At 46.6% G+C, this 72,089-nt stretch overlaps 3 long non-coding RNA genes across 4 annotated transcripts; 1 reads left to right on the forward strand and 2 right to left on the reverse strand.

Annotated features, from left to right (window-relative positions):
* Nucleotides 1–16,083: 16,083 nt before the first annotated feature.
* On the forward strand, nucleotides 16,084–37,469 carry LOC105497547 (uncharacterized). 2 transcript variants are annotated; one of them, XR_011611352.1, is made up of 4 exons: nucleotides 16,084–16,190; nucleotides 17,689–17,750; nucleotides 17,907–18,135; nucleotides 37,341–37,469. It is a non-coding gene; the product is annotated as an uncharacterized lncRNA (long non-coding RNA). The 2 variants fall into 2 exon arrangements; XR_011611353.1 differs by lacking the exon at nucleotides 16,084–16,190 and adding an exon at nucleotides 16,303–16,599.
* Nucleotides 28,154–33,713, reverse strand: LOC105497548 (uncharacterized). The gene is made up of 3 exons (XR_011612182.1): nucleotides 33,459–33,713; nucleotides 30,211–30,284; nucleotides 28,154–29,703 (listed from the first exon to the last, which is right to left on the reverse strand). It is a non-coding gene; the product is annotated as an uncharacterized lncRNA (long non-coding RNA).
* LOC112429453 (uncharacterized) lies at nucleotides 37,433–39,029 on the reverse strand. Its single transcript, XR_011611354.1, has 3 exons — nucleotides 38,749–39,029; nucleotides 37,755–38,634; nucleotides 37,433–37,559 (listed from the first exon to the last, which is right to left on the reverse strand). It is a non-coding gene; the product is annotated as an uncharacterized lncRNA (long non-coding RNA).
* Between the last annotated feature and the right edge of the window lie 33,060 nt (nucleotides 39,030–72,089).

Raw genomic sequence — 72,089 nt, forward strand, 5'->3', positions numbered from 1 at the left:
TTTTGTCCAGTTACAAACATGCCTTTTTACTTTCATGGATCCTGTCAAATGGTCGTCTGTCCACGTTGGTGCCAACAGTGCGCATCTCAACCAACTCGAGTAACTGTCACTTAAAAAATATTTTCCAGTCCTAGGAGAGAAAAGATGGTATGATATTGTTAGTTTTATGTTTAGTTTCTTATATTTACGAGCTGAACATCATCTCATGCTTATTGAGCACTCTGCTTTTTTGAATTGTGAATTTATATATTTTCCCTTCTTTACTTAATATCACCTTCCAGGTATTATCAGGTATTGTCTCCTCTTTTCTCCTCCTGGGAGGCTGTGTAGAGGAGCGGCCACGTGCCAGCAGGCTAGAGGATGGGAAGCAGGAAGGTGGGAGGGTGGGAGAGAGAGAGGAGGGAAGGTGGGAGACAGGCAGGCTGGAGAGTGGGAGGCAGGGAGGCAGGAGGGTGGGAGGCAGAGAGGAGGGAAGGTGGGAGACAGGTAGGCTGGAGGGTGGGAGACAGGTAGGCTGGAGGGTGGGAGGCAGGGAGGCGGGAGGGTGGGAGACAGGGAGGCGGGAGGGTGGGAGACAGGGAGGCGGGAGGGTGGGAGACAGGGAGGCGGGAGGGTGGGAGACAGGGAGGCGGGAGGGTGGGAGGCAGAGAGGAGGGAAGGTGGGAGACAGGTAGGCGGGAGGGTGGGAGGCAGGGAGGCTGGAGGGTGGGAGGCAGAGAGGAGGGAAGGTGGGAGACAGGTAGGCGGGAGGGTGGGAGGCAGGGAGGCTGGAGGGTGGGAGGCAGAGAGGAGGGAAGGTGGGAGACAGGGAGGCGGGAGAGTGGGAGGCAGGGAGGCTGGAGGGTGGGAGACAGGGAGGCGGGAGGGTGGGAGACAGGCAAGCTAGAGGGTGGTAGGCAGAGAGGAGGGAAGGTGGGAGACAGGTAGGCTGGAGGGTGGGAGGCAGGGAGGCTGGAGGGTGGGAGACAGGGAGGCGGGAGGGTGGGAGACAGGCAAGCTAGAGGGTGGGAGGCAGAGAGGAGGGAAGGTGGGAGACAGGTAGGCTGGAGGGTGGGAGGCAGGGAGGCTGAAGGGTGGTAGGCAGGGAGGATAGATGCTGGAGGCAGGGAGGCTAAGGCGTGTACAGTTACATGGGCTGCATATATTTTATCTTGGTTTGTTACTTGGCCATACAAAGTCTTTTAGCTATTGTGAAAAACATTTATTTTTTTTTCCTTGCAGCTTATGGAAAATGTAAGATTATATATTTTTTCAAATATTTAGTTCTAATTACACTGCTTTTTATAGCATGCAGATTTCTATTTGAGTAGCGTATTATGTGTCTTGGGATCTGACTTTTTAAAAATAGAGTTAATATTCCCAATATTAGTTATTTAAGAATCCATGTACTGACCTCAAATAACACTTTTACTACATACTCCATGGATAGAATTTGGGGGACTACATTGGGTAGTTATTTACGGAGAAGATTAGTGGCTCATTCTTCACCTACTCCTGTTCACACTAACCTTCGTCACTGCCTTGTTGCTGTTCCCCAAGCCCCACTCTCATGGTGAATAAGGCACCCTGGCATTTCTTTGAGTTAAGCAGCAATAACTCCTTATTTTGACATTGTATTTTTGGCCAGTCACCGCGATCTGTTTAACCTCCCCTGCGCTTTGTTTTAATATGTGACCCTCAGCAAGTATTAGTGTTTCCTCTTATTTTCCCGAAGTAATAACACTGTAGTGAAAACCCACTATTTAGTTCAGCCTGTGACTCACCCGTGACTCTTTAGGCTACAATAACCTGCAAGCTTCTTTGCTGTCAAATTCTCGACGCATGCCCATCATGTTCTAATTTAAACGCCATTTCCTCCTGAGGCCCCTCCTGGCCCTGCAGCTGGAGTCCAGGGCCAGTGCCCCACTCTGCTTTCATCCTAGCACAGCCCGTTCCTGTCCGCCCTCCACAGCGGGGGCTGAAGCAGCACAGAGAATCTCCCCTGGCCCCTGTTCACACCCTCACTGTGCTTTCCAGGAGATCCTGTGACCTCAGTCAAAGCTGGGGGCAGTTTTTGAAGGAGGCTTTTCTCTCCAATTCTTCAGCTAATTTTTTTCAGGGCATAGCATCCCTGCACAAGTGAACAATTTTATTTTCTTTTTTTTTTTTTTTGAGACGGAGTCTCGCTCTGTCGCCCAGGCTGGAGTGCAGTGGCTGGATCTCAGCTCACTGCAAGCTCCGCCTCCCGGGTTTACGCCATTCTCCTGCCTCAGCCTCCCGAGTAGCTGGGACTACAGGCGTCCACTACCATGCCTGGCTAATTTTTTTTTATATTTTTAGTAGAGACAGGGTTTCACCATGTTAGCCAGGATGGTCTCTATCTCCTGACGTTGTGATCCGCCCATCTCGGCCTCCCAAAGTGCTGGGATTATAAAACATTTTCACCATGAGTCAATGTAACATTCTGATTTTTTTTAATGGAAAGAAGTAATAGGGAATGAAATATACAAAGCCAGAAGAGGTTTGCAATTTGAATGGAATCCAGGCGACTGATAAAGCAGGGGTGTTGCTTCATGTCAACTGCCCACTTACCAAACTGGCAATTCATTGAGGGATGATTTTACAGACCTACATAGAGATGGAAATTGACTGCAGAAAAGATTTTGGAAGGCTCACCTCAGCCTCCTCCTGGAGAATCCCGTTGATGAAGCGTGCAATCACAGATGCACCCATCCTTCCGTCGTGGTGAGAGGCGACTGTGGGCCGTGCAATCACAAACGCACCCGTCCTTCCGTCGTGGTGAGAGGCGACTGTGGGCCGTGTCGCACCCTGATCTGTCCTTTCTCCCGATGCCCACAGACGTTTGAGAAGCATCACGGCTGTGATGAAGCACATGGAGTCAGAGCTGCGGCTGAGGCTTCCGTATTCCCTGCAGGGTGTCTCCTGTGACGCTGCCCGCCGGAGAGAACCCAAGGTCAGTTACTCTTAGAGCTCCTCCTACGATCCAGTCCTGTGATCCTTTGAATAATGGCCTTCTGCTGTTTACCGACGGATTCTGTATCCCTAAAACAGGAGCTAACACTCCGTAACCGTCATCTGTATCACTGGGGTCAGTGAAGTTCTCTGACAGGTTCCTCATGTGCAGAACAACAAGAGTAGCACCCAGTGAGCTGCTGGAAGGACTCAGTGTCTGGTGTTCACAAGGCCCAGCACATGGTCTGGGACGTGAGCCCCACACGCTGCTCTGAGGCACCTCCCTCCTCTGTCTCCTCAGTTCAGTGTCTCTGCCGGGAAACCACCGCGAGGGCCTGCAGGAAAACAGCAGACTAGAAAGTCCAGTTGGAGGAGATTTCAAATGTGCTACAGCCTCTGCAGCAGGAGTGAAGCTGGACCTCCAGGCTCTGGTGAAGGCCGCGGGCGGGTGTGGTGCCCTGGATGCGGGGCCGGCCACGGATGCTGGTGGGCTTCTCCCAGGCCTCAGAGGTGCCTCCTGTTACCTCTTGTCCAGACATTGTGAGACATCTGAGCTGGAACGTGACGTGTCACAAGTGTGGAGCTCAGGAGAGCCTTCCGGAGTAGAGACGAACACTTGGGGTCATTTGTCTACAGAGAACACTGAGGACCGTGGGGCTGAGTGACACCAGCCGGCAGGAGAGGCCATGGCGGGAAGGAGAGGCTCCGGCCGGACTCCAGGGAGCACCAGCGACTGAGGGGCCACAGAGCAGGTGCGGCGGGGGCGGGGGCTGCCTGCCCGCACTCTCATTACAGCAGAGGCAGTGACATTTCCCTTGCTGTGCCCAGGGCAGGGACGGGCCCAGGGCAGGTGCTGTGAGCATGTGCTTGTTGGGTTCCTGAAGCAGAGTCCAGCCAGCCCAGAGGGCCACATTCTTGTCACTGCCCCGTGGAGCCGCAGCTCAAGCCAAGTCCCGCACACCCCTCTCTGGGCTCTAACTTTGTGCCGCCTCCGATGTTCAGGGTACTTTACTTCAAACCATATCAAAAGCTGGTTTGAAAAACAAGTCCTATAGAGGTGCTAACAGAGCAAGATGAGTTTTTTATTCTAATAGGTGCCTTCTAAAGACAGTTATCTTTGTTATTTATCACACGCATCTGACACTAATGTCAGCGATTTCCATGTGGATAGGGAAGGCATTGGGACTCCCTGCGGGGCTGGGCGTGAGGCTATGAAATTCCAGTCAGTTGCTCCGTCCTGCGGCACATCACGGCAATGCATTTGACACCCATACTGTTATGCAGCCAGCCAACGTTCCTGGAAGCATCCGGTAGCTGGAAAAGGCTCCGGAGAATACAACAGGGCGGTGCTCTGTGCTGGGAAGATGCCCCAAAAAGCATTTTCTGGAAACTAATATCCGCCGTGGTCCTATTTTTGAAAGCAGAAATGGCTCTTTGGAGAGAACAATTTAAAGGGTATGAGTGTGTTTGTGCCGTAAGCAGCGGCTGCTCAACAAGACTGAGCTCCACTGCTGCACTCAGCTCTGAAGACTCAGCTCTGAAGAATGCCTGACCCCAGGGCTCCTCCCCACAGCTGGGATGTGAGAAAGGCATGAAAGCAGAATGCACAGGGAGAGTGTCCTGCTACACAGGGAGGGACAGCCAGGAATGTGGGGAAACACCTTCACATGGACAGCGTCCCACTACACAGGGAGCGATGGCTGGGCCCAGGGAGACACCTTCACGAGGAGAGTGTCCCCTACACAAGGAGGGACAGCCAGGTACAGGGAGACACCTTCATGAGGACAGTGTCCCATTACACAGAGAGGGACAGCCGGGTACAGGGAGACACCTTCATGAGGACAGTGTCCCATTACACAGAGAGGGACAGCCGGGTACAGGGAGACACCTTCATGAGGACAGTGTCCCATTACACAGAGAGGGACAGCCGGGTACAGGGAGACACCTTCATGAGGACAGTGTCCCATTACACAGAGAGGGACAGCCGGGTACAGGGAGACACCTTCATGAGGACAGTGTCCCATTACACAGGGAGGGACAGCCGGGTACAGGGAGACACCTTCATGAGGACAGTGTCCCATTACACAGGGAGGGACAGCCGGGTACAGGGAGACACCTTCATGAGGACAGTGTCCCATTACACAGAGAGGGACAGCCAGGAATGTGGGGAAACACAAGGAGAGTGTCCCACTACACAGGGAGGGACAGCCGGGTACAGGGAGACACCTTCATGGGGACAGTGTCTCACTACACAGGGAGGGACAGCCAGGAATGTGGGGAAACACAAGGAGAGTGTCCCACTACACAGGGAGGGACAGCCGGGTACAGGGAGACACCTTCATGGGGACAGTGTCTCACTACACAGGGAGGGACAGTTGGGCACAGGGAGACACCTTCACGAGGAGAGTGTCCCACTAAACATAGAGTGACCCCAGGCACAGCATCCGCTTTCATCCCCAGAGGCCAGGACAGTATTTTTATCTGGTCACTGCTTGGCTCAACTCAAAACAACTGAGCCTGGTGATGTTACAGAGAAATTCTAGAGACTCGGAAGTCATGTAAATTAGATTCTCCTAATCAACATGGGCTCTGAAATAGGTCTTGTTCAAAGCAGCATTGGCGTCCGTTTCTGTGGTGATGTGTGGGCACTGTGTGGCACCTGCGTCCTCAGAGGCCAAATGTCCACCCTTGTCTTCGGAGAACCCCCTCCTGAACATAGTGTCCCTCCAAGAGATTATTCTAGGAAACTGCTGTGCTGCTAAGGGAAAAAGAATAAGCTACTCGTGCAGAAATGTATTAATTGCATCACACCTATTTCCAAAACAGTATTGGAGGAGGTTTATATTTAAAACATATATAACATATATGTAGAAAAACATAGAACATATATTAGGTTGATATAATTGTGGTTTTTGTCATTACTTTTAGTGGCAAAAACTGCTATTACTTTTGCACCGACCTAATATTTAAAATGCATATTACATTGAATAATAATATATTAAGTATATATATACACACGTAACATATATATAACTGTATATTACTTTCTATATGTATATAGTTAAAATAAAAATAAGTAAAGATGGAGAAAGAGGCCGTTGTCATTGGAAGGGCAGGCACGCTGTGCTGGGCATGGGGTTGAAGTAAATGCCATTAAGCTGTTGCTTTATTCTCTGTCCTCTGGATCCTTCCAATGCCCAGCTAAATGGACGTCTACCCTTTCCTTGGCCATCTTCCTAAATGTGCATGTGGTCAGACCATTTCTCAGGAGCATGCACTCAAAGCGCCTCCTCTTGTGCAGAATTTGGTGGTCTGTGCACAATACAGGCTCCCTGCAGGACCCCCAGTGGCTCCCTCAACTTCCTACGCTCTCCACCCTTCTTCATCGGGCCAAACGCCAAGAGTGAATGCCAGCAGAAGCTGTGGATGCCCTGTGAGGTGATAGTGTGTGCCCTTGGAGGCTCATCCGCTGTAACCACTGTTTTGTTTCAGCGGGGATGCTGGTAGCAGGCTGGTAGCTGCCAGCCTGTGTGTGCAGGGGACACGTGGGAAACCTCTGTTCCTTCCTCTCAGTCTTGCTCTGAATCTAAAACCTGCTTTAAAAAGTCAATTCTTAAAAAAACAGAATGGAGACAAACCCTTCAGGTACAATACGTGAACTTTGAAACAATCCTGGTTTGGGGTTCAAAAACAATGAAAGAAACCCTCTCCAGGGCAATCACAGAAATGTAAGCAGAGGCTGCATCCTAGATGGTATCATTCAGTCAGTGCTAATTTCTTAGCTGTGTGTGATCGTGAATAGTGCTGTAATTATACAAGTAATTAAAGGCACACCTGGAAGTGCCGTTCAGTGACAGCATTTCTACGGGGAGCCACTTTTTTTGTGTGTGTGGTGCCAATTTTTTTTTTTTTCTGATGATTTACATTGGTGTCAGATTGAACTCAAAGAAACTAGAGAAAGAAATGACTAGCCCATCCCTAAGGCCCTAGTTAAAATGCCACTGTCTCCACTGATCTTTTGCCAAGACATAAGTAATATTCCCTCAAGACCATCAACCTTGCAAGTGGCTCAGGAAGCAGGCATTTCCCGTTGTTGGCAAAAAAGGGTGCCATATGCTTTAGCCATCATAGAGTCAGCCTAGCAATGGGACTTTTCCATATGTACAGCTAGGACCTGGCTACTTCTTTAAGTAAGTTATAAATCCTTGCCTGATTTTCTATTTAATTATTTTATATTTAATATATTTATATTTAATTTTTCAATGAACAACAGTTATTTTTCATGTTTTAAATAATTTATTATTTTAGTAACAAGTCAAGAAGGGTGACCAAGTTGTTTGCCTTTTAGTACCTGCAGCTGGTCGTGCATGTCTGGTACCTGAGGCCTCAGTAAATGCTGAGAATTTCATTTAAAAGTAAGCTAGCGGCCAGGCGTGGTGGCTCAAGCCTGTAATCCCAGCACTTTGGGAGGCCAAGACGGGCAGATCACGAGGTCAGGAGATGGAGACCATCCCGGCTAGCACGGTGAAAACCCGTCTCTACTAAAAAATACAAAAAACTAGCCGGGCGAGGTGGCGGGCGCCTGTAGTCCCAGCTACTCCGGAGGCTGAGGCAGAAGAATGGCGTGAACCCAGGAGGCGGAGCTTGCAGTGAGCCGAGATCGCGCCACTGCGCTCCAGCCTAGGCGACAGAGCGAGACTCCGTCTCAAAAAAAAAAATAGAAAAAAAAGTAAGCTGGCTGGTTTGCCGGACTTACATTGTTATCTCTTTGTAAATGGAACAAGGCTCCAGTATGACAAAAGGGAAATCAGTTGTATTTAATATCACCAGTCAACAGCCAGCACCCCTAAAGCTCACTTACCATCCTCGTACTTGCTATTTATAGCAGCGTACATCTCTTTCTAAAAAATTTTGCAACTTTCAATTTGACAAATCACATCTATATTTAATTAACATGAAACAAAAAACTATGTTGACTTTAAAAGACTGGACTAGATTAAAATTATCTACCCAGAGGATGCATTATGTATTCTAAATATTCCACTTATAATTTTCATTTCTATTTAACTTCACACAAAAGAAACTTTATTTTGTAAAGTTATGAGATTTTCAAGAAAAATATTTTAGTTGATTTAATATTTTTTCATTCAGCACCACACAAATCCTCAGAGAGAAAAACCTTATAGGAAAAATGACCTTTCCATAACATGCACGTTCATCTTCTTCCTTTCAAAATTGTCAATTATCCCAGTTGCTTAGTTCCCAGCATCTTTAAAGAGAATGAATTATTTATGCAGGTGGTTGCTGAAAATGAAACACCATTCAAAGTTGAAATTAAAGAACTGTAAGAGCTTGGGGAATTCCTATGCCCAAATATCATGGGGTCATCTTCATTTTAAAGATCGTGGCTTTTAATATTATCATTTTTATGACAATATACAGAGCAGGGTTTCTGGGATGCCTCAGCAGCTTCACCAGGCCTCAGCACTTTTCTGAACTAACCAGTGTATTACAAACTATCATTGAGATCGAAAGGTTTAGTCACATGACATTACAAATGACAGCATCATGTTAATTTGCATAGTTTTTCTTCACATTAATTTTATTGTATGGCTTGCTCTTTAGAAAGTGAGCTTCTTAAACTAAAAATAGTTCAATTTATCTACTGAGTTGTGTTTTTGGGGGAGGGTTATCATTTTCCACGACACAAAGTTCATGCGCTTCCAGACTGCTCACTCATGTTTCAAGTTCCTGCTTGATGTCTGCACTCGGTCGTCTAATAGAGAACTCAAAAGGCTCAGAACTGAGCTTCCAACTTCCCCACCCACAGCCTTCTCCACCTGGCTGCTTGCTTCTGCAACAGAGAAGCCTCCAGGCCTTGGTGACTGCAGGCAGTGAAGGCTCATTTCTCATGCACAGCTCCGCTCCACGCAGTCACTCAGGGTCTGACTGCTGCACAGTCATTGGTCAGGCTTCTGAGGTCCCTGCATGGGGAAAGATGAAACGGGGAAGGTGCTTCCATCTGCTTCTACCTGGAAGTGATGTGAGCTATTTCCTCTCAGTCACCATTCACAGAGGAGAACAAGTCTCAGGACAGAGCCTGCAGTGAGGGAGGTGGGACACAGAATGCATGCTGTGCCTTCGGGCACTCACTCCAGGAGGTTAGTATCATCTGCACCGTGAACCCCCACCCCAGGTGCCGCAACACCTCCCTCAGCTGCTTATGCAAATGCTTTGAGTTAATCATCCATCTCTTTCTTTCTTTCATACCCCAGTGTAATTCCTCAGAAAATCCTAATGGCCCATTCCTAGCACACACAGAAAGCAGTTCCCATGACTGCTGCTGGCGGATCAGCCTGAAGGGCAACCATGAGGATGCCCCTCCTGATTTGGGCAGGTGCCACCTTCCCAGCCTAGCCCTTCTCAACCCAGAAGCCTGACAATCCACTTAAAAAGGTGTCAGATCCTGTCACTTCCCTGCTTAAAACCCTGCAAGGCTTCCTGATTCTCCGGATGCTCTCTGGTAAGAGCTGCCATGCCCTCCTGGGTCCTGTGAAGCCCTCACGAGGTCGTGCCCATCGACCTTTCCCACCACTGCCCCCACTTTCCTGTGTCCTCAGCCCATGGGCTCTTTCCTGTTCTTTCGCCACAGGGCAGACGTCCCTGTCAGAGCCCCCACCTGCTGTTCCCGTTGTGTGAATGCTGCTGTCCCAGTGCCTCCCGCGGGCCTCCTGCCAGACACCAGGGTATCCACAAGGCTGCTCTGAGGATGCCACCTGCACGGCCCCAGGCACCACGGCCTTGTAAACAAAAGACAAAAACTATGGCCTCTGCCATCTTCTGACATCACACAATTTACTCACAAACACCTGCTGGTGTTTTGGCCCACAGACTGTGAGCTCCGCAGGGACGCGCACTTGGGCTGGTTTTGTTCAGTGATGAGGCTCAGACACTTGCAAACACAGTACTCAATAACTAACATCCGTTTCTCAACACACTGAAACTTTGTCAAATAAGAAAATGGCTTCCAGCAACTCCTTCCCTGCCTGTTCGACTCTGGCCGCCCCACAAAACAGAGAAATGTCTGCACATCGGTGAGCTGATGCCAGAGACAGAAAGTGTGTCCAAAAGCAGAACATGCCCAGGCTTTCCCACGTACATCGTGCATCTCAAGGAGTCTCTGACGCCAATTTATACTAAAACTACGACTTCCTTCACCTCCTAGCCAGCCCCGCCCCACCCACCGCTGCACGCTGACCAGCTCTTCTACACTCAGAAAAGGCAAACCTATTTAACAGTAGCCTGATTGAACCTTGTTAGGCGTTGCTGCCAAAACGACATGCACCCTACATCAGAGCTGTATAGAGGAGGCCTGGTGGCCACGGGTTTGGACCGAGCCTGCTCTTGGGCACACGGATGGCTGAGTGCTGGCAGGATCCCATTTCTACGTCAATATATTAGGCATTTCCATGAAATGCTTCAGGATATGAGAATGCAGCACATGTCACATAGGTCTTGTTTCAAAAATTTAATCCCCATGAAAGTTTCTGATTGTACCCCAGACGATAGTGTGCAATGTGCTTCTCCACCGGGGAAAGTCCTGCTGTCCAGGTGAGGCCCTGGCTCTCCCGCTCTCCACCCCTGGGCTGTGACCACAGTGGAGCAGGCTTTTAGGATACACGCCTCCAGCACCCCGTCCTTGCAGCAATGACGAGGAGACAGCGAAGCTCCTGGGAACCTTGGCTCACAGGGACGTCCCTCCAGAATCCAACCTCCAGGTTCCCACAAACGGCCATGACTGTGGCTTCAGGAAACATGACTTGTTCTGTATTCAGTTTTCTCATTTGAAAAACAGAACAAATGTTGATTTTTCCTGTGCGTGACACGTGGTGAATAAACGCCTGCACTTTCTTTTCTGAATCTGGTCCCCTTAGATGCAGGGCATGCCGTCGGAGCCCTCAGTGGCACTGCACGGTACACGGTGTGGGCAGGGCTGAGGGAGTGCTGCCCACACGAAATGACACTTTTCCTTGCTGGAGACACTCGGCTTATCTGATGTCAGTTCCCCTGGGTTATGTCTGATTTTTCAGAAGAGAACAGTGCGTTCTGGCCATTCTGGGACCTGAGCAGGGGCCGGCCAGACCTCAGCACCCTTCACGTCTGTCTTGCTGGCCATGGTGTCTGGGGAGAGCTGTGCCTCCCCCCTGCTCTGATCACACCTGACTTCTCCGGGGGGCTGGCTGGTGCCCAGGGTGGAAACTGAAACGTGTCTTCAATTGTTGAGGATTCACTACACATTTCTGTGTACTTCAGCAAAAGCTCACGGATGGCCTGTGCTCCTAGCAGAAGGTGTGAGGGTTGCTGTGTTCCCAGGAGGAAGTCGGGGGGTCCCTGTGCCCCGGAAGGAGGTGGCTGGTGTCCCTGTTCACCCAAGAGGAGGTGGTGAGGATATCTATAGTCCCAGGAGGAGGTGGGGTGGGTCCCTTTGCCCCCAGGAGGAGGTGGGGAGGGTCCCTGTCCCCGCAGGAGGAGGTGGGGAGGGCTCCTGAGAGAACTGAGGCAAGTGCTGTCTTATCCTGGCTTTTACACAGGTGAATAACGGGTCCGAGGCTACAGACACAGTAGGTGGTATGTCCAGAATTTTAGCCCATTTGTCCTGTGCCAAACTCTATTCATTTTGGTGAGTTAACTTACCCAGGCCCCTGACCCCCTAGTATACAAGGTGTGAGCCCCCCGAGGGTGCAGCACCTGGTTCTTAATATATATTATAATGGCCCATCTTTTCTATTCGTTCCTGATAAAATGTTTCAGTTCAACGAAGATCTGAGTGTTTTAAGGAAACAAGTTCGCTGAGCGGCTGCAGGACACTGGAAGCTGTTTTCCGTCTGGTTCCCGCATCGTTTAATTTGTGCTTCACAGAGAGGGGTTTATTCTCATTTGACAAGTCAGTTTTAAAAAACGTAATAACTTATTTTAAAAATCTGGTAAGGAACAGAACTTCTTTTGTGTCCCTGGTTCAAATATTTTCATGACACTGGACACAGAAAACTACGGCTGGGTGCGGTGAGGGGAAAACCTGCTTCTTAAGGCAGCTTCCTGTGTGCCCACAGTGTTCGGGCCCCCGTGGGACTTGCCTCTGCCCACATACAAGTTTTCATTCACAAAACCAGAAAAAAAGAACACTCAACATTTTTCTCCATCGTGGGAAACATTTAAATGCTTTGTATTATGAAGAATACAGCCTTAAAACTGTCATCTTTCTAGGAAGACAGTGGATTTTACAGTTCACGTTTTTTAGATCTGTCCTTATCCTGTTCTGATCTGGGGCCCTCCCTGCTCTGCCTGGGCTGTCGCTGTATCCTGGGGGTGACGTGGGCCTGCTTTGCGGGGCGTGGAGACCAGACGCTGCCTCCTGCTCTGTCATCCCATGCTCTGATGGCTTTGTTTCCTTAGATTATTGCTTAATGTGAGTCTTGGTGGTGTCTGCTTTGTTTACAAGGACCTGAATTTAAAGAATCAATAATAGTTCACCTATTAAAATTTTAACTCTCGGGAGTATCTATTATTTAGAAAACTGAGGTCAAGCCTCGCCTCCAAAAACACTGTCTGGAAGATATTTTTTAAGCCAAATTTCTGAAAAAAGATTCAATTAACAGAAAATCTACGGAGTCCTATTTCTGAAAATGATATTTTTAGGCTGAAAGTTCCACAGTATCTCAGCGAACCTTTCTTCTAAATCAGTCATTTTCACAGCCTCTCTCTGTGTCACACACACACACACACCACTTACCAGGTACCAGTGGATTCATACACATCAAGATCACATGTTCACTGACTCGAGGTCTGTCTTCCCCACTTGGCTATGTTCTGAAGGGCAGCGTGTTTGATTTTTTGTCATCTACCCTACACCTGACACAAGGACAACTAAACACCTGTGGAACACATGCAAATGAACAAAACAGGAATGATCATGTTCTCATGTTGAAGTCAATTTTCAAAGGTGGACTTACAAGCAGCATTTTCCAGGCCATGGTGAACATGTGGACTTGAACAGGGGGTCATGCACAGGGTCAGAAGGCACCCAGAGCCTGTGAGCTTGAACAGGGGGTCACGCGCAGGGTGGGAAGGCGCTCAGAGCCCGTGGGCTTGAATGGGGGGTCACGCGCAGGGTCTGAAGGCACTCAGAGCCCGTGGGCTTGAACAGGGGGTCACGCGCAGGGTTGCAAGGCACTCAGAGCCTATGGACTTGAACAGGGGGTCACGTGCAGGGTCGGAAGACACTCACAACACAGGACCTCTGCTCCTCCACGACCTCCCCGCAGTGACCCAGAGTGCCCTCCTGTCACAGCCTGTGGGGGAGAGGAGAGTCTCAGGGCACTGTGGATCCCAGCGGGGCATGTATCTACACGCTCTCCTCACATGCCCCAGATCTGCGTCGCTTTAAAATATTTTGATAGGTTATAAGTAAGGAAGATTGCTGCAGGAGCAGTAAAAGTGTACTCACAGATGATTTACAAAGTATCCTGAGAGATCCGGGGAGGATCTCTGCTCACAGATTTTGCCAAAATCAACATTTAAACACCTCCATTTGGTAGAAGAGCAGTGCTATTGGAATTAGCCGGCAGCTCTTTCCTGCTGGGCCTCTGCCAGTCTCCAGACCCCACAGAGCAGAGACTATGACTTAAAAGCAGCTAAAAAGCTTGAAGAAATAGAAGCTAGGGATTAGGCAGAATATCCCAAACTTGAAATGGGCAGGTTCTTCCATGGACTTCTCTCCATCCTCCTTTGACCCAGTGTTCACGATGAGTCCCCTTCCTCTCTTTCTGCTGCCTCATTTTCCCGCAAGTTGTGCTGCCTTGAAACTTCCACCGTATAATTGCTTTTGATTTTATCTTTTGTATGTTCCCTTAGAAAGGTTTAAATATGATCATGTGCAGAGCCATTGGACAAATTTGTGGAATAACCAAAAATTACTATGCAAAACTTTTCTGAGGGACATGGAAAACTTTAACGCATTTTTATTGTTTTTCCTCTTAGTAATATAAACTAAAAATAAAATCCTAAGCACCCCCCAACAACTGATGGAATGGCCAAGGAAACCCCAGAAAAACCTTAAAGCTGCGTTCCTGGCCATGATGGGATGGGAGGCTGGACGGGCCTCAGATACCCCTTCCATTTACAGTTTAGACACAGAGGTTCTAAAACAGGTTATAAAATGAACAGAACAGACTCTTTGTGGCAATGAGATACCAAATTATGAACAGAACCTAAGGCCACTGCAGGCAAAGGTGAAGTCACACACCCGCATGCAAAGAAGAAACTGCCCTCACTGCCACAAGGTTTTTCTTTTCTAGCAGCCAAACAAGCACTGGCCTCAAATCAACATCAAACCCATCGGAGCTCATCCAGCTCCCAGACACTGTTCCGTAGGCCATAACTACAGCTCTGATTGCACAAGAGGCTGATTTCAGTAACTCTCCTAAGCAACCCCGGACCACAGACGGGTTCTGACCAGTTTACAGAGGCTGCCTTCACATTCTGAAAACACCTTTTGACATACAGGACCTGATTGTAATACATGTAAATGTTACATCTCCAACCCAAGGTGAACATGAGTCGTATGTTACACACGTGTCTGTTCAATACATATGTGTCAGCACCACCTTCGTGAATATCCACAGCTCTCCTGTGCCTGACGAATGTGTATCTTTAGCCAGCCTGTTCAGCCTGAAGCTCCTGCCCCAACCCATCCTCCTGGAAGTGCCCATCTCTGGTCTTGGCAGGAGGCTGGACTTCCCAGCCCGTGGGGTGGCCACCTTGCAGGCTGTAACCCTTTACAAGAAATAAAATCTTCTCTGCTTTTCCAAATTTATAAATTGTGGTTTTTCTAAAGTTAACGGCGGCTGTCTTGCGAATCATTTACTGAGCAATGATAGTCAGCTGTATGAGATGGCTCATTTGCCTAAATGCTTCATAGCTGCCGTTTCATTGGCGTAATTACCCGATCAGGAGTTAGGCCCTGCTGCCTCACGTTTTGTTATGAGCCGCAGCAGCATCACAGGAACTCCCCTGAAGGGGGACCTCAGGTTCCCACCAGGCACTAGGACCTCATGTGTGTTTGCATTTCTGGGCATTCTTACGGAATGTTTTAGGAAACAGTTGTGCTTGCTTCCACCCTCGGATACATGTATCCCATTTTCCCACGGTTTTGGTGTAAATGGCTGTGGGGATGGTTGTGGAGATGGATTAACTTTCATACATGAGCAAACCTTGGCTCTGGTTGTTTAGATCTGCAGAATGCCCTGCACAACCTGGGGCCCACCTGCCTGGGTTTCCAGCTCGGAAAGCACTGGCGTCAGGGAGACTCACCTGCACAGTTGCATCACTGTTTTGGCTGCAGGTAAGCACATCCTGTCCATATTCCAATGCCAAAACGTTTTCAAGATAGAGGGACCAGCTAGCGTTCAGGAGGAACACGAACCCGGCTGCCCTGGGATGGAGCCCTGGCGTCCTTCCTGGACCCCGTCTGAAGACATAAAGGCCTCAGTTTCTTCCTAGTCACGTGGGAGGACGTAGAACCCACTGCAGCTCTTGGTTGCGTTCTGAGAAAATGGCCCTTTGGCATCCTCTCGGTCACCGTCTGAGGACACGGAGCCCCGGACGCCTCTGCGGTTTCCTGCAGGAGGTTAGTCGGCTCCAGGCGCCGCTCTCTGCGGAAACGTCTGAGAGCTTCACCGCCCTGGTGGAGTCCATTCTCCCAGGCTTGGTGGCCGGGCCATACAAAGCGTACAGACACAGCAGGAAGGTGAGGTCCAATACACCCTCGACAGACAGCAGTTTAGCCACCCCCTTGTGCAAAACCCTGATCCGATGCCTCCTCTGCCTAACTCCAGTCACTCGGAGCCTCGTCTCGTGGGTCTCCAGCCTCCTGGTCCAATCGGCTGGGCCCGCCTCTCGTCTTCCAGGACGCTCCGTCTCCCGCCGGAAGCGCCCTCCTCCTGGCGGAAACAGCTTCTCCCCGTCCCGCCCCTCCGTCCGCTCTTCACACGGGTACCACGAACACCCAGTGGCCTCCTGAAGACGGAGTCCGGTCTCACATTCCCCAGCTTCCTGTGAGGCTCCCCATAAAATGCAAATTCAATCGCAGGGTACCTGGGCTGATGTCTCCCCTCCTGTGCGTTCCCTTCTCCTGGGTCATCGTCGCCGCCCCCACTGTCCTCAGCTTCCCGGCTGCACTGGTGAGGGACATTTCCTTCCATTACCGGTGAAAGGCCTTTGCCGTGTTAAATCAGTAAAACCAGAAAAACTCCCCCATCTCTTATCACATTGGAGGGCACGGAAAGCATACGTGTTACATGCGTGGTGTGGACGTTTCCCATGTCATAATTTCAGATGCATAAACCCCAGTGAAGGATGAGCGCACGGCAGGCACCTGCAGCATGGGGTTCACGTTCTAGAAGTTTCCGTCTGACTCCCACCCTGCCCTTCCCTTCACTGGCCGAGTAAACTTGCAGAAGTTACTTAACCCTTGACCTAGAAGAGCCTCCTCTCACCTGAAAAGGGAAAGTCGGGACTGTAAGGAAAGGAATCTCACAGGGCTTCCCTAGGAGACAAGTCATTGCGTTGGGCTTAGATGTTCCATCCATGGTAAGGTATGAAAAACAAAGCAAAATGCCCCCAGGCAGTAGCGTGACGTTCTGTCCCCGTTCCCGTCTTTGGTTTATAGGCTTTTCCTTCAGAGACTGAATGTTTCCGTGTTTTATATCCACAGATTTCTGACTTTGCCCTTTGGAGCCTGAGGAGCAAGGGTAGAATGAGGATAGTGAGGTTCTTCAGAGGCAGTTACGAGGTCACAGCGCAGAAACGGCAAGAAATGTCAGTTGTAAAATGCCCAGGTGCATTTTAAATAAATGGTTATTAAAATCCTTCTTTTTCCGTAAGGAATCTAAAAAAATTAAACAATTTGTAACTCAAACATACTTGTCAGGTAGCCTGAGTCAGAACCAGGAGAGGCTCCGCGGTCTGGAGTCTCCAGGTGCTCTCCTTGGTGAGGGCTTGTTGCCTAAGGGGTTTGTGTAATGAACTCATTCTAATACAAGCAAAACATGAGTCCCTGAGAGTTGTTCAAAAAAATCAGGAAATAGGAAAAAATAAATAAATGAGAACAGAATATTGACAGGAGAGGAAAATGAAGAGTTACTGGGAGATTTGAAGGAGGGGAAAAGGGCAAAGGGTAAATTTAGCAATTAGATTTAAAGTCAGTGGAGAATTAAGTGGAATAATCTATTCTTACGTCCATGTATTTTGGTTTTAAACTTTTGATTAATATTCACTCAACACTAATTTCTAACAAAATAGAATATTTTCTTATTGTCTGTTTTCACCACTGAGCTTGTAATATATATCCACTAGTAATTTTAGTAGATCATAACCCCTCCAAAGGAAGCCATAGAATAAACTAATTTTTGAAAGTCACATTTTCTTCAATGAACTTTTTTATTTTCAAGTTTGAAAAGCTTTAGAAATACAGAAAAGTAGAGTGAATAATGGAATCTGTAGCCAGGGCTCAGATTTAGAAAAACAGGTTTAATCTGTTGTTATATTGTATTTGTGTCATATATTTGGCTTATTTTTATAAAATGAAATCTAGAATTTAAAAAATGTTGGTTTAAAGGATTAAGAGTAAAGTTTAACCCCATGTTTATTCCTCCAAATCTCTTTGTTCTACGGTAACAGGTCAGGACAACTACAGATGTGAAGGCTGGGAGGGAGCCTTCTTCCCCCTGAGGTCACCAAAGGTATTTGTCTGCATCCAGAAACTGAGGGGCATTTGTCTCCATCCAGAACTTGGGGGGCATCCTTCTCCATCCAGGGCTTGGGTATGTCCTTCTCCATACGGGATGGGGGGACATCCTTCTCCATCCATGATTCAGGGTTCATCCTTCTCTATCCAGGACTGGGATTCATCCTTCTCCATCTAGGACTTGAGGGACGTCCTTCTCCGTCCAGGACTGAGGGTCATCTTTCTCCATGCAGTACCTGAGGGACGTCCTTCTCTATCCAGGGCCTGAGGACGTCCTTCTCTGTACTCCCTTGGGACGGCACACTTTCCTGTGCCGTCCTTCAGAATGCCAGGCTGTCACTTGTTGTGGATTGAATTCTAGCATCTTATCTCTATTCTAGGTGAGTCCCTTCACATTTATAGTGATTTACCATTTAATCACTGTGCCATTTTCCCCAAAATATATGGGGTTTGGTTTTTGTTCTTAACTTCTATTAATTCTTTCGTTCCCACCTCCAGTATTTTTGTAATTTCTTTTGCAACATAGTATGGTCCCATTTGGTAAGTATTACCATGTATTAGAAAATAATGTATGTTCAGTATTTGTTGTGATTTTTAAACCTTTAATACTCATAAGATTTTTGTGTATTTTCCATTTAATTTGAGAAGTACAATCCCAGTTTTCCTCTCTCGATGTCCTCCCATTAGTCTCCCTGTGTGTCCTGGAGGTGAGGCCAGCATTGGACTTAACCCTGTGTCACCTGCTGGGTTCTATTGCTCACGTGTGGCATTCATTCTGTTGTTTATTATTTCTTCCTTAAATTGTATTTGAACTAAGATTAATTTTGCTATAGTAACTTGCTTTCTGTGAATATTTACTTAGTGGTTTCATTTCCATTCTTTCTTGCCCTTAATTTGAAAGTGCTGCTTTGCTATTGATAATTTTGTATTTTAATATGTGTAGTTAATCCCTCTGTGTTTGGTAGGAAAAAGTGATATATTTGAACTTACTTCTATCATGTGATTTTGGATTTTGGATTTGCAAAGCTTTATCCTTGATTCTCTTTTCCTTTCTCCAGACTTATTTTCAATTGACATGTCCTTTTTCCACTTCCTTCCTATGCTGGTTTGTAGGTTTTCCAGCCTATTTACCTTTCTTTAGTGTCCTACTTTTTAAAATAATTCTTAAATTATCCACTAATAATTTTAAGCATATTGGATTTGCGGTTTTCTCCCAGTGCTCTAGTTGTAATCTCTTCTATCTTGTCGTTTTATTGTTGTTATTTTTCTATTAATTCCTGGGACATAGGTATTAGAATTGTCAAATTGTGAATTCAAGCATTTACCCTTTAAATTTGGTTATTTTTGCTTCATGTATTTTGTTATTTTGTATCAGGTGCATGCATGCTTATGATCATTAGGTTTTCTAAGCAAGTGGACTCATTAATATGAAATGTCCTTCTCTGTCCCTGGCGATGCTGGTCCTTCCTGTCGTCTGTCTCGTCTGCCATCCCTCATCCTTCTCATGCCCCATTTTCCAGATGAGGAAACCTGCCCATGGCTGCTCTCTGTGGCAGCGCTTAGCCCTGGGACCCACAAGCCCCAGACCCCGTGGTCCCATAGATGATCGTTAATAAGAACCTTAAAGATAAAAGTGAGATGGAAAAAAGTTCTAAGGAATGTCCTAGGGTCAAGTAAGGTTCTAATGAGACTTAATACCACCCATCTCAATCCACATCTGCCACAATCTACGCCGAGTCTGTCTGTGGGGCGCAGATGAACCCTCTTGATTTATGAACACACTGTCTTCGTGTACTGGCCTTGCCTGTCTTGACCAGGGAAGCAGAAATATCAGTAGAGCTTCTGTATAATCCACACAACTCTTGCAAGGAGGCCCGACTCCTGCCATCTCCTGTCATGAAAAGGTTGCATTCAGAATGTGCAAGAAAAGTCACCAGACCATTACTGACTCCAATTGGCAGTTCCCAAACACCCAGCACTCTCTTTCTGTTGCTAAAAGGCACTGAAGACTGGTGCCAAATTAAAAAGCATCAGTGGAAAATAGAAACGCAAGCCCTCTGATGAGATCTCTACTAATTAGCATAAGTGGTACACAGACCATTGAATTTCGATAACGATGGTTGGTGGAAGTCATTTCAGATGCATCTGTCTGAACTCTCCTTTCCTTATCTGTGGTGTTTCAGGCTGGTCAAGGGTCCTGCCTCAGGCAGCTCCCGGACGAGGCCCCCGCTAGTAGGGGAGGTCTCAGTGCTCACCGCCATGGCCCCTCAACACAAGGACACCCGTGTTTTCCAAACGTTACCTTTAAAACAGCTCTGCACAGAACAGAATCAACCGTATCTGTGAGGGACAAACTCTGACATTAAATCCCTGGCCAGGGGAAGACCTGCTGAGGTGATCTACTGTTCTAAGTAGTGAACAGATTTAAGGATGCAAATGAAATCATTGCTGCTCTGAAAGAACCTGCAGGCTGGTTAGGAATTTAACTCATGCCCTCAGTTATCATATGAGTGAAATACAGCATGCATGTGCTAAAAGCACACGGGGACCTGTGGAAGCTGAGATGATCTCTTCTTAGGAAGACGAGTCGGTAGCTCGTGGTGTGTAGCGTCCGGCCAGGCTGGGAGGGTGCTGCGTCCGCGAGGGAGAGTCCAGGGTAAAGGCTGCAGGTCCTGCCCTGTGACACCTGTCTGTCTCTGGTGAAGCTTATGCTTCTCTGATATTTTTGGTTTTTATTGATGAAATGTAGTTAATGGTAGTCCCTACTTAACACAGATGATTGGAGGGTTACATTCATTGAGTTTTTAAAATATGTAGCACAGAGTACAATTTATAAAGAGGACACGGCAAATTAGGTTTGGAGAAGGCACGCATCAGGTTGAAGCAGAGCCACTTGGTGGACAGCCTCATGCAGCTATTAAGGAGCTGGCACCACTCGGCACTGCCAGGGGACAGCCGCAAAATGGTAAAGAAAACTGTAACCAAAGGGACTACATGATGAATAGTTTCAAGGGAGCAAATCTGGAACCAGTGTGTGGAGCCAGCAGGGTTCATTTGCGGTTGTCTAGTGGAAGGAGACGGGGCCAGGCAGGACCATGGCCTTGGGAACCATGTCCAGGCAGGTATGGAGGAAGGGCCCACGTGGATGGAGGCGAGGTGGACAGTCACACTCACACGCGCCTGGCCTGGCCGCCGGGGACTGCCTTACATGGGAAACGCGACCCCTCCCAGCCCACACTCGGCGCTGTTTACTGTGGAGAGAGGGATGGCGGCTCCTCGGCCTCAGTCTCTGCCGGGCAGCCACGCATCTACCCCTCAGTGCTGGGGGTGCCTGGAACTGTCCGACGGTGCTGCCAGCCATGTCTGAATGGAGCTGGGCCACGCGGGAGGCTTAATGGAAGACACGGTCTGGGAACACCAGGGAGACCTTGGGCAGCGTGTTCTCGCCGGTGGTGATACAGTTCCCCGATGGTGGCGGCAGGGATCCCCCGATGGTGGTGGCACGGATCCCCCGATGGTGGCGGCACGGATCCCCCGACGGTGGCGGCACGGATCCCCCTGACGGTGGCTGCAGGGTCCTGCTGGTGGGGACTTGTCCCAGGAAGCCCCAAGGCTTTGGTAAGAACATCTGATCTGAGCCGGCACTGGGGTTGGAAAGGGCACTGTTCATCTGTGTTAGACGCTCACTCGGCCCAGTGTTAGCAAACTCTTTTTTATTCCGTATTTGGGCCTAATCTTAATTAAAAATGTGTTTGCACGTCTGACAGGGTTTGTCCCCTGGGTTGAATGACGCTGGCTCCTGCTTCAGAAGCTCTGCCCCAGAGCCCTCCTGCACAATAATGATTTGCTCCAATACCTTCTGCAGATCCCTCTTACTGTTGAAGCAATTGTCACATGTAAAAGCAGTGGAATATGGGGAACCCACATATTTAAAGCAGAGGAAAGGTGTGGGGTGGGAGCAGTCACTGCCCCTCCCTGGGCCGCCCTCCCCAGCACTGCCTGAGAGCCCCGGCCTTTGACAGATGAGGTCCCGGGCTACCCGCTTCTTCCCAGGCCTGTGAATGGTAACATGAAGCACCCATGAGTCCACGTGGACCAGGGGAAGTTTGTGTGAAAGAGCGCCCGGGATCATGAGGAATAATAAACACGCCGCCAGCCAAGAGGCTCATCTTCCCTGGTTTTTATCATTCCATAAATGCATCTTGGAGCCAAAGTGCTGTGAACACTTCAGTTAATAGGTTTTGGACCTGTCCTTCAAAGAGCTACTCTACAGGAGAGAAAGCTAAGCATGTCAAATAGAGAAAACATCTCCAAAAAATAAGTTTTAAGGTGACACAATTAATAAACCATCACTTGGGAAAAGTTAAATATATTTTTAAAAAACTAAGGCAAACAGTAACATGAATCCCCTTTCTGAGAGACAGTCGCTATCGTATCTCTCCCGTCCGTAGAACATCTTAATTTAGATCTTAATTTAGATGATCATCGGGAAGCTCAGAGCTAACATTTCTGAAACTGACCTTCTGCCCCATCAAACTGGCCCCAGCAGTCTTTCTAATCCCATTAAATAGCAACTTCATCTTTTAAAATCTTGGAGCAATCTTTTATTTCTTTACTTTCCCATGACTCCAGTTTCAGACAGTTGCTTTCAAAGTGTGTCTGGAACCCATTGGTTTCACACGTCCCTCTCAACCATGTCAACCCAAGCACCTGTCGCCTCCCAGATGGTCACTGAGGCAGCCCCTGCTTTAACCACCTGCCCTCGTCAGAATCCACATGGCTCATTGCTCATCTGTGCAAAGTGCTCCAGGACAGAGATTCCCATTGGCCACACTCCCTGTGCGCTCCTCACACTCACAGTTGGGCCCAGTACGTGTGGACAGGAGACATTTGCTGAGGGGTACATGAGTGAATGAATGAATGCTCTGATGTTAGCACCAGCCTTTTATCTATCAGAGCTGTTAGTGCTTTTTAATAGCTTTGAAAGTTATCTTGTATTCATTCTCTTTCTCCCCAGAACTTTACTGTCTATTTTCACATGTTTATTCCTTGGGTCTGGGCACAATTTGGATCCTAATCTTTACTTAATTACATGGAAACAGCTTCAGCAGTATCTGAAGATGTGCTCGCTTTCTTGCTGATGAACAAAGACAATGTGGTCTCCAAAGCAACATGGGTGTCATGTCAGGGAGACTGAAGGGGCTTGAGCACTTCCGACTAGAAAGTGTTCTTGAGAAAACATGCATGGTAACACAGGAAGCCTAAGAAGAGTATGAGGCAGAGGAAGAGGAGCGTCACCTAGAACTGCAGTCTTGAAGCTTTGTTTAATTCACGAAACGGTGCTAGAGACCAATGCCCAGAGTGAGCAGGAGACACAGAAGCTCCTGAGAAAGGAGCTGCCAGCTGCCAACTCCAGCCTGGCTGCCTTTCCAGAAGGTTCCTTCACCATCAAGACTGACACAGATGACCTCAGCTGACATGGATGACCTTGGCTGGTCACCACGCTCCACGGTGACATGGGTGACCTTGGCTGGTTACCACACTCCATGGGACACCTCTGGTCAGGCTTTGCAGGGATGTTTAGAGACGGCAAAGTTTTAAGGAGAAATCTGAGGAGTTTTGCAGGCTCAGGGTTTGGTTTCCATCATTCTCTGTACTGATTGTTGGGGCTTCGCCTGATGCGCTCTATATGGTCGAGTGTACTTAAGAAACAAGGAAGATAGAAGCTCTCAGAGTCTTGTCCTGAGAAGACTATTGAAGGAACTAGCTTGTGTTGCTTTTAAGTGAAGGAAACTTAAGGAGCCAACGCAGGGGAGTCCATGGTCAGAGCTGGAACAGTTGTTTACAAATACGTGAAAGGCTGCCATGGAGAAGTGGATTAAACCCAAGAGCGAGAGAGGAGAGGCACCCAGTGTTAGTTCAGAGCTGTTATGGGTGTCGATGAGGCCTCAAGAGGGTGAGAACAAGCTGGGTGTTCGCAAGAAGAGAGGATACAGGGCCGATATGCATGGGGCTGCTGGCCGGGTCCCTGTCCATCCTGGTAATGCCATAAACTACCAACATGTAGAAGTTCCAGCATATACGGAAGATAATCTTTAGAAATATGAAAGTAGAAAGTGCCAAAAAAGAAAACATGACAATTTTCCCTTACAGTCACCCTGATAAGAATCACATCTCTAATAACATATATATTTACGTAAGTCACCGGAGCAGAGCATGTGGCGTGGAAAATGCTTTTTTAAGGAAACACATTCACTGGGATTAGTTGCGTGGGGGTTTAGGAATATAGCCTCTGGGCTGAAAATTTGATCTCAAGCAAATCTCCCTGGTGCTTGTAACTCACTTCTTGCTTTGGGTTCTGACGCAATTTTCGTATTCCATAGCGTAGCTGATGGAATCTGTAAACACCTATGTCGATGACCTTAACAAAAATCACGGCGAGGGAAGCTGTAAGTCCTGCACTTTCTTCCATCTGACGGGTCCATGGCACAGTCGCAAGAGAGAGAGGAACATGCCTCCGTTTTGCCCACCTTCGGGGCTGAGGCCGAGGCTGCCCCCACCCCGCTGTGTTTTCTCAGCCTCCCCCTGCACGTTTCCTGCGTGCTGAGCAATTACATGATTCATAGACGTGTGCTGCATCTGGGCGGCCAGCATGACTGGAGGCCAAATGCAGTTTCATTCCTTCAGAAATGGAAAACAGGAGCTGGCTCAAGATCATGTTCTTCGAGGCGGAAGACTGCTGGACGGACTCTGAAACTCAGATGCTGTGAATAGCTCTACGGACAACATCATCATAATTGAGAGCAGATTCGGGCTGAGCACCACGGTGTTATCTTACCACCACCCCAGCTTTCCCACCCTTAAGACGTGTGCCTCTGCCAAAGCGGGCGACATCTTCCTCTTCAGCATATCCAGTGCTCTCCTCCCACGTTAGGAGCTCCTCCTGACGTCCAGCAGCTGCTCAGCCTGCCAGCCCAGAGCCTCCCCTGGCCTCTGCTCTGACTCTGAAATCAACTCCAAACCCCTGCTTTCACCTATGCTTAGTGCCACCTGCAAGGCAAATGCACCTTCCTTCCTTACAGACTTGTGAACACCCCTGGACTTGGTGGGTTTGGGTGGCATCTGCCCACAGTCACCTGGCTTTTTCAAAGGGGCCTGGGATGTTGCCTGCAAAGCGGCCAGTTTTCCTCCTGGTCTAGTTCAAAGCCTGTGGCCACATTGTGCACGTAGCTGGCATCTTGTGCACACATCTAAGCTGCTGTTTCTCCAACAACAGGAATTCACCCAAACAGTTGTGTTTTAGCTGTAACCTAAACAAATAATATGTTATTTGCAATGCAGAGAAGAATCTGTCTCCCCAACAGCAGGCCAGTGCTTAGCTTCATTTGGGAATAGTTAGAGAAAGCCTGTGCTGAGAAAAGAGTGGGGATTGGAATCAGAAGATGTAGCCTCTGGGTCCAGTGTTGCCAGCACTAAGTCGCCAGAGCGGGGGTGATCCGAAGCTCAGCTTTGGCTCCTGTAAAGCAGGAATAATGATCTGACTGCACAAAGCTGTTTTGAGCTTTAAATGAAATAGAATCTGTTATCTGATGTGCAATGTGTGATATTGCTGCTTTTTACAAGACTAAATACATAGAGAAAACACAGTCTCATAAGCATCCTATATTTTCCACGCAGTAACTTAGAAAACACACATGTCAAAGTTTTTCCATTATTTTAACTGTGTCCTAGAGCATTGAGCTCCTTCTAGCCTGTAGGGAGCATTGGCCTAAAGACTATTTTCAAAAGATAAATATAAATTCAGGGCAACAGAAAAAGCTATTCATGGCATAATAGATCTTTCTAGGCACCAAAAATAATGACACAAAATCTCCATTTTATTTTCGTCTTGTGTTAAGTTTTAGTAAAGTCAGAACAGGATGCAGCCCGTGGTCTACGATGGGCTTATGCCCCCTTCTGTGCCACAGACCCTGTCTCCTGTGCACTTTGACACCACGAAACTCCATACATTTCTAGTTTTCTTGATTCTAATGGCAAAATGTGTGTGGTGTGAGGAGAGTAGACAGAGGGAAGAAGGGCTGTGTAGATGATATCAGCAGCCTCTGCAGGCCATTTAGTTGTGAGAAATTAAGTTAAAAGGTGTATCCATTTAGCCATTTGTTGGCCACTGTGGGTCCAGTCCAGCCTTAGGATACCAGGTCTCCTGTTCCCAGCCTCCCAGAGCCGGCCAAGAATCGTCTAATCCACCCGATTGTTTCATTAAGGCAGTTCTAAAGTGACAGCAGTTTGGAGCCTATTCATGATTTATTTTGCAAAATAAAAATCTCCGTATTTCTGCAGACCTGTGCCAGAAGTAAATAACTGTACTGTTTTTAGACACCAGGCAAGAGCTTTTACAAGGCACCTCATCCACTGCTGAGGCATAGGTGGCCAGTGGGCAGGGTGGTCCCATGGCATCCTCTTTCCACTTACTCAGCCACTGGCTTCCATAGCAAATCTTTTCGTGTTTGCTTGCTTGTTTTTTGCATGATTGTTTGCTAAAGGTTATCTTGTTAAAATACAAATATGTTTTGACTTCCAAACTTATTCTACAAGGTCAGTATTACTGTGATAAAAAACCAAACATACAGCAATAATAATAATAATAATAATGCAAGCCAGTATATCCAATGAACATTGATGTAAAAATGCTCAACAAAATAGTATCTAACCAAATTCAGCAGCACATCAAAAAGATCATTCATCATGATTGAGTGGGATTTATCCCTGGGATGCAAGGATGGCTTAACATACACAAATCAATCAACATGATACATCATATCAATAGAATAAAGGACAAAAACCGTATGATCATTTCAACTGATTCTGAGAAAGCATTCGATAAAATTAAACACTCCTTCATGACAAAAAACCCTCAAAAAACTGGAGACGGCATGAACATACCTCAGCACAACGAAAGTCATATGGTATAGCCACAGCTGGTCTTGAACATGGAAAACCTGGAAGCCTTCTTTACGATCTCAAACACGACAAGGATACCCACTTTCACCACTGTTACTCAACACAGCCCTGGAAGTCCTGGCTAGAGCAATCAGACAAGGGAAAAAAACAAAGGGCACCTCAACTGGAAAGGAAGAAGTCAATTTATTCTTGTTTGCAGATGATAAAGAAAATCCTAAAGGCTCCACCAAAAAACTGTTAGAACTGAGAAACAAGCTTAGTAAAGTCACAGAACAAAAAATAAACATACAAAAATCAGTATCATTTCTATATGCCAACAGCAAATAATATCAAAAAGAAAGTAATCCCATTTACAATAGCTACAAATAAAATAAAATACCTGGAAATAAACTTAACCAAAGAAATGAAAGATCTTTACAATGAAAGTGAAAAACATTGGTACAAGAAATTGAAGGGAATACACAAAAAAAGAGAAAATATTTTATGTTCTTGGATTAGAAGAATCAATGTTGTTGAAATATCTATACTACCCAAAGCAATCTACAGATCTGATGCAATCCCTATCTAAATACCAATGACATTCTTCTCAGAAATAGAAAAAAAAATCATAAAATGTATCCAAAGCTATCTTGGGCACAAAGGACAAAACTGAAGGAATTGCATTATCTGAGTTCAAAGTATATTACAGAGTTATAATAACTAAAACAGCATGATACTGCCGTAAAAACAGACACATAGACCAATGGAACAGAATAGAGAGCCCAGAAATTCACAATCTACAGTAAACCCATTTTGACAAGGATGCCAAGAACATACACTGGGGAAATGATAGTCTGTTTAATAAATGTTGTTTGGAAAACTGGATATCCATATGTGGAAGAATGAAAAACCAAACCCCTCTCTTTTGCCATATACAAAAATCAAATCAAAATGGATTAAATACTTAAATCCAAGATCTCAAACTATGAAAGTACTAAAATAAAACACTGGGGAAACTCTCTAGAACATTGGTCTGGACAAAGATTTATTTATCCATACCCCACAAACACAGGCAACCAAAGCAAAAATGGACAAATGGGATCACATCAACTTAAAAAGCTCCTGCACAGCAAAGGAAACAATCAACGAAGTGAAGAGACAGCCCACAAAATGGGAGAAAATATTTGCAAACTATCCATTTGACAAGGAATTAATATCCAGAATATTTAAGAAGCTCAAACAACTCAATAGGAAAAAATCTAATAATTTAATTAGATTGTTATTTAAATAAATAATTAAATTGGGCAAAAATAATTAAAACTGTGCAAAAGATCTGAATAGACATTTCTCAAAAGAAGATATACAAATGGCAAACAGGCATATGAAAATGTGCTCAATGTCATTGATCCTCAGAGAAATGGAAACCAAAACTACAATGAGACATCATCTCACTCCAGTTAAAATGAGTTTTATTTAATAGACAGTCAATAGCAAAATTGGCAAGCATGTGGAGGAAAGGGAACCCTTCTACAGTGGTGGGAATGTAAATTAGTACAACCACTGTGGAGAACAGTTTGGAAGTTTCTCAAAAAACTAGACATAGAGCTACCATATGATCCAGCAATTCCACTGCTGGGTATATACCCCAAAGTGAATCAATCTATTGAAGAGATCTCTGCACTCCCATGTTTGTTGCAGCACTGTTCACGATAGCCAAGATTTGGAAGCAACCTAACCATCCACTAATAGATGAATGGGTAAAGAAAATGTGGTCCATGTACACAGTGAAGTACTATTTAGTCACAAAAAAGGAGGAGATCCTGCCATTTGCAACTGGATGGAACTGGAGGTCATGATGTTAAGTGAAAAAAAGCCAGGCCCAGAGTGACAACCTTACATGTTCTTAGTCATTTGTGGAAGCTACAATTTGAACCCATGAAGATAGAGAATAGAATGATGCTTACCAGAGGCTGGGAAGGGTGTGGGTTGTTGGGGGAATGTGGGATGGTTAATGGATCAAAAGTAGAGTAGATAGAATGAATAAGACCTAGTACTTGGTAGCACAACAGGGTGACTACAATCAGCAATACTTTGTAGCACATTTAAAAATAACTAAAAGAGTGGAATTGGAATGTCCCTAACACAAATAAGTGATCAATGCCTGAGGCATTGGACACTCCATTTACCCTGATGTGATTATTACACATCGTATGTCTGTATCAAAATAGCTCATGCACCCCCTAAATAGATACCCCTACTGTGTGTCCATGAAGATTAAAAATTAAAATGAGAAAAAATAAACTGATTCAAAATGAAAATATATATATACCTAAACCCATTTTGGAAATGTTAAACCCCATCATTTGAGGCTGTTTTGTGATGCCAGCTGTGGTGAAGGTAGACCTGGGCTGTCAGGCATCCTCAGGGACCTCTGGAGAGAACCTGCCCGACTGTGCATCAGTGTCACACCTGCTCTGACACACCAGAGGCCGCCCAGTGCTTTACTTTATACAGTGAGACAAGATCATCCGCAAACAATTAGAGCACAGTGGGGGCCAATGTCCACGAAGTGCCAGGGACCGCCCTTCTGGGGGAACAGGTTGAGCCTCACAAGTTGGACTTTGAAGGGTCCAGGAATCTGCTAAGTGTGAGGGGGAGTGAAGTCCTTCATGACAGAGAGGAGAGATGCCAGGCTCAGGATTTATGAGCCATGGGGTCTGAGAGATTCTGGTGGTTTCCAGTCATTCAGCCAGTGGGGTGGAGAGAGGAGATGGTTGCAGCCTGATGGGGAATTTGATGAATCACAATGGGAAAGTCATCTACTTATCTAGGAGGACTCAGGTGACTCCGTGCTGTTTTTAGAAGACCAGTTCCAAGACCAAGAAGAGAACAGTTTGTTTGTTTTGGGAGCTGTAAGTTGGTATAGCAAGATAAAAATAAATGAGACTGATTACAGGGTTTTGGCAAAAATATTGGCAAGAAGCCGTAAGTCTCAATGAAGTTAAAACCTATGGAAAAGAAGAGAAAGGGTTGTTTTGTTAAAAGACATTTATGCAGCATCACTGATAAACACGGGTGACTTGTAGTCTAAAGTGCAGGGCAGTTTCCAGGACCATCTCGGGGAACACTGACCTGGTGCCTGCCGTGCACCACAGGCTCCACCAGACAGTGTCTACGTTCACTGCTGGTGCCCAAGGCACGCATATAAAGCTCTTTTTCTGGAAGTCTCACTGAAGCCTCCCTGAAAGCCAAGCAGTGAGAAAATAGAGGCCTCAGCCTGAATCTGTCTCCAATTAGCATATCAAGACAGCATCTCCACATCCAAAGCACCTAGCTGGAGTCCTCCCTCCTCCCTGAAATCCCACCACAGCTGTTGCTCCAGCTTCTGGTTCCTGTGCTGGGAGAAGATGGACTGCATGGAACTCTGGACTCTGCAGATGACCCCGGGGCTCCAGCCCACCCATGGACCCTCCAGATGCCAGCTGGCAGCCCCTTGTATTTCTGCCTTAACTTACCTGATTTGGCTGATGGCTTGGGCTGGAAAAACAGATGATGGGTTAAAAGCCTGAAAATGATCATTTGGTTCCACCTTAAGAAAACAGAGACATAAGTGAGGTTGCTATTATTTCAATTTAAATGTTTGATAAATAGAAATTTGAAGCTCTGTTTTACGATTCTACAGTCTCAAATTAACAATGTCTGCCACATAAAATTACATCTTCTGTTTTTTTTTTAACCAGTCAATAAATCGAAGTTTAAATATGACTTAGAAGTGAAAATATGCTTGCAATTTTCTACCAACAGCTCATTAATCATGCAGTCAACAAAGCTTCAACAAAGGGGCCATCACAGGCACATTTGGCCAGTCAAGGGTGCGTTGTTGGTGCAATCTTTTTTTTAACTTTCTTTTAAATCCAAAATCCAAGTTACCTGTAATAAATGGAGCTTAATTCATTGTGTGTCTCATATCATAAGAGGAGAGGGATAGAAGTGAAGAATAAACTGGCCTATCGTTGGATCTGAATGCAGCAGAGCCCCAGAGAAGCAATGCCCTGCTCCATGAAACAGCATTGGAATGGAGTGCAGGGTGAGGCACAGGCTCAGTGAGAGCCAGTGCATGCTGCTCAGCTGGTTAGCTGGGTGGACACAGAAACTCGTCAAAGTCAAAATCTGTTGTGCATTCACGGATCAAGGACCTACTATGCACTCAATCTTGTGTCAGTGCTGATACTGCCGAGGTAAATAAGATTTTTTTTGCCCTGAAGGGTCTTGTAATCTGGTGGTCATCAAAAATGAAAAATTACAACAATACAGATGCGTCCAGGGAACTGTGGGGTCCTGGTGGAGGATGCACCCTTCAGTCTACCAGAGACAGATGGGAAGGCTTCCAGGAAAAGACCCTAAAGTGCACCTCAGAGGACGACCTAGAAACACCCAGTCTAGGGAGGGAGTGGCTCAGTGAGCCTTGAAGGGACCCCCAGGATGAAGCACATCTCGAGGGAGAGTGGCAGGCGAGAGGCTTCTTCACGGGTGTGAGACCCAGGAACGACCAGCAGTCGTTGAGAGACAGAAGATGAAGGAGGATGAGGTAGCTCACGTGGGCCCTGCACATCCCTCTCCTGGTTCAGTCACATGGCTATCACTGTGCATGAGGTCGGTTTTGTCCCCAGAGAGCAGCCACACATGCCACCCTCACCCCCCACTCCTGTGTCTGTCACAGAAATTGTCTGAGTGAATGAACAGGGTGTGGGCACGGGAGCTACAGCAATGCAGGGCCTGTGGGCCTCCACTGAGAAGTCTGGGTTTTATCCTAAAGGCAATGGGCAGCCTTTAGAGGGGCAGCTGTTTAGGAGCATGAGAGATGTAACCAACTCTGTGTTCTAGGAAGAGAAGGAGGGCCAGAAGGAACACAGCCTGTTAGGGAATGACTGTGAGAGTCCTACTGAGTGCTGCTGGTCTGAAGGACAGTGAAAGTGGAAATAACAAAGCAAAGCTTGTATGAGATGTGTCTCTTCACATGTAATTTGTATTGAAGTATAATTTTTATAAGATTATAAAAATGCAGAAATCATCATTGTACTACTTACTGAGTTTTGGCAATAGTATTCACCAGTGTGAAAAAAAATCAGCTACCCAAACCAGGGTGTGGAACATGACATCATCACTTCCAAAATCTCCTGCTGCAGCTTTGCAGTGTCACAATAATTCTGGCCTCATAAAATAAATTGGGAAATATTCCTTCCTTCTTAATATTCTGAAAGTATCATTTTTATTTCTTTCTTTTTTTTTTTTCTGAGACAGCCTTGCTCTGTAGCCCAGGCAGGAATGCAGTGGTGCAATCATGTAGCCTCAACCTCAACCTCTCAGACTCAAGCAATCCTCCCACCTCAGCCTCCTGAGTAGCTGGAACCACAAACATGCACCACCATGCCTGGCTATTTTTTTGTAGAGACAGGGTCTCACTGTATTGCCAAGGCTGGGCTTGAACTCCTGGACTCAAGATATCCTCCCACGTTAACTTCCCAAGGTGCTGGAGTTACAGGCATGAGCCACGACACCTGGCCTCATTTCTGTCCTGAATGACTGATATAATTCGCCAGTAAGGCTACATGCCTGTGGTATTTTATTTGGAGAAGATTTTTTGATTATGTATTAAACAGCTCTAATAAATATAAGCTTTCAGATTAGCCTTTCATGTCAATTTTGATAAGCTGCACTCTTCAAGGAATGCGTTTATTTTCTCAAGTTTGACAAATATATTTCTATAATGCAGTTTATAATATTTCCTTGTTTTCCTGTTAATGTATGTATGATCTGTAGTGATGTCTCATCTGTCATTCATGCTACTGATCATTAGTATTGTCTCACTTTTTTCTTAATTAGTCTTCTTATAAAATTATGTTTTTAAAGCTTTTCAAAAAATGTTAACATTGTTTTGTTTTTAATTCAACTAATTTTTTCTTTTATATACTTTTTTCTAATTATCTTAGTTTTAACTTGCTATTTTTGCTTTTGAAAGAGAAGCTTAGCTAATTGATTTTTAACACTCTGCTTATAATATATATATTTTACAACCTCTGCTTATAATATATACTGTTTTAGGTGAATCTCATATATTTTAATATACTATGCTTTTATAATCATTAAATTCCAGATATTTCTAAGTTTCTTGAGAGTTTATCTTTGTCCATTTTTATTTTGAAGTGTATTACAAATTTTAAAATAATTTTAGGTATTCATTGCTATTGATTTCTAATTTCATTCCATTTTAGACAAAGTATATACTCTTTATGTTTTTTAATTCTTTAAATTTCTTGAACCTTTGTTATGGCCCAGAATATGGTCTATCTTGAAGAAAGTTTCATTTGCACTTGAGAAGTCTATGACTTTTGCATTTAGGTGTAGTGCTCTATAAATGAAAATTAGGTCAAGTTGGTTAACAGTGTTATGTTATTCTTTTATATCCTTACTGATTTTTTATTTACTTATTCCATCAATTACTGAAAAAAACTGGTGTCAAAATCTCTGAATGTAATTGGGAATTATCTATATCATCTTTATAAAAATAGATTTTAGTTTTTAGAACAGCTTTAGATTTGCAGAAAGCTTGTGAAGATATTACTGAGTTCCCACACGCCTGTCCCCAGCTCCTCTGTGGTTGATGTCTTACATTGGCATGGCTTACTTATCACAAGGATGAGCCAATATTGACTCATTATTATTAACTGAAGCCCATAATTTATTCACTTTTCTTAGTTCTCACCTGTGCTTCTTTGCCACTCCAGGGTCCCATCCAGGACATCACGTGACATTTAGTTGTTTTGTCTCCTCTGGCCCTTCTCAGATATTGTGGTTTCCCAGACTTCCCTTGACAACCTTGACAGTTTTGAGGAGTAGTGGTCAAATATTTTGTAGGCTATCTCACAAAATTGAATTGAAACATGCAATTGAAATTTATGTTTTATTCATGATGATACTAAGTTTCTGGGTTGCTGGGAGGAAGACTACAGAGGTGAAGTGGCACTTCCATGATATCATAACAGGGGTCACATTGTGCTGTCAGCAAGATTGATGACTATTGAACTGACCACAGGCACCTGGCTGGGGCAGAGTCACCAGGTTTCTCCAGGGCAAAGTGATTCTTTTTACCCCATTTCCACATTGCATGATGTGGAGGAAGTTACTGTGTGCCACACACATGAAGGATAGGAAGTTACACACCCCTCATCGAGACCACAGTATCTACATACAGCCACATACACAAAAGATGGGAAGTTACACACCCCTCATTGAGGTCCTAGCATTTACACACCCCTCGTCAGGATCATAGCATCTGCATACGCCCACACACATGAAGGATGGGAAGTTACACACCCCTCATCGAGGTCCCAGCATCTACATACAACCACACCCACGAAGGATGGGGAGTTACACACCCCTTATCGAGACCACAGTATCTAAATACAGCCACACACATGAAGGATGGGGAGTTACACACCCCTCATCGAGGTCCCAGCATCTACATACAGCCACACACACGAAGGATGGGAAGTTATACACCCCTCATCACAGTCACAGCATCTGCATGCATTTTCTGGAATTCTACTGCATGAGCAATTTGTCTGTTCTCCCCATTTCTTTCTTTCTTTTTTTCTTTCTTTGATTATGCATATCAATATGGCATCATGGATATGGTGTTTTATACTTTGAGTTATAACCCAATACTAATTTGTTTATTTTGTTGATTATATTGTTACAGTTTTGGTCACTGGGGGTGTTTCAGTTAGTGTCTATATTCCTTCCACACATCCCCATGGACACATTGTTTTAATTTGTTTGTTTTGTTTTAATTTGTTTGTTTGTTTTCATCATCTTTTTACCTCCCGGCTTATTGTATATTTTCCACCCAAGTCCTAGAATCAGCTATTTCTCAAAGGAATCCCGGTTCCTTCCACTGGGAAATGGCCTTAGGAAATAAGATCTGGGTACTAGGGGTGCCAGTTGCCACTGAGGTAATTTTTTCTTTTAGGCTCTATCATCTGCCAGAGGAAAAACTGTGGTGTGTGTACTAACCCATGTATATACACACATCTCATGAAATGTGTGTGTACTAATCCATGTATACACACATCTCATGAAAGGTGTGTGTGTACCAACCCATGTATGTACACAACTCATTTAATTGTGTACTAACTCATGTATATGCATATCTCATGTAATGTGTGAGTACTAACCCATGTATGTACACTTCTCATGAAAAGTGTGTGAGCTAACCCATGTATATACACATCTCATGAAAGGTGTGTGTGTACCAACTCATGTATGTACACATCTCATGAAATATGTGTGTACTAACCCATGCATATACACATCTTATGAAATGTGTGTATACCAACCCATGTATGTACACATCTCATGAAATGTGTGTGTACTAACCCATGCATATACACATCTCATGAAAGGTGTGTGTGTACCAACCCATGTATGTACACATCTCATGAAATGTGTGTGTACTAACCCATGCATATACACATCTCATGAAATGTGTGTATACCAACCCATGTATGTACACATCTCATGAAATGTGTGTGTACTAACCCATGCATATACACATCTCATGAAAGGTGTGTGTGTACCAACCCATGTATGTACCCATCTCATGAAATGTGTGTGTACTAACCCATGTATATACACATGTAATAAATTGTTTCCATATGTAACTCTGTCTGTCTATATTGGGCATATATATACACTGTGGTACTAGAATTATTAACCCAACCTCAGAGACACAACCTTATCAACCAGAGTACGGTGCTGATGTGCAGTTCCTTTTGCCTGTAGTTTTACAGTGTCCACTCCCTTCCAAAGCGACTGATGTCAGCACCTTTTCTCACCCCTCAGTGACGGTGTTTCATGCATTCGTAATACAGTTGGACTCACTTGTTACAGTTGGCATTTCTTCCTGGCATCCTCCAACTTCCTAAATAACTTTTTTAAAAGCTTGTGTATATTAAAGCTTCACTTTTTGTGCTGTAAAATTCCATGGGTTTTGACAAATGCCTAAGTCTATGTATACACTGTGGTTTGCTGAGACCATTTAATCATGAGTACTGATAAATGTTGGATTTTGTCAAATGCTTTTGCTGCATTATGGTATTGTACAGATAGTGTTAGTGCTTGAAGGATGTCCTGTGCCTTGCCTAGTTATCTCTTTCCACTACACACCCACCCAAACCCCTGACAATTCTCATCACTTTACTGGAATTATAATTTTGCTTTTTAAGATAATGCCATGTAATTGGAATAACACTGTATACAACCTTTCGAGGTTAGCTTTGTTCACTTGGAAATATGCATTTAAGTTTACTTCATATCTTTCTTAGGCTTAGTAACTCACTTCTGTTTAGTGCTGAATAATTTCCCATTGCAGGGATGCACTAGGGTCTGTTTGTCCATCCACCTGTGGAAGGAGCTTGGTTGTTTCCAGGTTTTGGTGGTTATGGAGAAAGCTGCCTTACACATTGCATACCGGATTTTTTGCAGACACAATTCTCAGATAAACTGTGTAAGTGGCTGGGAGTGTGGCTTCTGGGTGCTGCAATCAGGCTATGCTTAGTTTTGTGGGAGGCTGCCAAACCCCTTCACTTGGCCTTCCCATCAGCCATGGATCGGAGCTCCTCTTTCTCTGCTTCCTCTTCAGCATTTAGCTTTGTCAGGCTTTTAAAAATTTTACTTTGTGTTTTTTTGAGACATGTTTCATGGCACCTCATTGTTTCAGTTTGCAGTCTCCTAGTGACGAGTGGCCATGAGCATCTTTCCACGTGCTTACTTGCCATCTGTGCCTCATCTGTGGTGAGATGTTCATATCCATTGTTTGCTCATTTCTTGTGTTCTTTGCTTTCTTACTGAATTTTCAACGTTCATTGTATGTTTTTAATACAAGTCAACTATCAGATATGTGTATTGCAAAGATGTTCTTGCAGTATTTCGCTTGTTTTTTGTTGTTATTTTTTAGTGTCTTTCACAGATGACAGCTGATAATTCATTTTTGAAGGATTATTAATATTAACTTAATTCTCTGTATAATAATTATTATAACTCCTATGAGCCAATTCAGATTGTCTCTTTCTCCCTGAGTGAGTTTTATTAGTGTCTTTCAAAAAATTGGTGCATTTCATATAAATTATAAATGTTGGGGCCTAGAGCTATTTATAATATCCCTTTATCCTTTTAATGATCGTGGGATCAGTAGTGATAGACTCTCTTTCATTTCTGATAGTGGCAATTGTTTTTTTTTCTTAGTTAGCTTGGCTTGGAGCTTATGGATATTAATGTTTTCAGAAAACTAGATTTGGTTTCACTGATTTTCTCTATTCTTTTTCTGCTTTCAATTTCACTGATATCATATCTCAATTTTTATGGTAAACGGTAGATTTTAAGTGTTCTCACTATAAAAAGATTAAGTATGTGAGGTGATATGTATGCTAATTATTTTGAAAATGATTCCACATTGTAAACATATGTAAAAACATCACATTGTATGCCATAAATATATACAATTATAATGTCAATTAATTTTTTAAAATAAGTAATAAAGGGAAATATTTGCAAGTTAAAGTTAAAATTAAAATCTTTATCTCACAAGGCATTATGAAGAGCACCAAAATGCAAGCCACACAATAGTAGATGCTGTTTACAATTCATTCAACCAACAAAGGGTTTACATGTCAACCACAGAGAGAACTGTAGGCCAGTGAGGAACCACAGGAAGAACTGCAGGCCAGAAAGGAACCACAGGGAGAACTGCAGTCCAGCGAGGAATCACAGGGAGAACTACAGGCCAGCGAGGAACAGACACCCTGATCTAAAATGAAAATGGCGACAGTCATGAATGGGACTTCAAAAAAGAGAAGACCAAAACTACACATGAACACATAAATAGTTAACCAAATAACAAGTTAATTTATGAAAGTGTATTTGATCTCATCAGTCATCAGAGAAATGTAAAATAAAATCTTTGTTTTATAATTATTACAGTTACTACAACAAATGCACTCACCATAGCTAATAAGTGAATGCTGGTGATACTGAGTGATGGGGAGGATGTGGAGGAGGAGAACGGTCTGAGCCTGTCGGGCCGGCACCTTTGCAGTGGGAATCGTTTTAGCGTCTCTCATGGAAGCTGGAAGTGCTCAGACCCTGGAACCCACCAATTCCACTGCTATGTATAGCCTACGAGAAACGCAGACTGACACCAACATCTACTTAGAAAAATACACAGAGCAGGATTTCATATCCTTTCACTGGAAGCAACTCAAATGCTCGTCAACAGTAGAATTGTTGAGTAAGTCGTGTTATAAGCTTACAATAAAATACCATAGAACAACAAAATTATCAAAATGTTACATACAATAAAAAGGATACATTTTATGAAATAACATTTGCGCAGAAGAAGCCAGACACAGAAAAATATATTACATGAGTCTCTTCACTGAAATGTCAACATTAGTCAAAGCTGATTCCACAATGCATATTCATCCACACAGCACGTTGTACATCGTAAATATACACAATTTTTACTCATCAATTGAACATTTTTAAAAATTGGTCAAAATTTATATTGGAAATTAGAATTTTTGTTTGTTTGTTTTTGGAGACTGAGTCTTGCTCTGTCGCCCAGGCTGAACTGCATTGGTGTGATCCCAGTTCACTGCAGCCTCTGCCTCCCGAGTTCAAGTGATTCTCCTGCCTCAGCCTCCTGAGTAGCTGAGATTATAGGCACGTGCCACCACGGCTGACTAATTTTTTGTTTTTGTATTTTTAGTAGAGACGGGGTTTCACCATGTTGGTCACGCTGGTCTCGAACTCCCGACCTCGTGATCCACCCACTTCAGCCTCCCAAAGTGCTGGGATTGCAGGCTTGAGCCATCACACCTGGCCTGAAAATTAGAATTTTTTTTAAAATAGGAAAACAGAATTCTGTTAGGAATTAGGACGACGCTGCGTTGGGGAAGAGGGCACCGCGATGGAGGGAGATTGAGACGCAGAAATACCAGGAGTGTTCTGTGTGCTGACCCGGACGCTGTGTGCTGACCCGGACGCTGTGTGCTGACCCGGACGCTGTGTGCTGACCCGGATGCTGTGTGCTGACCCGGATGCTGTGTGCTCACCCGGACGCTGCGTGCTGACCCAGACGCTGTGTGCTGAGTCACAGTTCATGAAGCGCTGTGTTTAGAGCTCTTATTATCTTCTGAAAGTTTGGGAAGCTACAACAAATACAAAGATGTCAGTCAAACAAACAAACAAATACAAGGGTGCAACCTGAGGCCCGGTCAGTGCCTCTGCTCCCAGCCTGCCCACTGCCTCTGTAGTCCACTGGAAGGCAGCCATCCTGCCTGCGCTCACAGGGAGGTCGGCCTGGGCAGGACTGGGCTGTACCCGGCACCCGCGTCTCCGTCCCGTAATAAGAACGGGACAAAATACATAAAAAGCCCAATGGATTTCAGTCCCATCCAATCCAGTAAAATAGTAGTGGAAAATTTCAACCACAACTTTTAGAATGGGGATGCTCCAGTGCATAAAGCTAAGTCGTGATGCAGAAAAACTGAACACCCAGTCAGTACAACGAATTCAGTAACTATATATATAGAACGTTACTTGAATAGAAAACATGAACATCCACTGACCATTTAAAAACATGAAATTTCGAAGTCGAAAAGTAATAAAGGCAGTAATAGTGAAGTGGGTATCAGCATGAAAGGGTAATCCTTACATCAAATCTCAATTCCCAAGGAACATTGCAAGTCTCACATGATGGCTGGTGGCCACTCGATAATAAAACATCACTGTGTGAGCCTGGCCAAGATGATACAGAGAGAGGCTCCTATTACCCGTGGGGTTCTGGGAGAGATGCACCGTCTCGTCCGTGGCTGCTGGGCTTGGTAAAGCACTTTGGAGAGAAATCTGACAGCATGCATTCAAGTTAAAAATGCATACACCTTTGTGTGAGCCAGCTTAGTCCCCAGCATCTGTTCTGTGGAATAAAAGCCCAAGTAAGAATAAATGTGCAGCCGGGCACGGTGGCTCAAGCCTGTAATCCCAGCACTTTGGGAGGCTGAGACGGGCGGATCACAAGGTCAGGAGATCGAGACCATCTTGGCTAACACGGTGAAACCCCGTCTCTACTAAAAAATACAAAAAACTAGCCGGGCGAGATGGCGGGCGCCTGTGGTCCCAGCTACTCCGGAGGCTGAGGCGGGAGAATGGCGTAAACCCGGGAGGCGGAGCTTGCAGTGAGCTGAGATCCGGCCACTGCACTCCAGCCTGGGCGACAGAGCCAGACTCAGTCTCAAAAAAAAAAAAAAAAAAAAAAAAGAATAAATGTGCAAGGAAAGTTATGGCAAACAATGTTCACAGTTGCAGAAGTCTGGAGACCAGGCGAATGCCCATCAGTAGAAGAACACCTGAACAGATGATTGTACTTCACACGGAGGAGGGTTAAGCAGACAGAGCTTTAACATCATGAGCTATTAAGAGCTAATTAAAAATATATCAGTTGACTTGGGTTTCAAAGTTGTGGCTGAGTTAAAAAAAAAAAACAGATTTGGGAGACGTACAACAGAATCCCATTTGTATTAATGGGATTCTTAATAATGGTTAAGGTAAATGTAAATTTAAATATTTTATGCTTGCATTTGCATATTATTATGTGACCATGGAGAAAAATACATGGAAGTCTACTGCCAGGTTTCTATCTGGAGGAGGGAGTGGGAGAGGAGGCAGCAAGGAGAAAAAAGGTTATTGAATACGGAAAAGAGAAAAAAACAATAAGAGAAAAATAAGGAATGCACCCCTAATAAGGTAATTTACATATTTATATGATTGCATAATTTACATATTTATATGATTGCATTATGGGTGTAAGCATAAAGCATTATTAAAAGAAAAATAAAAGTGACTGCCTATTTGTGGAGAGCCCTGTAATTTGTCAGGCAAGGTTCCCAGGCCTAGACACACAGTCAAAGGCAGGCAGTGAGGAAAGAGCAGCTGAGGCGGGTAAGGGCTGGGACCTCAGCCGGTGCACACAGCCGGGAGTGTGGTGCTGATGAAACGTTGTGGGAAGTTTAAGGATTGTGAGCTGACTGTTGTGCTGAGGCACCCGGCCTCCATCATAAGATGCCAGACTCGCCATTGATTTGGCAAGAAATTCCCGAGATCTGACCAGAGTGCCTGTGTCCGTGTGGAGAGACCTCTGCGTCCATCTGCAGCCCTCTGTGGAGGTTACGTCCAGGCCAGCACGACTCCTGTGCGCCTCGGCCTCTACGCTGACAGACAGTGTGTTCTGAAACAAGGTTCCAGATCCCTTCCCTGTCCAGAGCTCCTAAAGCTCCCCCTTCTCTTCAGATGTTTCTCTAATTAGAATAAAACTCTATGCTAATTGCATTATATAAGCAGAAAAACCTTGAGAACAGTTAGAAAACATTGATGAAAATGACATAAAGGTGCCCTGGGGCTGTGACGAGCAATTGGCTCATTGTATCTGGAAATGAAAGAACAGGGACATTTAGAAAGGAAGAGTTCTGTCCTTAATTTAAATAAATTCTGTACTGCAAGTAGTATTAGAAGGTAATCATTTACATAAATAATAGTTAATGCTAGCAAACAGCGAAATGTAATTAGGGCAGAGAGACGCTGAGGCTGATTAGAAAGAACATGGAATGTTCCTTAAGATGAAAAACAAGGCTGAGCTGTGCGCTGGAGGCAGCCGGGTTCTGATGGAGGCTGCCTTGACCACCAGGCCAACGCCACCAGCATCCAGCAGCGGCGAGGGGCACAGAGAGCAGGTGGTGCAGAAGTCAAACCCCTCACAGCCACGGGAAACTCAGGGTGAACGGAAGCATTTCCGTTCTCCAGCTCTTCTTTCAATATTCTTAACAAGAGCAATCCGTGAGCCCTCATTTTGCAGCCCACAGAACTCAGCCAGTGTGTGAGGAAGAAGCTCCACCCAGAGCTTGCTCACGGAATCCTGCTCCAGGGTGCGCTCACTTACTATTACTGTGCTTTATTTATCCTGAGACTGTAAACGGAGCAGACAGAAGTTCAGAACCATTGGTCCCTCTTCTTCCTGGGTCATCCTGAGCTCTGCAATGAGAGCGCCTAGGACTCAGGAGGGGCCGAGCAGAAGGAAGAAGGCTGCGCCCGCTGAGGCTCTCCTGGGACAGTGCCGAGAACACGCTTGCCAGGCATGACGCCTCGGCCTCCAGCGTCCAGAGCGTCCCTTCGTTGGTTCACAGGAACTTTTCACATGTGTGCATCCACTTTTCTTAGGAACATTTATTTAGGTGAGGTTATTCATTCTGACACTGGAAGAAAGTGCAAAACCTCCTGTGTACTTCGTAGGTGCATTTGAGTTATCGGAAAACTAGAGCCCGGGACGGCATGAGGAAGGTAATTCATATTTACAACTGATTATTGCTTTGGGTGATTTTCTGTAATGCAATAATAAAAATAGTAGAAAGAAACTTTTCATCTATGAAACCCAAATTTAATATTATCAGTCTTTAAACACCTATTTCAGACAGGATTTTTAAAATATAAAGAAAAGACCTAATAAGAGGTGTGAGTTTTACAAATACACCAGAAAAGTGTGTGTCTGAGTAAGTGTTGACCCTCTCAGAGTGACCCCTGCCGGTCGCAGGGAACCCGTTCCCACACGTCCCCACTCACCCACAAGGCAGCGGCACCTCCTCGGCGGTCCTGGCACCCTTGACACGTTGCTGGGAAAATGTCCCACCTGGACATTCACGGTGGGCTTCACTTACTTTCAGTTCCTGGGGGAAGACTCGATAGAGCAAGCTCTAGTCCCCCTCAAAAAAGAAATGCTGTAAAATCAGTGAAAACCGTCTGCTTCTGCTTTTGTGTTTGGCGAGCAGGAAGTCGCAGAGGGAGGCCCCATCTGTGTTAGTTCAGGCTTCATTTCTTCGTTTGTTAACAAATCCTTCTGAGTGGCCCCAGCAGCCGCTCTTGAAACCGGCCGCTGAGGTATGAGGTCGTTTTCCCACCGAGTGCTCTGAAAAATGCCCCCTTGGCCTTTAAGATGAGGCCTTGAGTATTTGCTCAAAAGATGGTGCTTTCTTCATCACGTCACTTCAGACATACACCTATATACGTAAAAATGCATGTGTACAGATGTGTATATAAAATAGTATTCTAAATTCCAAATCACGTTACTTCTGATTAAAGATTATTGGAAGCCACATGCAATTCTAAAGATAAAAATAAGCAGGAGAGGAATTACTACTGACCAGAGTGCCCAGTCTAATGAGTAGAGGTAGCTTGTTTATTCAGTTATTTAAACAAAACGGAAGTACCGTACAGCAGCTTTTCCACGCCTTTCAGGCTGTATCGTGTAAAATGCCCTGGGCTCTGATTTTTTAACATGGTCTGCATCAACTGTAAGTGCTTTGGTCTACAAATGGGTGTGTAGAACAGAAATTCATGGTCTTGAATATTGTTTTAAAAGTAGACAAATAACATAAGGTTATTCCAATAAAACTCTAGTGTGGTTTGACAGGAAGCCCCGTGTTTGAATGAAGGTGTGGCCATGTGACTGGGCAGCATCCTATGGCAAAAACTCCCTGAAGATGCCGACTTCTCTTCGGGTCTGGACCCCGGCTGTGGTTCAGAAACTATCATTATCAATGCCTGTCTAAGGCAGGGAAAGTAACATCAGCAGGTGACAAGAACCACGTGCCTATTTCAGCAACTCCCACCACCTGAAGTGAGAGTGGGCCGCTCCACCAGGGCAAGGCAGGTCAGCTCCAGGCCCTTGGGGGCTGACACCTGCCCATCCTCTGCCAGGGTGTTGGCCATATGGTCACGGCACACCTGGAATCTGGCCACTGTGACTGGGACCAGGGTGTTCAACTTACTTAATTCAATTAATTTAAATGCAATCAGCCTCGTGTTTGCATGCCAGCAAAGCAGCATATCCTCGGTTTAGTGAAAGGCTGATGCCAGTGTGTGCAGATAGAATGAGAAACCCTAACCTGAGATGATTCGATCGCACTGGAGAAGCTGCAGACATCCGGGGAAGCTGGTAGAGACAAGACAAGCTAGCAAGAGTAGGGAGATGCAGACAGGCTGAGAGACCCAGGAGGAAGCAGAAAAAACTGCAACAAAGGAATAGTTTCACTTTCCTGAGCCCACAAAATCAGAAGGCCCAGGACATAGAAGCTCCGCCCTCCACTGCCCTGGGTCGAGATCTTCCTCTGCGTACAGTGAATTCACTGTTTTACAGCATGAGAAAACCCACATGCAAATGAAGCAGACAATGCCCACAGCCTTGGCCCCAGCTCCAGGGAGGCCATACCACGCAGGGGCCTGAGGCAGTTGCTGCTCCAAAGCGTAAAACCAGGAGGAGGAGAGATGTGCATTATCTACACCACAGTTGAGCTGAGCTTCTACTTGGGAACCTTCAGATGCCACAGACCTGCCACATTTCTGGAGATGCTGGCATGACGAGTCATTAGCTCAGCACTGGGAGCTTCACTGGGCTCATTCTCCTGCCCTGGGGAAGCAGGTGCCCAAATCAGGAACGTAGGTCCCCACTTTATAACAAAAATGTATAATGAAGAAGAAATAATCTGACACTTCACAGGGAGTCTATGAACAATGAAGAATCGAAGACATTATTATATCCAGTTATTTCAAATGTCACTGGGCACAGGACACTCTGACAGGTGCTTCTTGTTGTTTTAATTCTAAGTATTTCATGGTCTTCAGAGACACAGAGAAGTAGCAGTGCTAGTGACAGTACTAGTAAAACCAGGTTAGTTAAATATAACTGAAAACAAATAAGAAGCCATTGTGTGCACACACATGCACGCACACGAACATTGACTTCAGCTAAAATGCTTTCAAATGTACTATTGCATCTTATCTTTACACAAGGTTATAATACAGAATAAATTTTTAAAAATGTTTCCACTTTACATATGTGAAAACTGTAGCTCAAAGAATTTAAGAGACATGTTCTAACTCCCAGGACTGATGGTGGAATCTGGAGCCGGCCTGCCTTGGTCCCCCCACAGCCCGTTACGAGGAGTGAGGAGCTTCACCCGGGTGGCTCTTTCAGCCCGAGGATCAGCTGTGGGGCCGCGTAGCAGGCACGGCCCTGCTGCATCCTTCTTTTCAGCAGAAATCCAACGTTCGTCTCACATTTCTATTTTGTTTTGTTTCTTACCACCATGACTCTGGGAGTTAAGTACAAAATTTAATTTTAAAGGAGACAGTCCCTGTCACTAGAGTTCCTAGGAAACTGATTATACCAAAAAAAAAAAAAAAAAAAAAGAATAAATACTGGTGGATGAGAAACTTCTGCAAAATTGTTACTTAATATGTAACTGTAACTTAAGAACAATGTATATTACAGTAATAATTTAATTTGTGACTGTCATTTTCTTGCCAAATTTTTTTAAGCTCCCGACGTGTGGTTTACTGTGGAGAAACATTGGCGTAGTTCAGGCTTACAGTCTGCGGACAACGCTGTCTTCGCCCTTCACTTGGAAAACGTGAACATGCCCTGCTCATGTGACTGTCAAGCACGCACACCACTCAGGAGAAGCACGATGGCCACTCAGGTTATCAGGTGAATGTGTGACGAGCCATTAAGAGGCTGCACGGTGTGCTTGGGAAAATGAAATTCCCACCCTAAACCTGTCCTCCATTTCCATCCCATGCCCTGCCCCTGCCCCAAAGTGATGTCTCCACCTCTCAGGAATGCTTGGTTTTCGTTACTGCTAAAGAGGGGCCAAAGGAAACAAACTGAACAAAGAAACAAAGAAAGCCTTGGACACAGTGAGCAAAAACACAGCAGCCCTACCCACAGCTCCAGAGCCACACAGCGGCTCCCAGAGCCGGAGCACAGGCTGAGGAGCTCTGGCCCGTGGATCTCACTGATGCATTTCTTCCCTCTGTGTCCAAAAAGCATCCAGAAATGGGGTTCATTTAACTGGGACATACAATAATGTATACCAATAGTTTTGTCCCAGAGCTGTGTAAACTGGTGCACTGTCTGCCACGATACAGTCCTCACCCTGCCCCAGGAGCTCAGGTGGGGAGAAGCTGGCAGAGGTGGAGGCCTGGAAGACACAGGTGTTCAGAGTGGGGGAAACCACCGCAGAGAGCCAGGCCTGCCGACCAGTCACATTTTTAGGAGTCTAGTGGCCTAGTTGGGCTGGGAGACATTCTCTAAAGGACAGGCAAGAAATATTGCCGGATGTCTCCCACCACTGAGCAGGAAGTACAGGTCAGCCCCCAGGCTCAGCTGCCCCCTGCCAGGGTGGAGAGCCAGACCCAGGCTGTGCATCCCCTCGCCTGTGCAACCCTCAAGAGGACTGCCTGCCAGACTGGGACAACTGCACCAGGCCCTGACACCCTGGGAGGGACAGGGATGCATTTGACAGAAACAGCTAAACCTGCAGGGATGAGCTGGGCTTTCCTCAGGGCCACAGGACAGTATCCACCAGGATGAGACCTCACAGGGACGGACTTCACGCCACAGAGGGAGGAAGAGGGTCTGCTGGTCACAGCACCTGCACCCCTGGGAGCTGCAGACCCAGCCGCCTGGGTCAGGTGCGAGGTCAGGGCTGAGCCTGGAGGACACAGCGTCTAGGCAAATCCATTACCTTTGCCCAGTGCCATGTCCCACCAGGTGGAACATGTGGCAATGGGAGCACCCACTGCCGCTGGAAGCCCAGTGTCCCTGCCCAAGCGTCTCATCATGCCCAGGACCACTGGGTGCATCTCCACCCTGCACTTCAGCTCTGAAAGGCAGGAGGTCCTGGTTTTCACAGCTGTGGGGCTTCCAGCAGGGGCAGGGCCAGGTTTCCTGGAAGGACGAGCTCTGGGTGCTGCTGCGTCCTTAGGCTGCTCATCAATGGGACTCGCAGGCAGGAAAATGGGCACCACCTGGACCCTGGCGTCAGCAGGAGCAGGGCTGTGCTGCCTGGGGCAGGGGCTCCACGCTGCATCTCCCGGTGCCCAGCATTGGATGGTGTGTGGTCATGTGCAGGAGGCCAGCCCAAGGACTCCATGGTGAGCAAGCACAGGGTCTCCTAGGGGTGAGGGCCTGGGCTCTACCACCAGGGGGTCACCTGGACCCTCAGCAGAAGATGGAGGGGGCAGAATCTTACCTGCGTGGCCCTGAGATGGGTGGCGGCCACAGGGCTTAGGGTTCATGGAACCCACCTTTTGTGACCAGCACCCAGGGAAAGGCCCAGAATTTAAAGAAGGTGAGGCCCCTGGCAGTGCAGCACTGGACCGCACCCCCTGGTGCACACCTGAACCTCCCCCAGGGCCTCTGCAGTGAGCTTTGATTGTAGACACACTTACACCACGGCCCCTTGACTATTCCCTTCGCCTCTGAAAAACCAGACAGGATGCTACTGTTTGTGGAAATGTGGATGCCTTTCGTGCGTTTTTCACTTTGACCATAAACTCATCTGCAGCAAAAATGTATGCAGAGACCCCGGTGCACCCAGGGTCTGCAGAGGTCTCTGAGAGTTTGTGTCTCGGCTCCTGGAAGGTGCGGCAGCTGGGAAACATCTGTCGCTGGTTTCTCGTCTCAGCGCATGTTTGCTCCCCAGGGACACGCTTGTCTCCGAGGTTTTCAAACGCCAAGGGTGGGAGGCAGAGTGACACGGAAGGGGTAGAAACCGTAAGGGATGGATTTGGCGACCCCTACTGGACACCCCGGGGGACGCAGCGCAGCGCCGGCCCACGCACAGGTAAAGAGCTGCAGAACGTTGTAGTGAACGAAATCATGGTTTTTGGCCAGAAAAAGCATGGGAAGCTTTATGGAGACAGCAAAGCTTGAGTGGGGCCTTGAAAGGGGGCCTTTTCAAGGTGGGGTGATAGGTGAGGAGGGGTAGTCCGGGATCCTGGGCGGTTTCTGCAGGTTTTGGATACACCTCTACTGGTGCACTCGGCGTGCAGAGGTGATAGTTTCATGACTGACATATTTAGGTACGTGTCACATCCATAGTAATACTGTGTGATAATTATAAAGCCAGCATTGAAATAATGAGAACACCCAGTAGCACAGCCAATAAAAATGAGAGAGATTCGCTTTCCCATACAGTGAAGCAAAGATCACGAATCCTTAAAGTCAATGGATTTTCTCATTAACCCACATTCCCCCAAAAGCTTGAATGGTGCCTACAGTGATACGAAAATGGAGCCTATTTTCCATCAACTTTTAAGTAAACTCTTAATTCTAGCCGGGATTCATTGCCTTGAATCCACTGTGACATTAGCTGAAGGAGGAGCCCAGTTTTTAATTTTGCTGAGTGAGCCCTCAGGTGTGACTCATTTGCTAATTAGGTAAAGAGAGGGATTCACTCTGAGTCGTGCTGTGAGTGCCGCAGCCCCAGAGCAGAAGAAAGGGGTCAGCCCCAGAGCCGCCCTAAGTCAACCCTGAGCAGGTTCACACTACATGGAAAACAAGAAAAACCTTTAGAAAGACAATCTCGACAATTGCCAAGGACAAAATGTCCTTTTAGCATGCAGGAGTGCCGTGAGTCACTGGCTTCTCCTGTTTCCTGGTTGGGAAGGCCCCAGGCAGCATTCCCTTTATAAGGTAAGGGGTGGATCCTTAATCCCTGGGAGCTACAGGTGTAAAAGGCATTGCACACTCTGCCAATAGTTCCACTAATGCAAGTTTTTTGTTACTTTCTCTGAATAAATACCGATATTTCCTTCCTTAAATATGAGAGAAAAGAGCACCTGAGCTAGGGCAGATGGCCAGGAGACGCGCCAGCCTTTCGCGGCTGGAGGGACAGTTGTCATCTCTCCACGCCGAGTTTCAGAGCTTATTTCTGCCCACTCACCATCGTATTTTCTCAATGATGGTTCTCAAATCTCAGGCAAAAGTAGATTATGAAATGCAGGCACTGTGTTTTTCTGTTATTTTAGGCGCATGTGCTGGGGTGAGGCACCAGTCATGAAAGCCAGGTCCACCGAGGTCCTAGGAAACAAGGTCTCAGCACAGGTGGAGAAACTGGGAGCCTGGAAAAGGGAAAGAAGTCGGTCCACACTGCGCAGGGATCTCCCCTTCTCACAGAGGCTCAGACCCGGTGTCCCCGCAGGAAGCACTTAGACAGCCAAACACCTGAAGGACGCTTCTCACAGTCAGGCTGGACATGCTGGAGAGTTAGCAGGACCAAGGGCGAGACCAGCTCCTATGTGGAGAAGGAGACAGGTGGGTAGCTCAGCCTCTGAGGCTGTTTTGATAGAGGTGATGACCAATTCTGGGACACTGAAAACTACAGCAGAGGTTTCCGGAGTCTCAAAGGAGCAGAGAAACAATACCTGGGTTTTAGTCTCATGCTGGACCAGGGGCCTGTGCTGAACAGTTGAGGACTTGCTTAGAATCTTCAAATGGCTACAGCTAGAAATTAGGGGAAGTAGGAACTATAGACGCTTCTAACACGTCGTTCCCTGATTGCATGAAGGTGATCCACCCTTTTCCTCAGCACTCAGAAGATGCCTCCCCACGGACTTCTGACTGCCATTGTTTCAAAGGAACATCCAATTTTATGCTGCTCATACATATTTGAAAAAAAAAAAAAACACACAATGCAACTATGATTTACAAAAGAGATACCTTCAACATAATGATATAAAAGTTGGAAAGTAAAGAGAAGTGAAAATGATATGAAAAATAAACCTGGAGTAGCTCTGCCAATAACAGACTCTACTCTAAGGCATAAAGCATGACCAGAGATGAAGAGGAACATTTAATAAAAACTCAAACTTCAAAGGCAATAAGACAATTGCAAATGCACATGCTCCGAATAACATAACCTCAAAACACATGCAGCACGTGTTTTCAGAATCACAAAGGGTGACGGACAGCTCCTCAGTTATGCTGTTTGGTTTTAAAATGCTTGTCTCAGTAACTAATGGAAAAGGCAGGCGAAAAATCAGCAAAGACCTGAAAGAACTGAACATTCTAAGACAAATTAATATAAATCACCATATTAACAGAAGAAAGATAAATCATATTTATTGATGCAGAAAAAAAGTATTTGATGAAATGCAATATATATTCACAGTTGACACCATTCATACAAAAGGTTTAGCAAACCAGGAATAAGAAGATAATGTAATTCCCGAGTCAAAAAAAAGGATAATCTATGAAAAGCCTACAGCATGGCTGTAATTAGTCACAGAAGGTTGAACACTGTCCATGCTGAGATGGAGAATGAAGCATGAAGCAAGAAAGTCCATTATCATTACCTATATGTAAGCTTGTCCTGCAGACCCCAGTCATGAGAATGAAACTGGAACAAGAGAAAATGTGTAAGAATTGGAGAGGAGGCCGGGCGCGGTGGCTCAAGCCTGTAATCCCAGCACTTTGGGAGGCCGAGACGGGCGGATCACGAGGTCAGGAGATCGAGACCATCCTGGCTAACACGGTGAAACCCCGTCTCTATTAAGAAATACAAAAAACTAGCCAGGCGAGGTGGCGGGCGCCTGTAGTCCCAGCTACTCGGGAGGCTGAGGCCGGAGAATGGCATAAACCCGGGAGGCGGAGCTTGCAGTGAGCTGAGATCCGGCCACTGCACTCCAGCCTGGGCGACAGAGCGAGACTCCGTCTCAAAAAAAAAAAAAAAAAAAGAATTGGAGAGGAATATAAAAACCCACCTTTATACACAGATCGCATGATTGTTTATATAGAATAAAGTATACGATAAAGTATGAAAATAAAATTTTAAAAAGTCAATAACTGAATTTAACAAGATGCTGGATAAAGATCAACATAAGTATTCACTTTATTTTAACATACAAACAATAAACAATTAGAAAATAAAATGTAAAAGATACTTTTACAGTGGGTTAGAAAAGTCAAATCTTAGCAACACACCTGCCAAAAAAATGCATGAGACTTGAATGGAGAAATCCAGAAAATATTACAGAAAATAAAGATGACCTAATTGAACTGAAAGACTCAATCATTTTAACTATGTCACTTTTCACCAAAGAGTCCTATGGGTTTAATAAACAAAAACAAAAACAAAAAAAGCTAGAATAATTTACAAGGTTAAGAAAATCATGTCTAAACAAACTTGGAATAACTATAGACTCACTGTACAGCTACAATCATTAGGCCGGAGAAAAACCATCCCAAGGACAGACACGCGGGACAGAACGAGTCGTGCAGAGAGAAGCCTGCGGAGATGGCCACGCAGGTGGGCAGCAGAGCGGGCAGAAGGTGCGGCCTTCCCACGAACCGCACGGGCCCTGGATATCCACGTGGAAAAATGTGACAGGATTTCTGACTCACACCACAAATTCAGTTCCGGGAACAGGAAACCTAAATGTAAAATACAAAGCAATAGAACCCCCAGGCGATAACCCAGTCAATATGCAGGAGGCCTTGAGGGCCAGAACCCTCCAGTAAACCAGGAAAAGGAGCCGTTACCATGGAAACATGTGGCAGACTCCGTTAACATATGAAAAAAAAAAAAAGCCCAAGGTTCACATCACAGAGAGGTCCCGACACAGAATGAGACGCCCACAGCCGGCAGAGGACAGCTACACCTGGGCACCCCCAGGGAGGCGCCCCAAGGCCACAGTAGCTGGCAGCAGAGGGAATAAGAAAAGGCCATGGCCCTGCCAGCACCTGCGAGCGGCTCCTCCCCAGGCCCGGGTGGGAAGGCCCAGCCCACAGGAGCAGGAGCAGGAGGCCCTGCTGAGCCCAGGGCGCTGGACCCACAGAGACTGGGAGAAGGCAAACACAAGCTGCTTGGACTCTGGATTTGTGGTACTGGCCAGACAGCTGTGTAATACTAAGACCATCATTAATGTGCTGCAGACCTCTGGGCAGCCTTTGGTGGCATCAGAGACGGGTAGGAAGCAGCATGGTGCAGTGTTGAACATGCATCAGGTAAAACTAAATGCAACAATGACAAATTAAAACTGCAACACGCTAAACACCTACGGTTGAAACTAGACCACCTACTGCAGAAAAGATGAAACGAGGGAAGGAGAGAATGGAAACTGGCAGGCCAGGTCCGTGGGAGCAAACGACGGCTTTGAGCAGGAGAGGCCACCGCGGAAGCTCAGCTGCTTAGGCCGAATTCCTTCTGTGAGGTAGGTTTCAAAAGAAAACAAAAACCAGCAATAGACACAAAGCTAAGTGCATGAACACTAGGGTCAGGCCCGTGTTAGGCCTGGGCTGGGCTGGGAGCCACGGAGCTCAAGAGCTGCCTGAAGAGCCAGCACCAGCCCAGCACGGCAATGGCCTCGCCCCAGGAGAAGATAGAATGGGTTAGCCCAGCGACAGTGACCAGGGAACCCACCCAGCAGCCTAGGGACGGTCGGGGAATGGAACTGGGGTTTGGCCATCGCCAGCCCAGGGCTAGACTCAGCCAGGTAGGCAGCTGGATTCTCCTCCACAGAACCCCTGGGCTGGCCCACAACATGCGACTCAGAACAAGAGAAAGGCCATTGGTATCCACCTCCTGCAGCCTCCGCACACCTGAGCCCACACCTGACATATCCCAGAAGGAGACTCCACAGCCATGCGTCTATCCTCTCTAGGGCACCTTATGATGAGAAAGGAATTTACTCGACATGCTGGAAACAGAAGAGGAAATTACCCTGACAAGGACAGAGATCCACACCGACGTCCAGGGCCTAGGAGCAGTGCTCAGCAGGGCCCAGCCCCTCTAGAGCGCTGGACAGCTGCAGCAGAGGTGCCATTCCCAGGCGGTGTGGGTACCAGGCCATCTGGGGGGACGGCCTGGTGGGCATGTCCTGAGAGGACAGCAGCAGCCTGGCAGGGGCGACGCTCCCCTCACAATGGAAAGTGGACGTGCCCCCAGGAGGAGCCACCGCTTAGATGTAATCACTCAAGTCCGTCACCAGAAAACACAAGGATTGTCTTGCCAGAGGTTAGTGACCGAGGACTTACAGGAAAGGCCAGTGAGCAAAGAGGCGCCTACTTAGTTCCGCAGACCTGGTGCCTGCGGTTGTAGTAAGGGAGACTGAGCTCAGCCACGCGCACCCACGGAAAGCACGGGGATGCTTGCCAGGAGGCTGCGGGAGGATCACAAGACACGAGGGCTGACGAGGATGGGCAGAGCATCCCCTGCCTGGCTGGGGGGACTTGGCCAATTAGAAAATAGACAACAGGGGGTCTCAGAGCTCCCGAGGCAAGAGCTACTTCGGCACTGCGAGGTACTTGGATGACGTCGTTGTCTTCAGTAGAACCTTGAAGAAGCACCAGAGACTCCCAGGCAAGGAAGCTGAAATTTGTCTCAAGTGGAGCTGGTCCGGGATCTTCGTCATGTGGGCAAGGCCGTTACTGCTGCGAGAGCACGTAAGAAAGTCGGCCTTGCTGGCAGCAGAGACAGGCCTGGTGTCACTGACCCTGAGGCAGGAATCTTATAAACCGTATAATTTAATTCTCTGCCAGCTCAAGCTGATCCCTGAGATCATCCTCTGCATGAAAATCGCCGTGTGCTGCAGGATGGAGGGACTGAGGCCCCGGAGGGTCCCTGCGTCCTGGATGAGGAGCCCACAGTGGCCACCGTCCCTGACTTAGAATAAAACAAAGACAAAAGCAATCAGAAAACGCATGCACCACAAGGCTGAGCTGTTTTTCAAAGACGTCAAAATAGGAAAATAATCAAATGGAAGAAAACTGAGAATTCCATCCCCTGGCTTGCTCCAGAGGCCACTCCGACCTCAGGCCACCAAGAGGGGAGGCCTGCAGAGGGGCTCTGCCTGGGTAGAAATCCCTCTGGTTTTTGTCTTCCACCAGATGTGGGTAACATCAATTTCATCCTTCTCAGCATCACAGCTAATGTTAAAAGGACTCAGGTCAGGGAAGACTGAAGTGCTGCAGCCCTGATAATGCTACCCGTGAGAATTTGTGCAAAACATTTCCCTGGGGCTGCAAAACCAGATCCAGGCAGGGCCCTGGGTGCTGAGGACAGAATCTCTCCCTCCTCCCCTCTGCAAAACCAGATCCAGGCAAGGCCCTGGGTGCTGAGGACAGAATCTCTCCCTCCTCCCCTCTGCAAAACCAGATCCAGGCATGGCCCTGGGTGCTGAGGACTGAATCTCTACCTCCCCTCTGCAAAACCAGATCCAGGCATGGCCCTGGGAGCTGAGGACGGAACCTCTACCTCCTCCCTTCTGCAAAACCAGATCCAGGCAGGGCCGTGGGCACTGAGGACTGAATGTCCACCTCTTCCCCTCTGCAATGCTGCCTCTTCACAGGTAGAGCTTTCATTTCTCTTCAGCTTCTCACCGGCCCAGGATGCAGGGGATGAGTAGCTTATCAGCACAGTCTCGGGTAGTTTTGCTTTGCCAGCTGGGCTCCTATGAACCATGCGTCCAGCTACAGGCAAACGAAGTGAGAGCGACAGCATGCGTCAGGACCTCGTAAGAAGCCCGGCCAGAGGCACGGGTGGCAGATAGGACACGGACGGGGTGAGCAAGATGTGGTCTGGAGCAGTCGTGTGTCGTGACAGGTCTGAGAGGGATAGGAGGTCTGCGGGGGATAGGAGGTCTGCGGGGGATAGGAGGCACAATAACCTTGGGCCTGGGTAAGATTTGCACAGAAGAACATTGACCCAAGTCCCCAGGAGAACATTGACCCAAGTCCCCGGGAGAACATTGACCCAAGTCCCCGGGAGAACATTGACCCAAGTCCCCGGGAGAACATTGAAGAGAACCATGGCTGACTGTCAAAGGGAGAAGCAACTGCAGATTTTTCTTTCTGGTTCCGAGGAGATGTGAGGGGTGTGGCCTGCGGGCAAGGACGAGAGGGTCCTAGAACGCTGTTGTTGGTCGTTCAGCCAGGGGCTTCACTTCTCAGCCTGCACAGCGTTCTGCCTGTGAGTGTAGGTTATGTCTACACACGTGCATGAAATGATCTATTCTCACTCGGCCGCCCATATCTAAACATGGTAGTATTAGGAAGAATGGGAAAGCAACAGCCTACTGGATCACATTGCTTCAGTGAAACCATTTCAACCCCTGAGCCTCTGCATGCCAATTAACACTATGAATAATGAGAATGCCTGTCTCATGGGAGTTTGTAAAGACAAACTGTAAAAATAAAATGTGGAGTGCTTGGTAAACTAGAGTTCTAATAAATATTAGTTGTTCCTATTCTATCAGGAGTCACAAGACTGGAATAGTTCACTTGAATAAAAACTCAGTGCAGAGAAGCTGGATAAATTGGTGAGTTTAAAACTTCAGTGGGACTAAAACTATGCCAGTTAATTTACTAATGTATGTTTTAATGTGTGCATATTCATTGTGTATGCATATTCATTAACATGTGCATATTCATTGATGTGTGCATATTCATTAACGTGTTTATACTGAAATGAATGAAAGGCTTAGCGCCTGCCTGGAGCTGGGAGCACGCCACCATCAAGGCTGCATGAACTCTGTCCTCACCACGGCTGTTTTCAAATGACCACAGAAGAAAGTAAGCGGGAAACACCGGTTATTTCATTCAGTTGATAACTTAGCTGACTACATAGCTCGTGTTAAGTCAGTCTTAATGAGGAAATCAGAACATTCAGGGTTTTGGAATTAAGACTACACATCCTGGCAAACATTCAGAGCTCTTTGGGTCAGACATCAATGTCTGCAGAAGTGATACCTGAGAAGCCCGCAGGCTTTCTGAACGCTTGCGGGAGTTTCCTTGTCTTTCAGGCCACTGCGTGAGGAAAAACGGTCCCACCCATGACCCTAAGTGTCGCAAACTGCAGGAGAGGCAGACAGTAGCCTGCCAGTCCCTGTCAAATGCTCGCTGCCCTGTTCCGGGCCGGCCTCATCCACCCAGCCCGTGGTGCCCTCTGAGACAGCCCAGCCACCGCACTGCCCACCTCAGCTGATTCAGGACTAATCAGAGCATCAGGATGCTGGGCACACCGTTATCCGGGGTGACTCAGAGTCATCTGCTGTGGGGTGGGGCTCGGAGTGAGGGACGTGGTCACTCACGCCATGTTGATGATTCAAGCTCTCACTTCTCTGTCAACTCAATGCCTGTGGAGTAGAAGGAAGTACATCTATTTATCTCTTGGCCACAAGAGCAAGTTAATACATTTTTTAAAACTTTGACATTTCATCTTAAAGCAACAGTGGGCCTTGTTTAACTAGAATCTCATTTCTCCAGCCTGATTCTGCTGGATAGACTCCCAACCCAGGCAAACCCCTGGAGGACAGAGATCTGCAAGGGTGCTGGCACCAGACGCCTTTGTTCCTTAGCCTTCAACCCACTCAGTTACAAAATTACATCAAAGGCTAGATAAGCTTATTCCCCAGCCCTTTTTTAAGGTCCAAATGTTACTACATTTTATGAGAAAATACAGTTTTTGAATCAACCCTCGGGGGCTCCAGCCTTCAGGAGACACTGGTGAGTAACCGCCACGCCTCTGGCCTCAAAGTGTGGTTTGCAAACTGGTTTGTTCTTTGCAGGAGAAAACCGCACAGGTGGCCATGGGTGCCCTGGTTAGCAGAGTCTCGCCTTGTGGAAATCATCAGCACCCTGGAGTCACCTGCAGGCCTCTGTGCAGATGTCCTGCCGAGGGGCTTCAGCCTGTAAAAGTGAACCAGTGGACACAGGACCTGCCTGGACTCCCAGCCTCACAGAGCAGAACCACAGCCTGGACTGCCCTCTGCCTGATCCACACTTGTTTTGGAACTTTAATCCATCAAAGCATCCAAATAAAAAATATGTAGACTCCCCACCCTATCCCACCTGCCGTTGGGTCCTAATTCCCAGATGTCCCATCACAGCGGTTTTCTCTGTGACGGGAACTCCTGCACTGGACTCTGTCCCTCCCCTGCTGGAAAAGCACAGGTGCTGTGGCGTGAGATCAACCGACTTACTTCAATTTGCTGATCTTCGGGGTAATAATTCTAACATAGGGCAACAATACCCCTACCAGTGTACTTGGGAGAACCTTCCCATTTCTTGAGGCCCCAGAAATACAAACACCCCTTCTGTTTTTGCTGTCAACCCTGGCATCAGAGCTGTTCACGCCATGGGCACTGGTCGTTGAATTACTGTGGAAAGTCAAGCTTTTAAGTCCCAGGAATAAAGAATTCCTACTTCTTTAAGCTGTGTTTATTTTACACTATGGCTGGTATAGTCGGCGGGTACTGAGTGAAGTTGAGGCAAAAGTGTGAGCGAGTGATTTCCAGTACGATGGAAGATGACCTGCAGTTTCTCCTGCCTTAGCCAGTGCGCGACGTCTGCCCTGTGGCCTCAGACAGTGGAGGCCGTGGTGCTTCGTGTGGGGCCTCCCGGCTGAAGGAGGTGACGACAGGGTGTCCTGTCTCCCTAGACACCGTGTGCACCTCACCTGGCTGTTGACTTTCTTGAGAGGAACCCATGTGTGGAGGAGGGAGTGCTGCCTTTGGCGTCTACCCAGGTCCTGCTCTGGACTCTGTCTCTTACCAGGGGTGACTTGTGTGAGCTGGGACCTCTTCACCCAGAGGAGAGGGACGAAGGCCCCCTCAGCCGGCAGCTATGAGGGCGCAGTCCCCCCAGAGTCAGGCACTTCACAGTGAACACAGCGAAGGTTCAAGATGATAGAATCTTCCACTGGCTCATCTGAGTGCAGCACTCCCAGACATCAGCTCCATTCAGAGCCAGCTGCTCTGCTGAGCGCTGCTGTTTGCCTGGGGTTACAAATACCTTAAATCTCCATAGGTTGCCAACTTGAGTCAGGAGTAGAGATATTTATGTGCGTGAGTAATAGCGACTTTTGTGAAAGATAAATGAAAGAAAACGAAGGAAAAGACAACTTGAGTACACAAAGGTCTTCAAACACAGGATTTGCTTTTTCACTTTCAGTCCTTTTTTGTTGGTCACGAGGCCTACGGAGGTATTAACATGTGACTTCGCTCTTTAGGCTCAGCGAGCCCCTCTCCTACCTTGCAGGCGATTCTGGAATTTGCAGGTGGCAGAATTCTAAGAGCCAGAACTCTTGACCCTGCCTGGGGGAACCACGGGGCTTCCCATGAGCTGAGTCTGCACCTGCTTTTCAGGACAGGCATTTTCAATTCTGTCACTGCCACACTTGCAGCAGTGTCCTTTGTCGTTTTCCCTGATGAAAAAATTATTTGTGTAAAACTGACATAAAGGTTCTGATCTTTCAACACTCACATTTCCCATGCTGAACAGCAGGGCTCCACTCTGTCCCCAGACTTCGAAAGGGGAGGCAAGAGTGAGGCCCGGCCTGAGTCTCCAGGTGCTCCTGGGGACTGTCCAGAGGCCACTCAGGTCCCCGACGGGCAGCATCTCACAAGAGCAACCTATCTTGTGGCACAACCTGCCGGCCACAGAGGCCGCTGCCAGAGCCATTGTCTCAGACAGTCCCAGACAGCCCCAGACAGCACGCCACCGCATCAGTCCAGGGAATGCTCTCTTTACCACAATTTGTGGTCGAGGGACTTCATGGAGAATGTTATTGTGGATGTCAGGAGCTTCTTAGGGTTCTTTAATAATAAACCCCATGAGAAGCAGGCCCTGAGCATGGTGGGTGCTCAGTGCGCATCTGTGTCGCCAGTGCATGATGAGCTGTCCAATCAGATGCCTGTGGCACTGGGTGTGGTAATCCAGACCAATCAGAGGCTTGCGGCACTGGGCATGGTGATCTGGTCCAATCAGAGGCCTGCAGCACTGGGCATTGTGATCTGGTCCAATCAGAGGCCTGCAGCACTGGGGGGCGGTGATTTGGCCCAATCAGAGGCCTGATGCACTGGGCGTGGTGATCTGGTCCAATCAGAGGCCTGCAGCACTGGGGGGTGGTGATTTGATCCAGTCAGAGGCCTGCACTGGGCGTGGTGATCTGGTCCAATCAGAGGCCTGCAGCACTGGGCATGGTGACCTGGTCCAATCAGAGGCCTGCAGCACTGGGCGTGGTGGTCTGGTCCAGTCAGAGGCCTGCAGCACTGGGTGTGGTGGTCTGGTCCAGTCAGAGGCCTGCAGCACTGGGCATGGTGGTCTGGTCCAATCAGAGGCCTGCAGCACTGGGCGTGGTGGTCTGGTCCAGTCAGAGGCCCGCTGCACTGGGCCTGTGGATCCGGAGGGCATCTTCTGCCTGTGGCTCTTTCTTCTCCCCAGTGCAGACTCCGCACTGGTCAGGGTTCTCCCGAGAAACAGAAGCAACAGGACGCGAGGACAGACGCAGAGGGAGATTTGCTGTGAGGAGTGGACTGTTATTGGCAAGGCCGATCAGTCCCGGATCTGCAGGACGAGGGGCAGCCGGGGGCGGGAGAGCCCTGTGTGGCTCTCTCTGCTCCAAGGGCCCCAGGCGGGAGGAATTCTCTCTCTGGGGAAGGGCGGGCTGCCTCTTCCATGCGGGCTTCGGCCTGATGGGACGAGGCGCCCGCGCTGGGAAGGGCGAACTGCTCTACTCCGTCTGCTGATGTAAACACTGACCTCGTCCAGAAACACAGCCGGAGGCACCCCGGGTAAGGCCTGATCACGCCGGGATCCCTGTGGCCCAGGCAGGCTGGCCATAAAACTGAGGTTCACAGCGTCTGAGAACTTTCTCTTGCTCCTCACACCAAGACCCCCACGTGGTTCTAGACAACGCGTTCGTCACGGAGCGCAACCACCGATGGTCTTCAGGACTGTCCATAACTCCGTCTCCCGGTGATGGCCAAGTATCTGCACGGGCCAGGGTCCTGCGGGCGGCTCGGACGCTGGTTCATCAGGGTCTGCGGCAGCCCACAGGGCACGCGACACACCCATCCCCGGCCCGGACACTAAGAGGACCATCCAAGACCGAAAGCCGGGGCTCCGGTGGGCGTTCCTATCCGGTCAGCCTGAGTTAGAGTCTGGATTCTAAGCGGGGCACCTGCCTGCTTCCCGGCTTCTTCCTCCAGCGCTTGAGGTGGGGACGCACGTCTGGGCGCATCCACACCGGGAGCCCACGATGGGAGGGTAGCGGTTGGGTCACCGCACTGTGCCAGGGCTATGGGTCCCCAGGGGACTGGCTTTCCAGGAAATAACGAAGCAGCCACCTGGAGAAGAGGCAGAGTGGAAGCCCCGACCCTGCAGTGCTGCGGGAGGGGCCCCGTTCCTGCCTCGGCCCAAACTATTGAGTGTTCTGTTCTGACAACCAAACACTCCCAGATAAAACAAAGCGTGCCCTACGCCACCCTGCAGGAATTGTCCATGGGCTGCTTGGCTATGGAGTTCTACTTCAAAACTGCTAAACCCAGTCGGCGAGGCAGACGTAGACCTGGAAGCAGGCTCTGACACGGGCCTGGGCCGCCTCACATCACTGTGTGAGTGGAAGGGGCCAACTGAGTGTGCATTTGACTTTTCTGCTACTGAACGAATTATGCCAAGGCATTTTACATCCTAAGCCAACAGGTGGGCGTCACGAGCCAAAACACAGGTGCACAGGAGAAAGGGGACCACGGGTACAGCGGCTTTAATCCAACACCGTCCACGAGGCGTCTGTGCAGGGCATGGTCCAGCACCATCGCTGTAGTTCAAAGAGCAGCAAAGGCTGGGACACAAATCCTTTTGTCGGCCACACAGCCAGTCCTTCCAGAGCCCAGGGCCTCACACCCCTAACCCGCAGCTCACCCCGGACCCAGGAAGCACATGCAGGAAATGCCGGTAAACAGCTCGGCCACGTGGCTGGAGGATCGTCATGGGTTTTGAAGCAGAGATTTTTCATAGGTCAGGGATTAGAGAAAAATGATGACCTTATTTTGAAAAACACAATGTATTGGAACTTCAAAGGGTTTCCATCAATATTCAAGGATGATTCTTTCAGGATATAACAAAATTTACAAGATAAGGAGACAGTGAATCACTGAGCTGATTCATCTATTGACTTCAAGCACAAGTTGGAAACCTGTGTTTTAATGCAATATAGGTAAGGCAGTGTGCCTAGTGATCCCTAATTAACCTCAAATTCAATCACAAACTTCAAAACCAGAGCCACCCCCAGTGCACTCATGGTTCAGCGTGACTCTGCAAAGCTGCCACCCAGTCCAGACGTGAGCAATGCGGCCCGGCTGTGGGATCCCTGACCCCAAGTCTGCACTAACCTGTCCTCCAGGTAGAAGGGGCTGCACAGCTTCCTCCCAGACAGGTCCAGGAAGAAAATGTTTTCCTTTAGAGACTGCTTCTGAACCAGCCTGAGTCATGATTCCCTCCCCTCTGTGAGGTGTTTGAAAATGAAATACATTTTTTGAAATCTCTAACAATTTATAAAAACTAAGTTCCTTGTTTCAGCCCATATATGCAGAGAGAGAGATGTATATATTAGTCTGTTCCCATGCTGCTAATAAAGATATACCTGAGACTTGGTAATTTATGAAGGAAAACGGTTGAATGGACTCAGTTCCACATGGCTGAGGAGGCTTCACAATCATGACGAAAGGCAAAGGCACGTCTTACACGGGGCAGGCAAGAGAGTGTGTGCAGGGGAACCGCCCTTTATAAAACACATACAGGTACCATACACGCACTGCACACACCACACATGCACCATACACACAACACATACACATACCACACACTCACCACACATATACACATAGCACGCACACACACACCACACCACACACACACACCACACACACATCAGACACATCAGACACATCACACTTTACACACACCACTAAACACTACACACCCATACAAACAAGCACGCATGGGCACATGCATGCATGCACAAAACCAAATCTTATGCAAACCCCAAACCTAGATTTAACTTTGAAAGTGCACTTGGGGCTCCAGCCTGTCCCGGCTGGTGCTGCTGTCTGAAGAAGGAGGTGCCTGGGGCCTGAAGGTTTGGTGTTTTGAGTCACCTGACCAACTGAACGCGCGTGTGTAGGGAAGCCTGGTGGATTTAGAAGGAAAAGGAGGAGGACAGAATCCAAGGCTTGCGGCTGGAAGCCCGGCCGCCACCCTCCACCTGCTCGTGTGTGTGTGGCTTCTGTGCTGTGGGTGAGCCCCCAACGTCCCCCACACACACCTGGGCGCCAGCACACCTGGGCCCCCTAGCTCATGGCAGCGAGGGAGGCACCCCGGGCCAGCAGGGGCATGGGCCTGAGGAGCGGGTAGAGGCTGTCTGTGTTTCTCCTGCTGTGCAATAGTTCCTTAATCACACAGCGTAAAACACAGGCCTTTGCCACCTCACAGAGGCAGCTGGTCATGCCCAGGTGCCGCTCTCCGGGGCCTTCTGTGGGCGCTGGGAAGGCTGTGCCAGGCGTGAGCTGGGCCTGCTCATGCGGAGGCCGGACAAAGGAGAGCCTGGCTCTCGGCTTACAGGGAGTGGACCTGGCCGTATCCTCTGCTGAGGGACCCAGGACTGCGTGTCCCACCCTGGGGGCACCCCGGTCTGTCTCCCAGTTGACCTAGAAGGAATCTCATCTAATGCAACCAGCACGGAAAAATACTGACTTGCATAAATGTTGAAAACAAGATTTAAAAAGAGTGACTATAACAGTATCCTTGTTTCCAAAATGGTAATGCATATGGATTGGCAAAATATTACCAGTTATTTCTGGGTGATGGGAATAATGGGGAATTTTATTTTAGTTTAACTTACTTTTGTTCTTTTTTATTTTCTATAATTGAACATAAATTATTTTTACCATAAGAAAAAGTATTTTCCCTTAAAAATACAAACACGTGTTGTACTAATTGTAAGATATTGTATCAATTTTTCTGACATTAGGACAAATATCAATAAAATCTGAACCCTGACTCTAACATCAGCATTTTCTCCCATTTTGTCTAAAAGAATAAGAGAAACCATCACTTTTCAGGAGAGTCCAATGGAATATTAATTTACAACCTTCCTTTCATAATTGTTTTGATTTTAAAATGTTATCCTGTATTTCCATCATGTGTCCCAGGATTTAAATTGGACAGAATAAGAATTTAAGCTATGGAGTTTGTTTTAAGCGGGATTAGTTCTCGTGTCACCTTTGAAATCCACAATGCTTCAGGATTTGCCTTTCCCAGCCGCCACCCTGCCTTCCTGAATTCTTCCGGACTCTCTGCATGGAGGTTTCAACGTCTGTCATTTAAGGATGGTTTCCTGAGCACTGTTGTTCAACAGGATCCCACAAACGGTGGAATTGCTTACTAGGAAGCTGTCCTTCAGTGCAGGCATCTGGACCCTGGAGTGGAAGCCTGACGATTGTGCATTCCACAACTGCAATCTATACACAATTTGAAAGTGGAGGGAAAATGCCGGAATCTGTCAAGAGCTGAGAATCGAGCGTCAGGAAGGCTCCGAGGCCCTGAGCGTGAGGGGTTGGTGAGGCCGTCTGAAGCTGGGTGAGGTGGGGCTCTTGGTGAACAGAGGATGCTCCAGGTGGGAAGAGCAGAGGCCACAGCCACAGGGATCGGGCCTGGTGCGTCTTCCCACGCCCCTGTCCATCCCCAGGAGGGCTGAGCTCACCCACCGTGGGAGGAGACCCAGGTTCAGTGGGTCACACCACCGTGAGGTGAGGCGGGGGCCACAGGTCCCAAGAAGAGGAGAGGACCTGTCACTCACTTTTAAATTTTGTTTTATCATTTGTTTTAGTCTTTCCCCTGTGCCAAAAACCCAAAATTTATGGTTATAGAAATAACGACAATTGGACTTCCAAGGTCTGTGCTTCCTCAAGCGCGTCATGCTCTGCTCTCATGAAAGCTATTAGAAACTCTGTATTTAATTAAAGGTTTAAAGTAATCACTTCTACATGGAAGATACTACATTTCCATAATATTTAGAAGTGGAGTTTCTCCCTTAAATTGTGGGTGGAATTTGTAATTGTGATCTTGTAGGTCTTTACAGAGCTCTTGGTTCTATGAAAGGAATTCAGGGTCTCCTCTGCATCCCTGGCGTGGCGTCCTGCTCTGTGGCTCCCTGCTCTGTGGCTCCCTGCTCTGTGGCGTCCTGCTCTGTGGCTCCCTGCTCTGTGGCTCCCTGCTCTGTGGCTCCCTGCTCTGTGGCTCCCACGCAGGAGGCTGCAGGCACCCAGCCTGTGTCTCGCGGTCACTGGATGGACCCAGGAGGCTGAGGTCAGTGTTGTGAGGAAGGTGGAGACACTATTCTCTTCCTAAATGTATGCTTTTCCACGAATCCCACGGGTTTCAACTCTTGCCTGGGTCTGACACAGAAGGTGCTGATTAGGGAAAGAAACCAGCTATGAAGACATGAAGTTGGGAATCTGCCTCAGAAAAGCCCTGAAGAAACAGACATTCCTCCTTCCCGTCTCTGGCTCCTCAAGATTCATCCTTTTTTGTGTTTACTTTTGGAATACATGCAGGTTTGTTAAAGAATGACTTTTTAAAAAACATTGGCAAAATATGGATTTCTTGCCCAATTACCGGAAAGGTTACCAACACAAGGAAAGGTCAGTCAACTCCTTTGTGGGTGATGTTTTGTTTTGTCTTGTTCATTTCTTTCTTGAATATTTTAAAACTCATTGTATAAAACTGGTTCTGCAGTTTTATTCCAAAATACTCCTGTGGGGAGGTGTCCACGAGCTTATGGGATTGGAGATGGAGGCACGTGGGGCCTGAGGCAAGTTCATGACAGCAGCCCTGTGTCCAGGCTTGGCCCTGGGCAGGGGTGTGTTTTGGCTTGGTGCTTGGTTCAGGGCCTGGCAAAGTTGCTCTGAGGCCAGCAGAGCCGGGGCTGGCTTTCAGTTCAGGCCAGCTCCGTGCTCCATCCTGGCCATCCTGCTGTTAACTTTGATGGGTTAAGGAACAGCTTTATCCACTCTTTTTTAGGATTCTGGATGTTTCTGCATTACAACTCCCTGCTCCCATTTTGTCTGAAATGGTAGAGAGGCCCCATGTGAAAAAGGCATAAAGTTAAGGACACATTTAAAATTGGAACCAAGGCGCAGTAAACCAGATGCTCTCCCTGGGGAGGCACTGGGCTGCGAGCTGAGCCTGAGGGTGCAAAACCAGCTCTTTCAGACCAGGGGCTGGAGGCCACCGCTGGTGCCATGTACCCCTCCTCATTTGACACCAGTGGGGCAAAGCCCGAGGAGCTGGCGCCCTCTCTACAGTCCTCACCTGAGACGTGATCCGTGTCTGTCCAGCAGCCCAGGTGAGCTGAAGGGGGGTGAGCTGACTGAATGGACGGGATCTGTCTAAGACGGCTGCTGTGTCCATGTGATCACACTGTAAAGACCCTACCTATCGAACTGACATTTCCTTACCTCAAAATTACTGTTCTATTTTAAAATACATGTTCGGGCTCACTGGAAGGAGTGTGAGATACAAGCTCTGCACATTAACGCAGACAGTGTTCAGTGGCCGCAGACACGAAGCTGCAGCCCGGAGAAGCTTCGTTTACTGTGGCAGTTCCATGGTTCCGACTCTTGTTGGCTATTGATCAATTGGGCAGAAAATCTCTGTGGGTTACAGAATGTGTTAATGGGAATAACCGTGTACCCACAGCAGCAATTTACCCACTCAAAACAAATAAACTGGAATTGCCCAAACTGGGCTGCTAATGAGTCAAGAGGCATGTCGGGCCCAGGACGGTCCCACCGGCGAGTGTCACTCCAGCCGGCGTCTCCGGAAGAGGAATTCTGTGCAGCCTGAAGGGCCTCTTGAGCTGAGCGTCACCGACTTGGAGAGCGCCAGAACCTAAAGCATGGAGCTCCCTTGTTGCACTTTCTCATCTGTGTATTTTCTTTGAAAGACACTGAGAATGATGCAGCTGCATCCTTTGAAGGCAGTCATGTTCCCAGGAATGAGGAGCTTTCAGAATTTAACTATGGAACGAGCTGCAGACACATCTACAGAAGGGGAAATGAGTCTAAAAGAGACCTCCTTTAAAACCTGTGCAGATGCAGAGGCTGCATTCTTCAGACGTGAGGCTGGCCGGGAGTTGAGTCAGGCGGGGCCATCTGAGGATGTAGCTGGGACCTCAGCTCCTGTCTTCCTGGGGTCCTTGGGTGGACAGCAGGCTCTATGCCCCACAGCCTGGCTGGGTCTGGCCCTGCACTGCACACCAGCACCGTGCACGTGGTAAGGAGTGGCAACTGCTCTGGTGAGCATCAGTGGATTTGGGTCCCTGATTTCTCCGAGGAAATGCCAGGCCCCATCACGCCTCCCCTAGGGCCAGGAATACCCCAGGCTGGAGAGGCTGGCAGCTTCCCAAATATGCCACACTCCTCCTACCTGGATCACTCACCAAGAAATCAGGAAAGAGAACTCTAGGGCGAACCCAGGACCTGGCCCCATACCACAGTCTGAGCACATTCTAGACACAAGGAGTGAGTTTTCTCACAATAAGGAAACATTGATTCACATTATGCATTTATCCAACAGAAAGCACAAAAATACCAGAGGCTTCCCTCAAGTCTGGATGTCCCACAAGGAGATCCCCTCTGCTTTCCCCCAGAGCGTGGACAAAGCGCCTTCTTCTACAGAAATGAAGCTGCCACGTGACCCTGCCCAGGACCCAGCAGTGCACACGGCTGCCAGCCAGAGACTGCTCCAGAGTCCCTCAGAGGCAGGAATAGGCCCTGTTAACTTGTTTATCCTCAGCTATCAGCCTCGTGTCTCCCAGAGATAAAATATACAGCAAATAACAGATAAATTAATCCAGGCCACACGTATTTATGTGTGGGGCAGCTTCGTCTGGCACCATGGAAACAGTGGCAGAATGTTCATTCTAAAGAGATGCTGTCTAACAAGGCAGCTTTCCTCAGGCAGAGGACCCCTGAAGCAGGTGCAGCTGTCAGTAAGCTCGCATGAACTTCAAAATCACTGTGATTCATATGTGCAAGAAATGATACAGTGGACATATTAGAAGATAATTGGAAGCTGTGAAAAAATTCTATTGAACATTCTAGAATTTTAAAAAGTTCAATCACTGAAATTAAGTACTAAGTAAACAAAAGAGGTAATTCATGAAGTAGAAGGTTCAAAAGATAATATGCAGAAAAAGCACAGAGAGAACACAGGAGAAAAACTGCAAGAACCAGACACACAGGCCACGCCTCGGACAAGGTGCTGGGTCTGCTGCACTTGTAACGAGGGCTCCAAAGGAGGGGAGAGCATTGTGGAAGAGGAGCAATCATTGAAAAGGTGATGCTTGAAACATTTTTAAAACTGACAAAAGACATAAAGCCACACATCCAAGAATCCTAAAAATCCTAGTCGGCAATCAGAATAAAGACAACATAGTCACAGCCGGGCACATCAAATTAATAAAACACCAAAACATGAACAGCCAGGGAAAGAAAGTCTGTCCAGTTTATAAGTGCAGGAAGCGAGACTGAGCGTTAACTCCTTAACAGAGGATGAGCCAGAAGATGCTGTAAGGGCAGCTTCAAAAACAATAAAAGCAAACGAATGTGAAAGAAAGTTCTACAGGCAGTAAATATGTTTCCAAAATATAGAAAAATATAGAAAAAATATTTTAAACTGGAAGGAAAGAAATGAAGAGAACATGAAAATTTAGAGGGCCCTTGTCAGTTTATTTAGAGATGTTGAATTAGGGTGGAAGACCGTTGCTTCAAATGGAGTGGCAGGAAGGTGGAAGAGAGACACACAGGCGGTGTCCGACGCAGCTTCCCTCACAATGAGCGCCTCAACCAGCGTTCAACACAGAGAGGGCCGGGGGTCTCAACGGGAGAGGGGGCTGGGGGGCCTCATGCAGGAGCGGGGGCCCAGGGGGTGTCACACCGTAGTATTAGCATAAAGCTGAAGATACAACCACAACACAAACATACTGTGCCTTAAATATGCTTAAGGTGAGGATGGGGAGGGCAAGGAGAGAAAGAGACACAGACACAGAGACAGAGTACAGTGAAAAATGTTATGGAAGCCTTGTTTACATAAAAATATAAAACAATATGACAAGACATAGGTAAAAAATGATAATAACAATAATGCAAGTGGGCTTGTAATAGTAATGTAAATGGGCTTAAAGTACATTTTAAGATTTTTAGGTTGGCTGTGTAGCAAAATGCATTCGTTTGTATACAGGAAACATATTTAAACAAAATATTCAAGAAGGTAGAAACTAAAGAAAAAGGTTCAAATATAGCAGGCAAATATAAGAAAAAAGAATTAGGCCTCAGTATTTTGATCTCTGCTGAGGAAGAATTTTGAGTAATAAGCATTAAAAGAGGCCAAGAAGGTTATGTTATGATTCCAGAGGATTCAGCTCTTAATAATTATAACCCAGGGACCCAGCAAAGCCTATGACATGCCAGAAACCACTGGAGATCCAAGGGGAGGTGGACGGGAACACAGACAGAAACCACTAGAGACCCGAGGGGAGGTGGACGGGAACATGGACAGAAACCACTGGAGATCCAAGGGGAGGTGGGCAGGAACAGGGACAGAAACCACTGGAGACCCGAGGGGAGGTGGGCGGGAACATGGACAGAAACCACTGGAGATCCAAGGGGAGGTGGGCAGGAACAGGGACAGAAACCACTGGAGACCCGAGGGGAGGTGGGCGGGAACACGGATAACAGGCGGGTCTCTCTCAGCCTGAGATGGGCCAAGCAGCCAAAGCTCTGTAAGGGCCCACGTGTCCTCAGCACGAAGATCTGCAAGACGGTTTGGGCCAGATCCATGCAACTCAGATCCCTAATCAAAGAGGAGACACCTTTGCTCCAAATGCACATGGAGCATTTGTAAATTTCTGACCTCAGAGAAAACCTCAAAAACTCAAAAAATAGAATTTTTTAATTAATAAGACATGATTCTCAAGGCAGAATACAGAATAAAAATCTAGAAATTAATGATGAATAAAAATAGAGCTGAGATGCATATAAAATTACATTAAGCAACCTTTGGCACTAAAGAAAGATAGAAAATAAAATTTCACAGTATTTTGAAATAATAATAATAATACAATACAAAACATTTATCTTTCAGAAAGAAGTTTACTTTGAAAACATTTTAAAATAAAAAGCAATTGAAAGATATTAAAATTTCAAATGAAGTACAACAGAATGAGCAAAATAAAGCAAGTCAGAAATGAATAAAGTTAAAAGAAGAATCTAATAAATTAGGACAAAAAAAAAAAACCCAAAAAACAAAGAGTAGAACAGATAAATCCAAACGTGTGTTTTTAACCAACCAAGCAGGGAAATCTAGCCAAATTAATGAAGAAAAATAGGAAAAAATAAATTAAATTAGAAATGACAAGAGAAAGTCATTTTCTTTCTCTTCTCTTTCAATAAGAGAATTTTAAAATCCCAAGATAAGACTCTGTGCAACTTTCTTCAAATAAAATGTAAAAACTAACAGAAATTGAAAAAATACTTTTATAAAATAGACCTCAGTAGAGTCAGAAAGTTTAAACCAATAGCCTTAAAGGAAATAAAATTAAGTAAGGGCTCTCCTATTGAAAGCAAAAACCCAGAGAGTCTAACACGGGAATTCTACCAAATTTTATAAATCTGATGATTCCGGTGCTACCTGAATTATTCTGGAGCACAGAAGAAAAAAGGAAAACCTGCAAATGATCTTTCCAAAGGTAGACAAAGAATGAAACACAACAAATTGCTGTCATCCAGTAATGATGAAAAAAATTAAACAAAATAGCTGCAAACAGAATCTAACAACACATTGAAAAGACAACACATCTTTAGCACAATCGCATGGAACATTACAGTCCTCACAGTGGGATCTGCAGCCCCTGAGGCCCCGGAGACCCTTTGAGGGGACACGTGAGGACAGAAGAATTTTCATGATGATACTTAGATGCTGTTCTTTCTCCCCCTGTGTTAACATTTGCACAGGTGGTGAAACCAACCAAAACGAGGTGAATAAATCTGCTGGTGCCTTGGTTCCATCCAACGAAAATGAGGTGAATAAATCTGCTGGTGGCTTGGCTCAATCCAACCAAAAGGAGTCGGATAAACTTTCTGGTGCCTTGGCCCAATCCAGGCGGTGGCAGGAGGACCTCAGTCCCCATTGTCTTCATGCCTGTGTCAGGTTCACAACACACAAAGCTTTTGTCAGCTTCACTTAATGATTCCTTGGGACAGTAAGTATTATTAACTATATTATGTCTCAAATCTCAAGTACAATTTAAAAAAATATTCCGTGTATCAGAATGGGAAGTGTACATGAAGCCCCTCGGCTGCACACTGAAGTGAACATTCCTAGAACAACAAAGCTCCTGTGCTGTTGTTCAGGTACACACGGAGGCCGCTGCTGGCCGTGAACACATCCCACTCTAAGGAGGACTCACACGCCGGGGGCTTGGGAGACTAAATAACGTAAGCCTGTCAATTCACCAAAAATGGCTCACAGTATTTGCTGCCCATACTAAAATTCCAAATTTCAAGCAACAGAAAAAGAATTTTAGAAAATCTGCATCCATCACAGTGAGATGGAAAGTTTCCAAGTCCTGCAAGACTTTGGAGTGACACCAGCAATAATGGTACCACATTCCATACGTTGACATTGCAAACTTAAATGTGGCAACATTGGGAAGATCAGCATAATTTAGTAAGACCAAGATGTTTCAAAACACCAATTCCTGATATCACAAAATCAGGCCTGAATACAGATCCACTGGAAATGCACGATAGGCCAGTGGATTCTACCTGATAAGGATGTGCAATGCTCAGGGATGTGGGCTTAGACTCCACACTTGCTCAGGGATGCGGGCTTAGACTCCACACTTGCTCAAGGATGTGGGCTTAGACTCCACATTGCAACTAACTTCTACTCATTTTGCGTCCCTGTTGGATCAAGGAAGATTTTCCACATTGGCTGAAAAAGCCTTGGAAATCCTATTGTTTTCTATTCAAACTTTAAAGAGATTTGCCAAACTGTAAAATAATTCCACAGTTTCCCACTGTGTTTTGGTAAATATAGTTATATTTACACAAAACATTATTTATCTTAATGTTTAATGGGTTTATTGTTTTTAAATTTTAAATTACATAAATATGTTAAATATTTCTATTTCTAGTAACTAATATAAGCTAGTAAAATACAGTATGGTAACGAATATAAACCACACATACAAAGTATCTTTGGAGCCTCAATAGCTTTTAAGAGTTTAAAATTAAGAACCATCAACATAGCACAGACCTCATCCTGAGTCTTATTTCATGTGGAAACATTACCTTTCTTGCAAAACTGTGGAAAACCAGACAGCCATTGGTTTTGCTATTATTTATTATTATATGGGAGGAATTATTCAATGCAATAGACAAAAAAATGACTAAAGAATTTAATTCAAATTCAATCAAATTTGAGAAAGGACATGATTTTATAACCAGCAGCCCCCCTGCCCCACTGCCCCCAGTAATGTAATAGCTACTACAGGTTGAGCATCCCTTATACAAAATGCTTGGAATCAGAAGTATTTTGGATTTTGGATTTTTTTTTTCAGATTTTGGAATATTTGCGTTATATATATCAGCCCTAACCAAAAAATCCGAAATTCAAAATGTTTCAATGACCATTTTCTTTTAGTGTCATGTTGGTGATCAAAAAGTGTCAGATTCTGGAATGTTTTGGATTTGTGAATTAGGAACATTCAACCTGTACAAACAATGAGATAACTTAATAAAGTATCAGGATATACAATAGTATGTTATCCAATAACTTTTATATGCACAAGCAAAAATTGGTTCAGAGATAATTGAGGAGAGCCTTCATTTAAGACAGAAAAATTTAAAAAGCAGGCTTCGAGTGAAGAAATATACAAAGCCTATAGGAAATGCTCAGAAAAACTCAAAAATAGAATGAAAGAAATGGAAAGGCATGCCACCATATTTTTATGTTTATTTTTTGGCTAAAAGTGCTCAATACCGTACAGATGGAATTTCTCTCTAAGGAAATTTATACATAATGTGATCCCAAGAAAAGCTCCCCTCCCCAACGTGATCAGGAAAACTTCAATATGAAAGGTTTTCAAAGACAAATATGCAAGAACAGCCGGGGTTCTCCTGCGAAAGAAGAGAATTGCGGGGCTGCTCAGGCAGATCTCAAAACGTGCCGTAGAGCCTGTATCAGCAAACAGCGTCGAGCTGCCCTGTAGATAGATCAACAGACAGAGCAAATCCAGCAACCTAGCGAGTGCCTATGACGTGGGCTGTGGGGACCATCGCAGATCAGCGGTAGGGGGCGCACTCCTTCCGGGGGCGCGAGGAGAACGTGTGAGCTGTTTCAGAAAACCATATGCATTCGCACAAAGTCATAAGGATAAAATCCAAAGGACTCAGATATCTAAGTATTAAAATAACAAAATCACATAAGTTATTGAGTAAAACGTGGTTGACTAATTTAGCCTTTGACTAGAAAATTTTTCCTAAGTAAAAATTAAAATTAAAGTCCCAAAGCAATAAGAAATTTTTAATAAAATGTTAATAAATA

This window comes from Macaca nemestrina, chromosome 13 (genome assembly GCF_043159975.1).
Source record: "Macaca nemestrina isolate mMacNem1 chromosome 13, mMacNem.hap1, whole genome shotgun sequence".
Lineage (NCBI taxonomy): Eukaryota > Metazoa > Chordata > Mammalia > Primates > Cercopithecidae > Macaca > Macaca nemestrina.